This window comes from Squalius cephalus, assembly GCF_949319135.1.
Source record: "Squalius cephalus genome assembly, chromosome: 3".
In the NCBI taxonomy this organism is placed as follows: Eukaryota; Metazoa; Chordata; class Actinopteri; order Cypriniformes; family Leuciscidae; genus Squalius; species Squalius cephalus.
The window spans coordinates 3,990,530-4,062,618 of NC_137124.1; the positions used below are offsets into that span (position 1 = coordinate 3,990,530).

Below are 72,089 nucleotides of genomic sequence, written 5' to 3' on the forward strand. Positions count from 1 at the left end.
TTGCATTCTAATAATGTCTTACATCGTAATGTGCTCACGTGTGTGGGCGTGTTCGAGGAATTTGGCTGCTGAAATGTGTTTTTGTTGTTGTTGTTGTTGTTGTTGTTTATTAAACCGACTTTTTAAATAATTTTAAACAAACTAAATGACTTAAAGTTAAATTTGCATGCTGAATGCTGATCCAATATTGTAACACTCAAAGACATTTATATACATTTAATATTAATCAGTCTTATAACCACCATACATATTTAATATATCACCCACCTCTAGAAATAATGCTTGTAATGTATTTAATTTCGTTTTGCATTTGAAGGGTGAGTTGTTCAGTTACTATTTGTTTTGGAATATGTAATAATTTTGTGCTTATCTGGATTTAAACATTAATTTTGCAGGATCAGTTCATATTTGTTATTGGATATACATTGCAAGCAGTGTGGAATCACAGACCTGTATTGATGAGGTGATGTTACAAGATTTATCATGAATTGTTGCCAAGACAGCACACTTTGATCAAGCTAAAACACTGCTATCAAGTCACTAACTGTCTCTATAGCTTGTAAATGCTTTGAATCTTTTCCATTTGCCAGTACTAAGTTCCCACCTGTGCATTTACATATGCCCCTATAATTATCATATATTTTACAGGTAACAAACCAAAGGAAGAAGGCTGCAGCATTGCTGTGTCAACCGTGGTAAATAGCCTACAGGAACATCCTTCATGAAGATAGCTATGTGGGGCAAGCTTAAAATTCAAGATTACCTTTCTCAATTTGCATGGGTCTTGGGTTTGCATGGGTCATTTATCTATATTTGTGTAATTGATAATGTTATGTTTAATTCCCTGTTAAGTATAGCAATAAAAATGTTCTCTATTTTTAATTACTTCAAGCCCAGTGTCAGTGAAGATGGCGTGGTCAGTGGAGTCCTGGTGTTTGTGGGAAATAGAAGGAACCTTGCCCAGCTTTCTACTACCCTGATGACTGAGGTAATTCATCACATCACACATTCATCAACAGTTAGCAGTCAAAAGTTTACATACACCTTGCAGAATAAACTGCTTCATCAGGGTAGTACTCAATAAAAAGAGAACATATACATTTTTGTGATCCCTCTTATTGCTAAAATTATTAACATTTTGCAGATACTGCAAGGTGTATATAAACTTTAAAGCACAACTGTATATCTATCACTTTCATTCATTTGAGCCAAATATAATAATGGACTGGATCTGTTTTATAAACAAATGTTTTCCTTCTGTTTTTTTGTTTGTTTGTTTTTTTTCCTACATTTTTTCTGACTTTCCTGCCTCTTTGAAACATTTCCATTCACATTTACTGTGGAGAGCACCTGCGACATTGACATAAACAGCACTTTCCAACAACTTCAGAAAATTTGGTGACACATGATTTTGGTTTTCTTGTTTTTGTGCCTTTGGATTTCTTCAGTTTTTGTTTTGTTTCTAGACAAACTTATATTCACTGTAATGCTGGAGTAAGCATTTTGTCCTGTTTAATGTTGGTGCTATGTAAAGGTTTTAGAGCTAAAATTAACAAGGTTCGGTAACACTTTAACTAGGTCTCATTTGTTAATATTAGTTTATGTATTAGCCAACATGTATTTGTCAAAGTTCGAATAGAGGACCCAAAAGCAGAGGTTATGCAGTACAGTTTATTGTTCAATAACTTCAAACAAGGAGACTTCCGTCAACAGACGCAGATCTGTGAACAACAAAAATGAAGATCCTTGACGGACAGATGATAGGAACCGGGGTCCAGTGCCAGGAGATAAATGAGCAACTACAGTCCTCCGTCCTCGTGCCCGGTGCAAATAACTCGCAGACGGCTGGTGAGTGATGGTCCACAGACAGAAGGTGAACTGGGCAGAGAACAAAAGTGAATCTCCAACTCTTACTCACGTATCAACAGGACAGGACGGGACAAGACAAGACAGGGTATTTCTCAAGAGAATAAATGCTGATGAGATCGTAACGAAGAGACAGAGCGAAAGCTCAACGTTCAACAATAATCCGACAAAGAGACAGAGCAAACAGTGACTAGAAGTAGCCGAGAGAATTAGAGAGAGAAAAGGATCAGGTGAGAGATAATCAGTGTAGGTGTTGATTCTAATGGGAAACAGCTGCGAGAGAGGTGAGGAGGAGAAAGATGAATGGGAATGATTAGAGTGTGTGCGCAGCGCGAGCGCTGAGATAATAGGAATCAGCTGTATGTGTGTGCACGTGTGTGAATGAAGGTAAACAAACAGAAGGAAGAGACCGGTTTATGACAGTACCCCCCCTTCAACGAGCACCCCCTGGCACTCCCAAAGGTGAAGTCTGGCGAGAGCGATGAAAGTCCTCGATGAGCGAGCGGTCCAGGACGTCCCGAGAAGGAATCCAGCTTCTCTCCTCAGGACCGTATCCCTCCCAATCGACCAGATACTGGAAACCGCGACCTCGAGGGCGAACATCAAGAAGCCTGCGGACGGTATAAATAGGAGAACCCTCAACAAGGGTAGGAGGCGGAGGGACAGGGCGGGCGGGCGGGCATCCGAATAACGGACTTTATGCAAGATACATGAAACACGGGATGGATGCGTCGAAGATTAGGAGGAAGTTTGAGTTTGACAGTAACGGGGTTGAGAACCTTAATAATGGAAAAAGGTCCTATGTACCGAGGCGAGAGTTTTCGGGAGCTGGACTGCAGAGGAAGATTAATGGTGGATAACCAGACTCGCTGGCCGCAAATATATCTTGGGGCTTTAACGCAACGACGGTTGGCTGCTCGGCGAGAGCGAGCCTTGGTCCGACAAAGGGCAGTTCTCACCCTCCTCCATGTACGATGGCATCTCTGAATGAATGCCTCAACCAACGGAACGGAAACCCCGAGCTCCTGAGAGGGGAAAAGCGGGGGTTGATAGCCGAGGCAACAATTAAAAGGAGAAAGCCCCGTGGCAGATGGCGGTAACGAATTATGCGCATACTAAGCCCACGGCAACTGTTCGCACCAGGATGAAGGAGCCTGGAATGCTAGACTGCGGAACATACGACCTAAAATCTGATTAGCCCGTTCGGCCTGCTCGTTAGTTTGGGGGTGATAACCTGACGACAAACTGACGGTGGCACCAATCTGCCGGCAGAACTCCCTCCAAAATTGAGAGATAAATTGCGGACCCCTATCAGAAACAACATCTGTAGGGAGGCCATGGAGTTTGAAGACATGATTTACTACCGCCTGAGCGGTCTCCTTAGCGGAGGGTAACTTGGGAAGCGGAACGAAGTGGGCGGCTTTAGAAAATCGATCCACCACTGTGAGGATGACGGTATTCCCCATGGATGGAGGGAGACCCGTAACGAAGTCTAAGGCGATATGCGAGTCGGAAGGGGTCGAAGTAAATCGGCGGGAGGTGAATTGCCAGACTTAGTCTGGGCGCAGACAGGACATGCGGATACGTAACGGCGGATATCACGCTCTCTAGTAGGCCACCAAAATCTTTGACGAATGACGGCGAGCGTACCCCTGACACCAGGATGAACTGACAATTTAGACGAATGCCCCCAACGGAGAACTGCCGGACGGACGGGTTTGGGGACGAATAGTAATTGCTTTTTTTTTTTTTTTCTACTATGGAAGTCAATGAGACCAGTTAACTGTTGGGTTACTGACATTCTTCGAAAATATATCTGTATTCAGCAGAAGAAATAAATGCATACAAGTTTGAAACAACTTGAGAGTGAGTATATGATGACAGAATTTTCATTTTAAAGTGAACTATCCCTTTAAAGTGTTGTAACTGTTTGTTTAAATGTATAGTGTGTCTTGGGTTTTTCTTGTGTATCAACAGAAAGGTTTTTATGTATTTATTTGAGAGATTGTTTTGTCAGTAAATGTAGAGGGTTTTAAAGGTACAATATGCAAGAATTTTTGGCCGCTAGAGGGCGCTACATTCCAAACAACAACAACGGCGTAGCTTGATGTCGATGTGAAGGAGCTTGGAATGATGGGAACTGTCGTTTTCAACTCCACCGTGGATGTAAATCAGTCAGACGGGAATCGAAAAATCATGCTCATGGATGAGGCTAAGTTCTATTTTTATAATGACATGCTTTTTGTGGCGAGGGGGGCGTGGTTCAGCGCGGTCTGTAATGAGAGAGAGAAGAGACGAGCGGGACGCAAGTAGGTCAAGTGCAAATGACGAACACCTGTGTCTTATTGCTGTGATCCGCGTGGAGAGACCGCTTATAAGCCGCGCGCTGGAACGAGAGAGAGACTGAAGAGAAAATTGGACGCAGAGAAAGAAAACCGGTGGATCCGAGCTCTCGTTTTTTAACTGTTTTGTGCCGTCGCGGTTGCCTCGGTGAATGCGCGTTGTGCACGACTTTTGTTTGTTTTGCTTTATTTTAATAAAGTACGAGTCCCAGTCACGCCGACCCTGTCTTCTTCCTTCCTGACTCTTGAACCTCATCATACTTTTATTTCATTAAAATGAATTAACCGCAAGAAAAGTAAGGTTTAATACTAAATTGGTTATCATAGATGTTACTGTATGTCGAATTCATTGTTGTGATAATGCGGCGCAGTTTTACGTGTTCTAAACAATTGTTGTAAAAGTACATTCGAACATACCCACATCATTTGCCAAAATACTGATTAATATTTATGTATAACACATGCTATATTTATTTACATGGCCATAAACACCAGACGTGATAAACAATGTCAATAAACTAAACACAAACCTAAAGCAATAATACTTCCCTTACATAAACATAACTATTACCGAATGCTACATTTGGAAAATATAAAATTAAGCATGCTTTGTCGACAGAACCAGCTGCAATCGGTAAAGAATAATTGTGTTCCATAACGACTGCAAGAAACAAGCTAACGTTTGTTGCTTGATAAACGCTACAACTACAACTTCCGCATTTGTCCAGGACTTCACGCAATACGAGCGGAAACCGAGGGTAACGCGGATATGACGCAATTGACTGGCGACTCCCAGCTCCCCCCTGCTCTAACGCCCCGTTTCCTTGGTTAAAATCGCAATTTTCTCACGATTTAAAAATAGTTGGAAACATTTGGGATATTGTAAGTAATCAACTTAACAAAATATATAACACTGGCCTTGAGATTATGGGATATTTTAATGCAAAATTCTTACATATTGTACCTTTAAATTGAATTTATGTTGATTGTAACTAGGTTATTAAGATTTTTTTTTTATTCAAATTTGAAATAAATTGCAACTTTATTATTATTATGTTTTTAATTACAAATGTATTTAATTATATAATAGTGTACATGTATATTACATTAAAGTATATTTTAGTTCACATTAATTGCTTGTCAGTTCATTAAACAGTAAACTTTAACTATAATTTAAGTACAATATATGCAATTATAAAAGTACTTATTACATTTGTATTAAAGTCCCATTTAAGTTGTTTAAAAAAGCATTCAAAAGTGCAACTGATTGCATTTAATATGAAGTTAATTTGTGATACATTTGAAACTAAATACAAATAAAATGCACTTAAGCGGTGAAAAACATTACATTTAATTCACATTTAAGTGTATTGTTAACTGACATTAAAGTACATTTTAGTTCACATTAATTGCTTGTCAGTGCATTGAGCAGTGCACTTTAAATCAATTACACTTAATGTGCATTCAGTGCACCAAAAACATTGCATTTAAGTCACACTTAAGTGTAGACATTTAAAGTGTATTATTTGTATAATAAATACACTTTATAAAAGGACACTAAAGGTCAGTGAGAGACTGATTCTGCTTCATCATACAGTTGAGTAAAAATCAATGTCACTCAAGTCTTCTTCATTGTGATTTGTTCTGGTGAGTGGTTTGTAATGATCTGAGCTAATCATATGACTGTTAGTTCTACTGTGTTATGCACTTTTTGGTTAAGTATATATGACCTTTGACCTAAGCAACCTTAGTCTGTATTTCTCTGTACATTTAATGTTGAAAATACCCATTAGCCTACATAAAATATTTCTATCACAAGACTCCCACAAAATATAGTGATAGGATTTGCCTTTTCTGCTAAGCTTATCAAAACGTCTCTTTCTGTAGCATTTAATTAAAAGACCTGAGAGTAGAGTACTGAACTCAATGGAGTGGTTTAATATTTCCTAACTACAGATTAGACAAGATTTTGTAAAATAGATGTTAAGTATCAATTTCAGTTAATTTGTTTCTGTACTATGAATTTGTGAAGAATCTTAAATGAACTTGTCAGATCTTAACTTAAGACTAAAGATAGAAAGTTTCTGTAAAATGCCCCCTGGACTAGAGTTAGAGTTAGAGTTAGTCATTCATAGTTTGGCGAGGCTGACCTCTGTTGATAGTTAGAAAAACTATTCTACTTTATTTTACTTTTACATAGGTTTGCATTCATATTTGCATTCAGACCTAACCTTTTATCAGAATGTTTTTATTACAAGCTGCGTTCCGCATGGTTTTAAAATGACACTCTACTTTGTGAGGTGGGGGAGCAGATTACACAATCATTGATCAATCACTCAGGGTGTGTTTTAAGGACTTTCAGAGCTGTATTTAAGCAGCAGACTGACCAAACACATCACACTTCTCCAGCTTTGACCAGCCGAGCTGCTCTTGAGAAGAATTTCAGACTGCAGTCATCCATGTAAGTATACTTTCACTCAAGGGCACTTGACTTAAGATGTAGCTAGCCTAGCTAACAGTTTCTAATACTTTGCATGAGTTTATCCAACCCAATTTTCTCCCACTGCGTATCTATAGCACGAGTTCATGTTTTCATTTGCCATGCTCTTTATGCAAAATTTACCCATTGACTTTAATTGGTTGTCTTGCAACCGCATTCCAACTGGTTATTTTAAATGAAAAGTCAAAATATGTTTAAGTTAGGTTTAAAATGTTATGGGTAGGTTTAGGGAAAGGTTTTGGGGTTATATTTACGAAAATAATTATCAATCTGGATCTGGGCATTTCCCCTGATGAGGCAAGAGAGGCGGTGCCACCTCAAACAACTGGATGAGAAACAATCCATATTATAAAAATAAATCAAAGCAAATATTACCAAATGTGACATTCAAAAGTGTATAAATCACTAGTTTTTCTAAAGTAACACTGTCCAACAGTGGCATCCGCAGGGTTACAGGGAGCGTCTGCTGTTTTCCTCTTGGCCACGACTCATGTTGAGGAGCTGCGGGAACATTTTAGGCTTGTTGGACTTGAACCGGCTCTGCACAGACCGATCGGTGAATGACATTAAAGTACCGCGAGAGCAACTCAAAAGCATAAGGAGTGTCTGCTCTCTAATCGCTCTCGCGGTACTTTGATGTGATTCACCGATCGGTCTGTGCAGCGCCGGTTCAAGTCCAACAAGCCTATTATCAGGAGTGCTGGAGGGCGGGACATGATGCTACATAAACGCTTTTTGACTTTCTCAGTTTGTGTAAATCTATAGGGTTCAGAGTATTTATTTTTCCCCACATTAATTTCACACATGTCTAGTACAATTATGTGGTTTTGTTTTAGTAATACAGTGTATACTTTTTTCTTGATATACCGCGATAGAATGGAAGTGAAATGTGACAACATGCCCCATAGGTGGAGTTCATTGTAACATGACCATTTGACAGCTTATAATGGTATCTGATCTAATAAAAAAATATATATATATATTATTATATATATATATATATTAAACCTGTTGTTTGAGTCTCCAAAACAACATTAGGAAACTTTAAAATAGCAGAATAGGGGCACTTTAAAGAAACATATCAACTGTTAAATAACATATTGGAGATTAAAATAATATCAGATTTGTCTAATTTAACCCTCATGTGGTGTTCAAAACCCTATAACACCTGTGGTGTCCCCGGTCAAAAATGACAGGCCCATAAAAAAAAGCTTATAAATCACTCATTATACCATATTTTCACCCAATCTTGGATTCAATCTTTTTGTCAACATGTTCTCTTTCAATTAGGACTGGTTTTATATTTTTATTTGCATCTGAATAATCATAGGCCTCATTTATTTGAGAGTAGGCATTTCATTTTTTGAGTAATTTTTTTTTAATTTTTGAATAATTTTGGAAATATTAAATAAAATCTGAAGAAAATTGGTATTGTTGATCACACTAGTCTACTCTAATGTTTCACCAGGAATTTTGTTTTGAAACTTTTGTTTTGTAAAAAATATGGCACATAGTCACACTTGTGGTGTTCCCGGTCAAAAATGACCGGCCTATAAAAAATAGCTTATAAATCACTCATTATACCATATTTTCACCCAATCTTGGATTCAATCTTTTTGTCAACTTGTTCTCTTTCAATTAGGACTGGTTTTATATTTCTGTTTGCATCTGATTAATCATGGGCCTCATTTATCTGAGAGTAGGCATCTCATTTTTTGAGTAAAAAACAAATAATGTATGAGTAAATTTGGAAATATGAAAAAAGAAATATGAAAAAAAATGGCTACTGTTGATCACACTAGTCTACTCTAATATTTCACCAGGAATTTTGTTTTGAAACTTTTGTTTTGTAAAAAATATGGCACATAGTTGTAACGCTCAGCCTAGATTATAGGTGATAATACACAAATAAAACTTTACGGTCTTGACCCTTCTTAAATGTTATGTCTGAATGTTTAGCAAAAAGAACTCACGGAGAACATCCATTCAGTTAAACCCAAAGTGTATTTACAAAAAAATAAAAAATAAACACCAAGCTGTACCAAAAATATATATATACATCTCATATCAAGAAAAACAAAAAATACCTCGTAATATAAGCGGAGGAAGTGTCCTTATTAGTCCCGTATCATGTACAGTAAGTGTGTGTGTGTGTGTAGTAGAATCGGCCTCACCGGCTAATTCCTAAAAGTCCGGGAGCGCGATGTGAAGCAACGCTGTCCTGTGACGAAATCCCAAAGGCAATAAATCCAGAGTTCTGATTATTCCACAATGAAGTTTTTCCAGTCACAGTCTTGAACAGCTTGATGAGATATAATCCTGCGATCGATCGCAAATCTCTGAGCACTGAAAAGTAGCTACTGTACGCCGGGTTTTTTCTGCTCTTTTAAACGGAAGTCCAGTGAAAACAGCTGATTCGAATGACGTCACGGGGATTCCCTGGAGCTGTGCGACAGAACTCTCGCGTGAGTAAACGGGAACTCAATCACTTTTCCGGGCAATAAACACAGGTTGAATAATTATAACATAGCAGCTGGCTTATTAGATTAATTTGACTAATATACTGCAATATAAATATTCTTCCCTTATGTGGCCGCGCTACATAAATCCCCCCCCCCCCAGCCAGCGGCATCGGAGGAGAGCGACCATATTAGCGCTTCATGTTTACCACATTTAATACATCGGTTCTAGGTGGGTTGCCCCAGCACACAGTGTAATTTATTGGCCCTGTTTTACTCTTTATTTCTGCTGGACCCTCCCACTTGGGCGCTAGCTTGGCAGAGAATTTGTTTGATGAACTAGAGAGGGGATGTGTTTTAATCCACACCAGGTCACCGATTTGAAACTGCGCATTTTTTCTACGGTAATTATAATACCTGGCTTGTTTGGCTTGGCCCATCCTCATCCTATTTTTCACCTCATCCGTCATGATTTTTTGTCTTTCAACCAGGGAATAGGCAGCTTGATCTGGAGAAGGGGGTCTGTGGAGAAGACGTTCCAATGGTCCCAGAATTTGCCTACCGAGCATGAGTTCAGAAGGTGTTTTTCCAGTGGTTTCTTGCTGTGCGGTGTTAATCGCATAGCGGAATTCTGGCATCCACTGGTCCCAGGTCTGATGTTGTTGATCCACATATGAAGCAATCATAGTCTTTATTGTTCGGTTGAACCTTTCTGTCAAATTGGACTGTGGATGATAACTTGTAGTGAGTTTCTGAACACAACCCCATGTTTTACACAGATCGCTCAGAATGCTGGAGGTGAATTGGGGACCCCTATCTGACACCAGATATTTGGGTACTCCCCACCGTGTAAATATCTCCTCCCGGAGGATTTTCACAATTTTCTGGGTCTTGCTGTCTCTCAGTGGGAACATTTCCACCCACTTAGTGAAATAATCCACAATGACAAGGAGGTACGTGTTCTGTTTTTTGCTGCTAGGTAATGGTCCCATTAGGTCCACCCCTAACATGTGTCCAGGTTCTGTGATCTGAGTACTCTGCATAAATCCAGAAGGTTTGGTATTGCTGGGTTTATATTTCTGGCATATTTCACAGCTTTTGACGTATTGGCACACGTCCTTCCTGATGGACGGCCACCATGCCACGTCTAGGATTTTAAGCAGAGTTTTTAACTGTCCAAGATGGCCTCCAAGTGGATTATCGTGGTAATAATGCATGAAGTCAGAGGTTAATGATTGTGGTACTACCAACTGATACTTCTCTCCCTTATTTCTCATAGGGACTTTGCGATACCACACCCCTTGGAGGTCTTCAAAGGTGATGGGTTGATCTTTGACTGATCGAGGTTTGAGGCTTGACTGCAGTTGAGTGATGGTAATATCCAAACTTTGAGCTTTAGTAATTTCTTCCAGAGAGTGAGGTAATGTAGATGCATGGTGTGACGATATGGATAGGCAAGGGGCAGCATCTACAGCAGGCATCTCCTCGACCCGGGACAACGCATCAGGTCCCATGTTGAGGCAACCTTTCCGGTGATGGACTTTAAAGTGGAACTGTTGCAGGCGAAGTGTCCAGCGGGTTAGGCGTGAGGAGGTTTTAGGGCAGTTGAACGCCCATGCCAGTGCTGCGTGGTCAGTGAAGACGTTGAAGGGTCTTCCCTCCAGGTAGTGTCTCCACTTTTCGACAGCCCAAACCACTGCCAGACATTCCTTTTCAGAAGTGCTGTAATTTTTCTCTGCGCCAGTTAAGGTCCTTGATGCATATGCCACCACCTTTTCTCCCTCCTCTGATTGTTGAGTGAGGATGGCACCCAATCCAACCTCACTGGCGTCTGTGTGAACCTGGAAGTCTTGGTTAATGTCTGGTTGTATTAACACTGGTGAGTTTTGCAAAGCTTGTTTAAGTGCATCCATACTAGTTTGACACTCTGGAGTCCATTCCCACTTAACTCCTTTCTTTTTGAGGTGGTTCAATGGAGCAGCAATGTCAGAGAAGTGGGAAATAAACTTATGATACCACCCGGCCAGACCCAGAAATCGTTGCAAGGCTTTGAGATCTTGCGGTGGGGGGAACTCCGCAACGGCTCTGGTCTTCTCTCGATCAATCTCCACTCCCCTCTCAGAGACTATATGACCGAGGAACTTGAGCTGTCGCTTGAAGAAATGGCATTTCTTCATGTTCAGCGTCAGGTTGGCTTGGGTAAGTCTATGGAGAACCATGTTGAAATGTTGAATGTGTTGTTCTATTGACTTTGAATAGATGATGATGTCATCAATATAAACGAAACAAATCTTCAAATGATCAAATGATGCCGCTGGCTGGGGGGGGGGGATTTATGTAGCGCGGCCACATAAGGGAAGAATATTTATATTGCAGTATATTAGTCAAATTAATCTAATAAGCCAGCTGCTATGTTATAATTATTCAACCTGTGTTTATTGCCCGGAAAAGTGATTGAGTTCCCGTTTACTCACGCGAGAGTTCTGTCGCACAGCTCCAGGGAATCCCCGTGACGTCATTCGAATCAGCTGTTTTCACTGGACTTCCGTTTAAAAGAGCAGAAAAAACCCGGCGTACAGTAGCTACTTTTCAGTGCTCAGAGATTTGCGATCGATCGCAGGATTATATCTCATCAAGCTGTTCAAGACTGTGACTGGAAAAACTTCATTGTGGAATAATCAGAACTCTGGATTTTTTGCCTTTGGGATTTCGTCACAGGACAGCGTTGCTTCACATCGCGCTCCCGGACTTTTAGGAATTAGCCGGTGAGGCCGATTCTACTACACACACACACACAATTACTGTACATGATACGGGACTAATAAGGACACTTCCTCCGCTTATATTACGAGGTATTTTTTGTTTTTCTTGATATGATATATATATATATATTTTTGGTACAGCTTGGTGTTTATTTTTTATTTTTTTGTAAATACACTTTGGGTTTAACTGAATGGATGTTCTCCGTGAGTTCTTTTTGCTAAACATTCAGACATAACATTTAAGAAGGGTCAAGACCGTAAAGTTTTATTTGTGTATTATCACCTATAATCTAGGCTGAGCGTTACATAGTCACACTTGTGGTGTTCCCGGTCAAAAATGACCGGCCTATAAAAAATAGCTTATAAATCACTCATTATACCATATTTTCACCCAATCTTGGATTCAATATTTTTGTCCACTTGTTCTCTTTCAATTAGGACTGGTTTTATATTTATATTTGCATCTGATTATTCATAGGCCTCATTTATTTGATGGTAGGCATCTAATTTTTTGAGTAAAAAACAAAACATTTTTGAATAATTTTGGAAAAATTAAATAAAATCTGAAGAAAATTGGCACTGTTGATCACACTAGTCTACTTTAATGTTTCACAAGGAATTTTGTTTTGAAAAACTTTTATTTTGTACAAAATGGCACAGAGTTACTCTTGTGGTGTTCCACTGGGCCATTGAGGGCCATTGTTTCAGTTGGCCATTGAAAGTGAATGGGAGAGACATGTGTTAGAAGTCCATGAGGAATATCTTTAGATCTGAGTGATGGATTATGGTGAGTTTGGGCTCTTTTTAATCTTAACAATCTCATGTAAATAATGATGTGCCATTTTCCACAATTTCTGCATGCTTCATTGAGTTATGAGTTAAAACGCGACATAAGTGCTAGGCTACATCTATATTCAAGGCTCTGTGTGCGCCTGTTGGGGTTTGTGTGTTACAACTCCATTAGGAATATCTTTAGATCTGAGTGATGGATTATGCTGAGTTTGGGCTGTTTTTAATCATGATAGTCCGCTGAAAATAATGATGTACAGTTTTCTACGATCTGTGCATGCTTCGTGAAGTTATGAGCGAAAACCAAACGTGAGTGCTTTATGAGTATATACTTGGCTAGATGCGTCTGTGGTATTTTCTGTGTTAGAACGCCATGAGGAATATCTTTAGATCTGATTGATGGAATATATTGAGTTTGGGCTCTTTTTAATCGTGAGCTCCTGCTGTAAATACCGATGTGCCACTTTTCATGATCGATGTATGTTTCATGAAGATACGAGTAAAAAGGCCAAGTCTAAGCTACCTTGGTTGGCTACGTGAGTCTGTGCGTCTGTGGTATTTTTTTGTGTTAGAACTCCATGAGGAATATCTTTAGTTATGAGTGATGGATTATGTTAATTGTGTTTATGTTAAATGATCATTTTAATTGTAAGCATCTGCTGTAAATAATGATGTGTCATTTTCCACAATCGGAGCATGTTTCATGAAGTTACGAGCGGAAATGTGTCTAAAATTCAGAATCCATACATGGTTTACACATGGGTCTCTTGAAGGGCTTATTTTAGAAAAACCTCGCTCAAGTTTAGTAAAAAGCCTGAAACAATTATGCTTGTTGTATTCTACTCATTGTGACCTTTCAAATGACATATGACACAGGACTATCTGAGCTGTATTATGTATTTGACATATTGCTGAATGTAATACAAAAAAGTAGTTTATAAATTATGATTTTTTTTCCTTCTAATTATCAGCAAATAACTCGGCACTACTTAGGAGTTTATCAAATTGGCTACATTCATTGTAAATTTCAGACTCTAAGCTTTCAAATGACACCTATTTTAAGTTGATCAAGGTAATAGTTTTGAAAAATATTATGATTATTTATTTCGCAGCTAGGTGGCGCTTGCAGGGGGTACACTCAGTTTTAGAGTGATAACTCAGCAGTCGTTAGGAGTTGATCAAAGTGATTAGATGCATTAAAAAGCTGAGATTCTAAGCTTTAAAATGATACATATTTTGTGTTGTTCCATTCATTGGATGCATTGGTCTCTCCCATTCACTTTCAATGGCCCATTGAAACAATGGCCCACAATGGCCCTCAATGGCCCAGTGGAACACCACAAGTGTAACTCTGTGCCATATTGTACAAAATAAAAGTTTTTCAAAACAAAATTCCTGGTGAAAAATTAAAGTAGACTAGTGTGATCAACAGTGCCATTTTTCTTCAGATTTTATTTAAAATTTCCAAAATTATTCAAAAATAATGTTTTTTTTACTAAAAAAATTAGATGCCTACTCTCAAATAAATGAGGCCTACGATTAATCAGATGCAAATATAAATATAAAACCAGTCCTAATTGAAAGAGAACAAGTTGACAAAAAGATTGAATCCAATATTGGGTGATAATATAGCATAACAAGTGATTTATAAGCTATTTTGTGTAGGCTCGTCATTTTTGACCGGGAACACCACAAGTGTGACTCTGTGTCATTTTGTACAAAATAAAAGCATTTCAAAAGAAATGTCCTGGTTAAACATTAAAGTAGACTAGTGTGATCAACAGTGCAATTTTATTTTCATATTTTTCTCAATATTGCCAAAATTATTAACAAATAATGCTTTTTTCACTCAAAAACTGAGGTGCATAAGCTCGGATAAATGACTCCTACAATTAAACTGTTTGAAAATTGAATACAAAACCAGTCCTAATTGAAAGAAAACAAGTTGATAAAAAGATTGAATCCAATTTTTGGGGATAATATAGCATAACGAGGGATTTATAAGCTATTTTGTGTAGGCCTGTCATTTATGACTGCGAACACCATAGGTGTAACAAGGTGAAAAAAACAACACAAAAAAAGTAAAAAAAAAAAAAAAAAAATGTTGGACAAGTTGTTATAGTCTCTGTGAACAAAGTCACTAAGTTTCAGTTCAATGCGATAACATTAACTAGTATTTTCAGGAAAAAGAAAATCTTCTCCAGTCAAAAATGACATGAACACCACATGAGGGTTAAAATCAATACCAAAAATAGAGATGAAAAATTAACATGAGAAAGAAATTTACTTTTTCTATGGTTAAATGCATGTTCTTTGATATCTCCCAAAGATTTCTGAAATTTGGAAGCAATTTCAGCTCGTTTCAAGCCGCAACATAAAAGAGGGATCATACACCAACGTTTAATGAATAAGTTGTTTTATATTCTTTAACAAATACAACAATAACCACAAAAACAAACATAAGTATTGGGGTAAACAAAGAAAAAAAAATTCCCTTTTTAACATAAAAAACATAATTTTTATAAAAGCATCAAAAGCTTTATATATCTCATCCCCAGCATTAAGCCAATCGTCAAGTCATCCGAACCACAGGCTCTTCAACACAATGACCACAAAAATTCACACATACCAGAAAAGTTTTTAAATTCCAAATTAATAGAACATTAAACGCTAACATATCTCCCCCTATATTAATATTGAGCAAAACAAATGAAATAACACTTACTTTTAACATTTGCTCCAGTCTGAAGCAAAGCATGCTGGGAACGATCTCGGTTACTTAACTGTAACCTTGTTCCCTGAGAAAGCGGAACGAGATGCTGCGCTGCTCAGCGCATTGGGAACGTCTTTAGTCGTGACCAGCTGTGAATATTGTGTGTAACACGTCGATAGAATTGACCCGGAGGTAATATAGCCTCGGTCGATGACGTCATCGGCGCGCACCCGCAACACGAGGCTATAAATAGATGAGCCACAGGTGCATCGTCAGGATATTTTGTCTGAAGAGCAGTCCTGGGACATCTTCAGCACGGCAAAGTAGCGCAGCATCTCGTTCCGCTTTCTCAGGGAACAAGGTTACAGTTAAGTAACCGAGATCGTTCCCTTTCGAAAGCTACAATCGATGCTGCGCTGCTCAGCGCATTGGGAACGAGAATACCCACGCCGCCGTGCTTGAACATGTCTGGACCCCCACGGTTGTGCAGGTGTGTTTCACAAGAACGCAAGAAGGCCTAGACATTAGCTTGTGATGTCGACTCAAGGACATGAGAGCCCGGAGTGGCATGAACATCCAAACTATAAAATCTTATGAATGTGTGCGGAGAGGACCAACCTGCCGCATCACAAACCTGTTGTAGGGGGGCACCTCTTGCCAAAGCACTAGAAGATGCGACCCCCCTGGTGGAGTGAGCCCTAAGACCTTTAGGCGAAGCTTGACCGCGCGCCTCATAAGCAAGAGCAATAGCATCCCTAACCCAATGAGACATGGTCTGCTTGGTGGCAGCTGCTCCTTTGTTACTACCACCATAACAGACAAAGAGTTGCTCTGACTTACGCCACTGGCTAGTGCGGTGGACGTAAGCCTGAAGAGCACGAACTGGACACAGTCTGTGAGATTTCTCCTGCTCCGGCGTTGTGAACGGTGGAGGGCAGAAGGCTTCTAGAATGACCGGATGTACAGCCGAAAATGGAACCTTAGGCAGGTAATCAGGATGAGGATGCAAAATCACTTTCACCATTCCTGGGGCAAAGTCTAAGCAGGATGGAGAGATAGACAGAGCCTGCATATCCCCAATTCTCTTCAAGGAAGTTATTGCCATTAGAAAAACCATTTTTAGAGTCAGAAGTTTATCAGACGCTGATTCTATAGGTTCAAAGGGGGTGTCAACCAGACCCTCGAGAACTGTAGCTAAGTCCCATGAAGGGATCTTGGTTTTTACTGGAGGCCTCAGTCGCCTAGCCCCACGAAGGAAGCGAGAGAGCAGAGGGTGTCTCCCGAGCGGTGCCCCGTCTACCAAGGCGTGGCAAGCCGAAAGAGCGGCCACATAAACCTTAAGAGTAGCAGGGCATGTGCCCGTTGATAATTTCTCTTGCATGAAGTCCAGCACTGAAGCAACCTGGCAGTTGACTGGATCCACATTGTGTACAACACACCATCTTTCAAAAACACCCCATTTATTGGCATAACTTTGTCTAGTGGAGGAAGCCCTAGCACTTAGAATGGTCTCAATAACGGCAGGCGAAAGCCCAGTGTCCCTCAGTTGGTTCCCATCAGGGGCCAAACGTGAAGATTCCACAGGTCGGGCCTGGGATGGAATATCGTGCCCTCCGCCTGAGACAGAAGGTCTCTCCTCTCCGGAATCGCCCACGGCGAGCCGTCGAGGAGAGATATTATCTCCGAGAACCATACTCTGTTCGGCCAACGCGGCGCTATCAGTAAGAGGCAAGACCCTTGTTGGCGAACCCTGGCTAGAACTCCCGGGAGCAGAGAAACTGGAGGAAACGCATACAGGCGCATCTTGGGCCATGTGTGCGCCATCGCATCCAGACCCAGTGGAGCTGGGTGACTCAGAGAGAAGTAAAGGGGACATTGCGCTGTCTGTTGTGAGGCGAAGAGGTCCACCTCCGCTTTGTAAAATTTGGTCCAAATCTGTTTCACTACTTCCGGGTGGAGTTTCCATTCCCCCGTCGGTAGTGTCTGTCTGGACAGTAAATCTGCTCCCACATTCAAATGCCCTGGAATGTATACTGCCCTGAGTGACAGGAACTTGTCCTGGGCCCAGAGAAAAATCTGCCTCGCTATTCTGTTCAGATTGCGTGAGCGCAGACCTCCCTGGTGATTTATATAAGAGACTGCCGCTGTGTTGTCCACCCGCACTAGGACATGACAGCCTCTCAATTGATGGAGAAAATATTTCAGAGCCAGAAATATGGCCATCAGCTCGAGGCAATTGATGTGCCAATCGAGCTGATGGCCCTCCCATTCCCCTTGAGCTGGACGGCCATCTAAGACCGCTCCCCAGCCCATCAGGGAGGCGTCCGTCGTTAGCAGTCTGCGACGACACGGCGCCCCTAGAGTGGGACCCAAGGTGAGAAACCGGGGTCTTAGCCACGGAGATAGTGTACGAAGCCCGCGGCGCGTCACTTTTATTAGCCTTTGAGGATTGGCTCTTGGATGAAATCCTCTGGCTTTTAGCCACAACTGAAACGGTCTCATGTGCAACAGCCCCAAAGGAATCACCGTGGATGCTGACGCCATGAAACCTAACATTTTTTGGTACTGACGAACAGTACGTTCTTGGCCTAGCCTGACTTTGCTCATGGTCTGCCGAATGGTCTCGATTCGAGCGGGAGACAGTTGTGCCCGCATCGTGATCGAATCCCAAACGATCCCGAGATAAGTCGTTCTCTGGGCAGGAGAAAGAACACTCTTCTTGGTGTTGAGTCTCAACCCTAGAGAAACTAGATGAGCTAACACGATGTCTCTGTGTTGGAGCGCCATCTCTCGTGATTGTGCTAGTATTAACCAATCGTCGATGTAATTCAAAATGCGAATGCCCTGGAGTCGCAATGGAGCCAGTGCTGCATCCATGCATTTTGTGTATGTGCGGGGTGACAAGGCTAGGCCGAATGGAAGAACCCGAAATTGGTACGCTTCGCCCCCGAAAGCGAACCTCAGGAATTTCCTGTGTTGTGGCAATATTTCTATGTGAAAATATGCGTCCTTCAGATCGATCGTGACGAACCAATCGTGATGTTGAATTTGCGTCACGACCGTCTTGACGGTTAACATCTTGAACTTGAGCGCTTTGACTGAACGGTTTAAGCCTCGAAGATCTAAGATTGGACGCACCCCCCCATCCTTTTTGGGAACCAGGAAGTATCTGCTGTAATAGCCCGACTCTCTCTCTGGAAGAGGAACATGTTCTATGGCCTCTTTGCTCAGAAGAGTTTGCAGCTCTTGTGACAGTACGTGCATCAGCTCCGGTTTCACGGAAGTGAAAACCACGCCGTTGAAACGCGGAGGACGACGAATAAATTGGATTCTGTATCCTATCTGTACTGTGCTTAATACCCACGCAGAAATGCCTGGCAGAAGTTTCCACGCTGCCAGACTTTCTGAGAGTGGTATCAATTTTAATACTTCCTTTTGAGGGGATGTTAGATGTTCCGCGTCCTGAATGACGGCAGGAAACAACGGAACATCTAACATTTCGCTGGAAACCGCTGCCCCCCGAAGCACGAGAGGTGGCGGGGATGGAGTGGTTTTGTGAGGGTAGCGGGAAGGGGCGAAGAGATCTTGAACGCGCCCCATCCCGCGGGGGACTACCCCCACTAGATTGGGCGCCAGACCATCAGGACTTTCTCTTTTTATTGATAATAGTCCTGAGGTCTGGTCTGGGAGGTTGCTGAGTCTGGCGAGTCTGTCTCCAGTCTTTCTGAGGGGGAGCACGACTTGCCACACTCTGCTTTTTCTCCTCCCTAGCTTTTGAAGGACCGGGGCGGGGCTGGGTGGCCGACGGCCCCTCCCCTTGAGTGCGGCGAGGAAGGAACTGAACATACGCCTCTTCGTGTTTTTTTACGTCCTTAAACCTATTGACGACCGTATTAACGGAATCGCCGAATAAGCCTGATGGTGACACAGGTGAGTCTAATAAAAAAACACGATCTTTGTCTCTGATGCCAGTGAGATTGAGCCACAGGTGCCTCTCCGTGCTGACCAAAGCGGACATAGAACGGCCGATGGCGCGAGCCGTTTGCTTGGTCGCGCGAAGAGACAGGTCTGTGGCTCGGCGCAGTTCAGAAAACGCTTCCTCATCGATCGTATTGCCTGCACTCAAATCCTTCAACAGGTCAGCCTGGTACGCCTGTAACACTGCCATAGTGTGCAGCGCAGCACCAGCCTGACCTGCAGCTTGATAAGCTTTCCCTACGAGCGCTGATGTTGTTCTACATGGCTTCGAAGGGAGGGTAGGTCTCTTTAACGAAGATGCCGCGCCAGGCGAGAGATAGCCCGCGAGCGTCTCTTCAACCTGTGGCATCTCCGTATACCCCCGCGACTTCGCACCCACGATAGTCGAAAAAGTCGACGTCGAGGGTACAAAGACACGGGAAGTATATGGTTTACTCCATGACTTAGATAGTTCGTCATGGAGGTCCTCGAAAAAGGGGAGAGACTGATGTTGCGTTCTCTCCCCCTTGCCACCGGACAGAAACCTATCCCCTAGCTTAGACTGTTTGGGGGTCTCTTGTTCGCGTGGCCAGTCAAGCTGTAACCTGGCCACCGCGCGAGTAACCACCTCGAGTAATTCCTCGACAGATCTTTTATCGCGAGTGGAATGCTCAGAGGCGGGCTGCTCGCGGTCCGAAGACCCAAGAGATATATCATCCCCCTCGTGAACCGAAGAAGCGCCGGAGCGCGCTTCGAGATCACCAGGAAGGATGCGTGGATCTGGTGATGCAGCAAGCGAAAGGGACGGACCCGTCTCTTGCTCATCATGCAGATCCATACGAGAGCCCCACGATGGTAATGCGGGTGCGGTCTGGAAATAGTTCAGACGAGCACGAAGCATTTTGACAGTAAGATGGTCGCAATGCTCGCACCCGCCCTTCTCTATCGCCAGAACCGCGTGCTCTTCCCCCAAACAAACAAAGCAGTAGTCGTGTGTATCCAGCTCAGACATGGGACGGGAGCATGGAGGAACACAACGCTTACTGCTTTGCTGACTCATTTCTCTTCTTTTTTTACTTTTTAAACTCCTTGTGTAACGTGAGAGAAAAAGACTTGAGAATGAGAAATTTCTGCACACTGCCTGACAAAACTAACTCCTAACACAGATCTGTAGTCAGATAAGAGGTAGAGAGAGAGTGTTTGCGTACACACATGCACAGAATGGTCTGAAGACAAAAGACCTGACGATGCACCTGTGGCTCATCTATTTATAGCCTCGTGTTGCGGGTGCGCGCCGATGACGTCATCGACCGAGGCTATATTACCTCCGGGTCAATTCTATCGACGTGTTACACACAATATTCACAGCTGGTCACGACTAAAGACGTTCCCAATGCGCTGAGCAGCGCAGCATCGATTGTAGCTTTCGAAAGGGAACTCATTCAGTGAATGTATGTGTATGTGTGTGTGAAGACATTTATATGGGAACTTGTATGCAATATATGTAAAGGATGAAACCTTTTGTGAATATTACATGTTATGCTATTTTTGTCTTCATTTATAAATATGTTATATGTATTAATATATAGCCAGCATGGTCAATACATATATTCCATTATATTGAAAAATATACGTACTAATTTCCCATATATGGAAATGTATTATGTAATATATTGCATTATATTCTGCAGTATAATTCCATATAGTTTTGTTCCGTAAGGGAAGACACAGCCGACAAGAGGCAACAACAGCTTTTGTCTTGGTGTGTCTCGGGCTTTAGAGAAAACATGTTAATATCACCAGAGGAGAAATACATTAACAAAGCTTTGGAGACACAAGGTTGGGAGTGTAAAATTATTAAATTAAATTTACTTTCATAATATGCTCTAAATTTCTTTCTTAAACCAAAGTTTAAAAGCAGAGAAATAAGAATACTAATAGCCTAATAATTCCACATACTACTGATAAAAAAAAAAAAGAAAAAAAATGAAACTGAACTGGATATTGTGTATCAGATGCATGTAAAAGTTGTAAAAGTTGATTTCTGCCTGAAGAGCACGCCAAATGAAAGCATGAACTCGTGTTATAGATACGCTGTACCACAGGACTACACAATATAGCCACTTTTCCACCATCAGCCAAACTTGCTGCTTTCTGCTTTAATTGCTCCTTTCCGTGCCAATCCGGCCCAGCCGGTATGGATATGGTTTCATTTTCCATGTGGGATTGATACTAGCACTCTTTACAATGTGTTCTAATGTGTCAGTCATTGCCTTTATAACACAAGAGTTACAGACGTATGAGATACAAATTAAGTCACTGCGTTACGAAGGATGATTGGATATTTCTGTTAGTAACTTGTTTACTACGCTCAAATAGCGCACTTGACCAGCTACAGAGAGCCAGACAACAGACAAGTGACCAATCCTGAGTGGCGAAGTCACAACATGCATGGTTAGCCAATGGTGCTGAGACTTCCGAGCCGAGAATGGTTATTCATCGTGCTGTGCCGAACCAAACTCGAGTGGAAATATAACATTAACCATTCCTTACCACTCTTAGATCCGTTTGGCCTGACAGTGGAGAAGCGGCTAATGTTTCTCAACCCTGTTCCCAGAGGAATGCCAGAACTGCACATTTAGCATGTTTGCCTATTCAGACACACCTGATTCAAGTCAGCTTATTAGTAGATACTCCAAGACCAGAAATGAATGGATCAATTAAGAAAGAAGTCCAGCGTGTGCTGTTGTTGTGTCTATAGAAACTGGGTTGGGAAACACTGCATTAAAGTGTAAAGCTGATGTTAATTCTGATCTGATATTTCTTTCAGATCGATTTAATTCCAAGATGTCCGACACAATGAATCTGCATCTAATTGGTGGAAAAGGAGGTCATGCATTCTCATTTACTGGTCAGAAAAACGGTGCCAGTTTAGAGAAGATCGGAGTCTGGGTGGGAGAATGGCAGGTGAAGGCTGTCCGGGTCTGGCTTTCAGATGGGGAAGTTAAAACTTTTGGAGTAGGTTCTGGACCGTATCAAGAGTACACGTTCCAGCCTGGCGAGTGTTTCACCTCACTGTCCCTGTGGGGGAACGGAGCAGGAACACGTCTTGGAGCCATCAAATTCAAGACCAGTCTGGGGAGAGAATTCTTTGCAAAGATGACAAGCTGGGGTTTAAAAACAGAATATCCCATGGATGTCGGCTCTGGATATTGTTTGGGAGTTGTAGGAAGAGCTGGTTCTGACATTGACAGCATGGGATTCATGTTTCTCAAAGCAGTTGAATCAACAGTTCTCACTGACGTCCACTATCCCACTATCAACCAACTGATACCACATGGTGGCAGTAGAAGAAATCAAATCCGCCCATTTCAGGAACGACTCATCCACCACGGACAAACAAAAAGTTGAAAGCTCAAAGAAAATAACTAACAAATCTTCATGGTCTGTGAGTGCAAGTTTATCTGCAACATTTAAAATGGAAGTGAAGGCTGGGATTCCAATGGTTGCTGAAGTTACTGCAGGATACAGTGTCACCATTGGAATTCAAGGCACTTACGGTCAGGAGTACACAGATGAGAGAACCGAAACTCTGACTACAGATGTAGAGGTGCCACCAGGGAAGAAGCTGCATGTTTCAGTCACTATTGGCAGAGCCACTTTTGACCTGCCTTACACTGGCACAGTGAAGATGACCTGCAAGAACGGCAGTGTGTATGAGTATAGAACCAAGGGCACATACAAAGGCATCAATTACACTGATATCAAAGTGGATACCAAGGAATCTCCTCTGTAATGTCAAGACAGATTGCACATGTAATGCACAAGTTCTTTGATTACTTCTAATTGTGTCAATCATGTATCAGTTGCTTTACATTCAGGCCTCATTGTATTTTTTGGGCTGGTGTTTGGGTGTTATGGGGAAATATATATATTCAATATTTGTTTTCAAATAACCTTATATAATACCAATACACAAATATCCATATAGCTTAATACTTTGTGTAATCAATTAAAAATAATCTCCAGATACTGATTCTGTTATAATGTGTTTAAAATGACATTTAATTATTTTTTTTTATTTTTTTTTTACAATTTATTAAATAAACCCTGTGTTGTAAGCATTGTTCCCTCTACTTATTTTCTTATTTTCATTACTTTTCTCTATTGGGCGAACATTTCAGCCACATGAGCAACGGTCTTTATACCAGACCTGAAAAGGGACAAAAAGTGGTTGAATCATTTAGTTGTAAGATGTAACTTTAATGTGCTATTTCTATTTGATTTGACCCTTAAAGTAACTTAGTGATTTAATAATAATATACAGTATCTCTGTTGCTCTATTATGCTGTAGTTCATTAGAATGTGCAGAAATGCTTACGGTTAGGGTTGGGATCTCAGTCAAGGAGTAATTTCTCACAATATAGTGACACTTTATAGTTAACTTAATGTATTACTAATTTACATACTTTGTAACATGAAGCGCCTTTTTATATGGATTAAAAGATTGTCCAATCACAGCGAGTTCTGCGATAAAGTCACAGCCAATGACAACCCATCTGAATAGAGGCGTCACACTTGTTTATTTATGGTAAATTATGACAGATCTCTTTCACAGCTGAAGGGATTGATTCCTTAAATATTTAATATTTAGACTGTTACATAGATTTTTTTCTCTAATTAAATAATAATAAAAAAATAATAATAATAAAAAATTTCTAAGCAATGTACAGCAGTGGTAATCTTGCAGTATTCAACAAAAGATAATTGCATCTACTAAAGTGCTTCTAACTTTTACAGAGTATGTATAGTATATCAATGATATAAATGTAACCACTTCTTTGGAATTAAAATAAATGTAACAAACCACTGTATTAAAAGGTTTAATAAAGCTACATGCCAGACATTTTTTAAGTCCATCTAAATGTAAATGTAACAAACTCACAGAATATTGTCCAGAGTGTCATTTCTGATCAGCACCAAACAGAATTCAAAAGGTTTTCCTGAACATCTTCAATCTTTCGGACAAACTCGATGATGATACTGTACATAACTGTGTTATTTCTTTCTGTAAAGAGTGTTGCATAACTAAACGTTAAATGCATTTATGTAATAAGTTCACTGATATGTGGATATTTCCATTATTAAAAGTGTCTCTTTATTAGCAAGCTATATTCATATGAGTTTGTTAAAAAAAAAATAAAAAAAACAACAACACGATTTAGATAACGGGCCAGTTATGAGCAGTGTAACTGATCTGATTATGACAAAATAATCGAACATCTGTTGTCATTTCCACTCTTGCAAACAGAGGAAGGTTATGAGGCGTGGAGAAACATCATGAACAGACAGGGCTCTACAGTGAAGTACACCCTGGGCTAGATCCCCTTCGAGCTAGAGATGAAATGGCATGAACATTTCATTTATGATTATAGTGACCAAAATGATCACGCGGTTATCACAGAATCTTGTTAAAAAAATACTAATACTACACAATGAAATCAATTCAACAAGTTTTATATGTCGAAAACCAGCAAATAACAAATAAAATTAGCATCAATATGCACTTTTTGTTTACATAAACATTAAAATAATAACATTTAAAGGAGTGTCTTGCTCTTGCAACATTTTATCTACTAACATGAACAAGTTCAAATCAAGTTTTGACAAAAAAGGTTTTATAAAAAAGATAATCCTCACATATGTCAGCCTTTAAATCATTTTTATAAAAAAGATAAATGACTGACATATGTACAATGCACATATCTTTTATTATTTATAGTAAAATTCGGTCCGATTTTTGGGCCCGTCATCGCTGCTCGCAGCTATATTTTTCTATTTGCTTCTCTGTTTTATCTCGGGATGCCCATCCTGAGGTAACTAGACAGTATGTCAGCTCCAATTTGGATCCAGCCTCTTATGAAGACTTCAGATGCCCAACACCTGTGAAGAGACGGCGCCAACTCCTGTGAAGACTTCAGATGATGCAAACTCTGAATCAACATGCACCAATGCTACAATTTTCTATATATCCTATGTTAACATATGTTAACATATTTTTATCTCCAGAAATGTGGTTGGCCAGCGAAAGCAGGGATTACTAGTCAAAAAGCACGACAAAGGAGTTACACTCATATAAGATTTATTTAATAATCCAAAATCGCTCAAAACACAGGAATACATAAAGGAGACAACACTTATCCAGACTTAACATTGACATTAACGAGAACCGACTACCTTGACTTGATATTAATTCAAGGAACAAACAAAGGGAACTAGAAGAACACATTCAGAATCTGATTATCAATGATTAACCATAGCAACAAGCTAGAGAGTGAATAAGTTACCAAGGGAACTAATATATGAACAAGAGCAAACAGAGTGAAAAACAAACCAGAATATACATTACACATAAAACCTTTATATATATATATATATATATATATATATATATATATATATATATATATATATATTATACTATGCTAATTATTTATTAAACCTCTATTTTACATTTAAGGTCATAAGCAGTGAAATATAGCAATTAATATGTGACAAATTAGTTGTAAAACATATTTGGTGTCATAATTAACGCAAAAACAATTAAGAATACAGTCAAGTCTTTCAGAAATGATTATCTTAGTATGCATAGTAAGTGTATTAATAAGACATTAATCTGAAGAAGAATATTATCGTAATATGTGTACTTGAGATTTCCCTTGGAATTATTTAGATACAGGTTTGACTATACTTTTTTTACCCACAAATCACTAAAAACAAATATAAAACAAACATGGTTAAATACTTATATTTAATGAACTAATAATAATAATAATAATAATAGATAACTAATAGTAATCCATAAAAGCTAAACACTATATATACTGTATATCGGTTGAGATTCGCAGGCAATCGCAGCCATATCGCACCGCTACTCATGTGATATTGCGTTTATATATTTTTGTACACGTTTGTCTTACTGTTTACAACCTTGTTTCAGTCCCTTTCAACATAAAAGTCTTTGCTGCCATCTAATGGTGTAATAATGTAGCTAACTCTCACTGAAGTCTAAATCACAATAACTAATGGGCCCTTTCTTAATATCAAATATGGCATGTTATTCAAATTATTTATTGAAAAAAGATAAAGATTAAATTTAAACAATAGGAAATAAACAAGCAAACAGTAAAGAATTTTAGTTAAATACAAATATAAAGTTATGAAACTTAACTTTAACCTTAGCCAAATCGATTTGCTCTGGAACAAGTAATAGATTAATAAGTCCAAAGATTGTCTGCTTGATATACGTAAAATACCAAATTTTTCAACACTATCATGTTGAACAGCCAATGGTAAATTCCTGAAGGAGTGGCGGAGATTAAGCTGTTCTTGCGGCTACATGAGCACTGAACGACCGCTGACAGTCACTCTGAAAACGTCTAAACAAATTGTAAAATATATGCTATGTTTATAAGTCGCATATTTGGGGTCTAAATAACTACATTCTCGCCTAAAAGCTCTTAAAACTACATTACGTGACACAACAACAGTAGCATTTGTAAAATTATGGAAGTTTGCTGTTCCGCCATGACACTCGCTGTGAGAAATGCTGCAAGCTGAGTGATATTAACGGTGAAATGGTTCCAGTGCTGATACTGGTAGAATATCGCATGGCTGGAAAAGGCTTTCAGCCAATCAGAATCAAAAACTAGAACTAACTTTTGTATGTATATGTACACACACACACACATATACATATATATAGATAGATAGATAGATAGATAGAGATATAAACCCTGCGTAAAACTCAGGCTACACTCTTGAATTCTGGTTAATTATGAGCAACATATTAATTATTTAGATAAAAAAAAAAAAAAAAAACTGTCAAAAACATCAGTAAGATGTTGCATGCTTCTCTAACTGGAATCATATCTATATCTTTAAACTATTTAAATCATTGTCTATTTCTCTGTCTCTTGCCAATTTATATTTTTTAAATTCCTCTCTTGTTTTTTCTATTTCCTTCTGGACATTGCAAAGCTCGTTGTGTTTTCCTCATGTGAGCGATGGATTTGAGGACACTGGAATTGACCTTTTCTGGATCATCTACTTTACCCTGTCTCATCTGGTGAATGTCTGCAGAATCCATGAAGGCAACGCCAGCTATGACTAATAGTCCACCCAGCACACCTGAGACTGCTTCTGCTGCCACTCGTCCAACTCTTGCAGTCTGAGTAACAATTCTGCTAACATTTGCCAACAGACCTAAATTCATGAGTTCTGTGCCACAAAAAATGTTTCTTTTGTCTACATTGCATGCCATTCGTACATTGTCAACAGCCAGGTTGCCGAAAAAATCCTTGAACTTTGTAATTGTTCTCAGTACCTTTCTCAGTGTATTCAGTGGTGTGAAAATTGGTTCGCTTACAGATTCATACTTCTGCTGAATTTGTTCAAGGCTCTCTCTGAATGATTTTTGTTGTACTGTATCAGTAATGCTGGAGACAGCACCTGTTACACCACCTGCAATTCCAACACCAACACCAACACCAGTTACAATCAGAGACGCTCCAAGAGTGAACGGTGCCAAAATTAAACCAACCAATGCAGTGATTCCTCCAGCTGCCCCAATCACTGAACCTGACAGACTCCCCGCTGTGGCATTATAATGTGCAGACTCCATCGAATCTGTAATTTTCCCCCACTCACTAACTAAACCCTCAATGTCTTTATAGTGCTTGTCATAGGCCTTTTCAAAGATATTGATGGACTTCATGAAGCTTTGCTCAAGTGCTTCTGGAATTCTCTTATTTCTGTTTATTGCTTCTTTCAGGAATGGTTTTGCTAGAATCTCATCAGCTGAAGGTCTGTCTTTACGGTCACAGCTGAGCATTTGTCTGATCAACTCCCTCAGTTCCTTTGAGTATCTCTTTGAGATGGGAGGGGGGGTCCCTGTCATGCTGGAAGAATGTAGTGTGTGACGCTGTAGGATATTTGCCTGTGGAGGAAAAAAACAAAACAAAAAAACAAAATAAGTATCTGGTTAGTGTCAGCAGGGGTTGAAGAAAAAACTGAAATAAATTATCTGGTTGCTGTAACTGTGTTTGTTATGGCAAGAACAGAAAGAGAAAATGTGACCAGATGCTGTCAGCTGATTGATGATGAGATTATAATCATCATATAGTGTCTTAATTTACTGATATTATGTCTGAGTTTTATATGGATGATATGTTATTAGTTTTGTCCAGCACAGTTTAATCAGAACATCTGAATAAGTTGTAAAACACAATTTTCACATTTTGAATTCCTGGGAGATTTTCTCACATACAGACATCAAGATTCAGCGTATGAGTCTCAACAATGGTGACATGCTTAACCCTCTGTGGTCTGAGGGGTTTTCTGGCCCTGGAGGTGTTCTGACATGCTCTGACATTTGTGCTTATTTCTGTTACTTGTGACATTTTCATGGCCAAATTCTGAATACACTGTATTTAGCACAAACTCTGCTACAATAATATATAAGCAGCATGTATGTAAAAGTGTGTAGTTTTGAGATAATGACATTTATGCGTGGTTTGTGATAATACAAACAAACAAAAAAAAAAGACTTTTGAAAATTGTATCACATAGCCTAGACTATTTGCTCCAAAACTATGTGAAAATCACCCTGACTGCTCATTCAGATAAGACAATATATTGATTTAAAATTCGTAAGACGTGTTTTTGTGTAAGAAAGCTTTATGCGAGTAGGCGTGATCATCCTGAATATTGATGGCTTTTCACACCTGAGAAAGACAAAGACACTCCCCTAATGGCCCTATTAGGAGCCATCAGGCCCTATCATTCTGAGCAACCTTGCACAAAGAATGAGGAGATTTAAAAAAGAATGGCTTTTTGATTGTTTGGATTTATTTAAAACACAACAAAGATACACAACAAATGACAAAAAAGCACATTATTGAAAACACTGATCCAAAGACAGAGACCTTTGTGCCATTCCTAAAAACATTGTACATACCTTTCATTTCCAAGGTGTTTGATTTTCACTTTACCATGTTCATATACAGAGACTCATGTGAATGTTGAAGTCAGCAGGACTCAGTGGCATCTGGTCCCTGTAAAAAAACAAAACAAAACAAAAAAAAAACTGAAACCAGCCTATAAATCTTCCAAAAGTTTTCAGTAACAACTAAGCTAGAGAAAAATATATTGATTATCATACGTTACTTCAAATGTTTCCATTGGTTATGATGATATGAAATGAGATTAGAGTAAAAACATGAAGCCTAATGTTTGGTGGGCGTTTCAAAAGCACAGCGCTCCAAAATATGAAACATTCAAATGCAGAGCGCGCTCCAAAATATTAAACATTATGGTTACCATATTATACATATCTACGTTTGAGCAGATATCCACAAACACAGTATTTAACAATAAACACGGGTCTAAATATTATAATATTCTGCGGAGAGGCAGAAATCACACCCTGTTCATTTTCTTTATTTTACAAAAGCACAATGTTTTGATTTGATTGTAAGTGGACACATACAAAAGTAGTCATATCACAGATTATTTTTTCATATTGCTTTTTTCTGTATGACCATAAATGACGGAGAAATTTAAGTTTATTGTGCTACAATGTGAAGAAAATCCAGCAAAACGCGCCGGCGCGTTTGCCGACCTCAGAGGGTTAATGGCGCAATGCATTCTGGGAGCCATGGGTGAGTTTTATATGATTCTCCCAGAATGCTTGCGGCATTAGTTCTCATGAGATCAGCAAACAAGGCTGCTTTTTGAGGAGTACAACTGTATAGTCAATAAAAAGCCAACATTATTTAATCACATTTTGTCTTGCTGTTCTCGTCATAAACAGATACAGCAGCCAGACAAATACTGATGTTAAAGAGTCAAACTGCCCAACTAAAGCAAACACTGATCACCATAATGGAGGAATCAAAACCAACTATTATTTTATATAAAACATCAACATATAAACCTCTGTTAATTCTCAATAAAAACTTATGTAGATGTATGACAGAAATAAAGTCAGTCTGGTTAGTAATACAGGAGACTTCACTTCCTGCTCAGCTACTGTTCGGACGCTCTTGCTTACTGCTCCGCGCTTTGCTCTATCGCTTTTACATTTTATCTCCTATTTTTTTTTAATATTTTATTTCCTTTATTTTATTTCCTTTTATCACCTAATTTTAACTTCAGCAAATCAGCACAGTGCTCATACGACAAAGTTTGGATTACTACAAAAACTGAGAATTATTTTACCCGACCAGCTTACATTCTGGGAAAGGAAAACACAACTGCCTCAGGGATAAGAGAAAATGCCTCTTCTGGAATCTACTTGCTGCACTAACTGCCACAGACTTTTACAAAGGATTGCAGTTCTTGAAACAAAGTCACTTACGGGACCACCAAACCAGACGGAGCACACAACAGAGCTTCTTCATCGACATATATATATATATATATATATATATATATATATATATATATATATATATATATATATATATATATATTTTTTTTTTTTTACAGTACTCAAAACAAACTTACCAGAGTGTCTTTTTTAAAATAGCATCTAAACCTGCAAGAAAAATAGTTCTTGGAAAAACAGGAGATGGCAAAAGCAGCAGTGGAAATACAATTCTCAGTGAACAAATATTCACAACTAAATCTTCACCTTAATCTTTAACAGCTGAATGTAAATCAGGAGTTGCGACGGTTGGTGGAAGAACAGTCACAGTTATTGACACACCTGGATTCTTTGACACACGTCTTGATGAGAAAGTCATCAAATCTGAGATCATTAGATCAATTATTGAATGTGCTCCTGCTGTTGATGCCTTAGTCATCGTTCTAAAAGTTCAAAGGTACACAGGACAGGAAATACAGATTCTGGATAAAATAGTTGAATGTTGTGGAGAGGATACCTTTAAACATGCAGTGGTTTTATTCACTCAAGGTGAAGATCTAGATGGTCAAACCATCGAGGAATTTGTGAAGAAGAGTCCAAAACTGCAGGAGCTTGTTGATAAATGTGGAGGCCGCTGTCACGTCATTGACAATAAACACTGGAATGACTGTCAATTAGGCTACAGGAACAACAGGGTTTATGTGAAAAATATGCTGGAGACCATCGACATTGCTTCACCAATGAGCTGCTGTCAAGTGTAGAGGAAGACATTCAAGACGAGATGAATGGTATGGACACTATTCATTTGACTCCAGAGGAGAAGCGAGAGGCAGCGAAGAAGAAGGTTCATAATAAATATGTCATTAGGTTTACAGGAGTGCTTACAGGGACTCTGGTTGGTGCTTTTATAGGCATCTGCGTCGCAGTGGCATATGTCTTGGGTTTACTGAAAGCTGACTAGAACAATGCACTCTTGAAATTGCTCATTAGAATGAATGAAGCTCTGTGTATCAAGTGTCAAGACATTATTTGGTTGCATTGCTCACTTTTCATTTATTGTGTCTACATTGCAAACAAGTGATTGAAGAAGAGTAATTGGTTCATATTGCATTGCTCAACAAACATATCTGTGATTGATTCCAATGTTCAACCACTGCAAAAACACAATGATTGACGCAGCATTATTAAACATACAATATAAAAATCTTTCAGTTATTGCTTGATTTGGACATAAACCAAACCAAATGGCTAAAAATCCAATTTGACCTAAAATGTACACGTTTTTTCATGAAAAGTTTGCATTGCACAAACAAATTACAAAGATATGCTTAATATTTTTGTTACATTTCAATTAACATATTTAAGGACAAAACAATGTTTAATGTTTAATTTTTCTTACTCAGTATATCCTCAATATTCTTCATATTTAACAACAATGACATTTCAACACAAGTTGGACACAATTAATCACAATTAATCATACAAACAGGAAAATCTGTTTTCCCAGAATTTTTTTGCCACAGATTGTATAAGGAGAGTAAAGGAAAGTTATTTTGTGTATTTTTGCGCAGGATTATTATCTGTTATTGTGTTAATGTGGGATCTGTTATTGATTAAGCTGCATGCTTCTTAACTTGAAAAGCAATCGTGCAGTGATAGTTACACATGTATGTATGCATTTTAGTGGATTACTCATTTATTATACTCATTTATATTAAATAAGTTATATTATTACTTATTTATTATTTGAGTTCCCTTAACTTTTTAGTGTACTAATTTTGAGTGGTCGTGGTATTAAATGTAGTTATTCAGATTGCTCAATTCATACGGTAACATAAGGTTTAAGGTTTATAGTTATGAATACATGATCTTGCTAATCCTAACCTTTCTGAGCCTTTTTGGGTTAAATTAATTTGTGACGTGTGCGCAGACTGGTGCATAGATATATACACTAGATGTCGCCTTAAAGACATTCGTTCCAATGAACTGCCGTAGCCAAGGCGACATCTAGTGTATATATCTATGCACCAGTCTGCGCACACGACACACACCAGGATGCGCGCGCGCCCTCAGATCACTTGGACGTGGCTGTGTTACAAGAGGTAAAAACGATATAAATACTGTTCGTTTTCTCACACAAACCGCTCGTTTCATGTCTTAGGCCATCAATGTGTACTTATGATGGGGAATTGTTTAATTTGGACGATGGGGAATTGTTTAATTTGGACTCTGTGCATGCTCTTTGAGGTGGTGACCATAGACCTGCATGAAATGACTGTCAGACAAGAACGGTTTGACCTAAAAATATCAAAATTGAAACTACTGCGGAAAAAAAAGACACCTACATCTTGGATGCCCTTGAGGTAAGCTAAAACATACCAAAATTTAATTTCAAAGTGAACTATCCCTTTAACTAAAATATATTTATTGGGCCAATTTCAAATATTTGCATATATTCCAAAAATATATTTCAAATATATTTCTTTTGTGTATGGGTTCTCAGCATCATATCCTGGCTCTGATAAAAAAGATACAGTAACAGTGCTTACCTTAATTAAACTCCATCTTCACTGTCTTCATCTGCATCCGACTCCCTGCTCTCTGATGCTCCACTCACAGAGTACATGCGACTACTGAAGCGCTGGAACATCTCTTGGCTTGGGGCAAAGTCCTCACAGCATAAGCCTTTTCTTCTCAGTCCGTGTTTTATGTGGAGTATTCTGCTGAGAGTTTCTTGTCCAATTCTGTTCCTCAGTTTGGACTTGGCCAGGCTCATCTGTGAGAACACTCGTTCTACGTCAGCATTGCTCAAAGGCATCGCAAGCAATGACAGAGAAAAGAGGGCAAGTGTTTTGAAAGTATGGTCTCCACTGCTGTCTTTGTAATTGAGCACTTCAACCCAAAAGGCCTCTGCCTGGCTGTCCTCCTTGTTTGTCCAGATATGCAACAGCCTGATACTGTGTTTCAAGAGCTGCAAGATCACCAGAGTGGAGCTTCAGCACTGAGACTGAGCTGAGCTGTGACAGGATGACAGTGGGACTGAACACAGTCATAGATTTCCAGATCTGGATGTTCGCTGGGAGTCTCTGTTGCACTTGTCTGCCCACTTCCACCAATAAGTCACGGCACCGGCTCTTCATATTTCTCTCAGCCGTGCTCTGCTCTCCATTCTTGCCTCATCCAAAGCCATCATGAAGGCTAACCATAACTGACTGCACCCACAGGCGAAGGCCAAGTAAACCGACTGAAGCTTCTCTTCAAACCAAAGGCTCTTTTAAGAGCCACCCAATTTCTCCCTGAGAGAGTGATTTCATTAATCCAATCACTATTAAAGTTAACTGCCCATCATAAAAATAAAATTTGTTTGTTAATATTATAAAATAATAAATAGTTTTCTGAGTCTTTTTAATTGAAGTAACACGCTGCATTATATTTATTTATAAATGGCACTGCACGGTTATTTTCCCCCATTGCACTATGAATAAACCGCTTTGGCATCATTAAAATATTTCAGTGTTAAAAAATATTACATTATACAACATTAAGGAACAATTATGGGCTCTGGTGCAGAAATATACGATGTTTTCTGGCTTTGTGTATCCAAATAGACAAATAATAGAAGGCTGAGCGGAAAATTAGGAGGCGCACATCAATAGCCCCGAAGAATGTAATTTTATATATATATATATATATATATATATATATATATATATATATATATATATATATATATATTAAATCTAAAAGCAAATAAAATGAAATTAACAATGGTGTAAGGTTTTTTAGTTTAATGCTACAGCATTTAGTTATTATTTTGTTGATGTAGTTATTATTATTATAGTTTATATTGTTAAGTTATTTTTATTTTATATATTATGCAGTTATCAATATTCCCTATTAATTTCCACTAGTATCAACCATAAGACTGACCTCGACTTGGTAATGCGTAACTGGTGACGTTTACTAGAACCGCCCATGAATGTGGTTTCAACTAGGTCCGCTAGCTGACTATAACTCCTCTTCTCCAGTGGTTTTACTCTCATCTGTTGTTGTCAGTTGAAGAGTATCTGTCGTCATGTCTGGAAGAGGAAAAGGCGGGAAAGGACTCGGGAAAGGAGGCGCTAAGCGGCACCGAAAGGTTCTTCGCGATAATATCCAGGGAATCACTAAACCCGCTATTCGTCGTCTTGCTCGGCGTGGCGGCGTCAAGCGTATTTCTGGCCTGATCTATGAAGAGACTCGCGGTGTGTTGAAGGTGTTTCTGGAGAACGTCATTCGTGATGCTGTGACTTACACTGAACACGCCAAGAGAAAGACCGTCACCGCCATGGATGTTGTGTACGCGCTGAAGCGGCAGGGGCGCACTCTGTACGGGTTCGGGGGTTAAGAGATCCACGAAGAAGAAAAACCAACGGCTCTTTTAAGAGCCACACACATTATCACACAAAGAACAAGTTACGAATTCATTATTGTGATTACCTTAAATGATTTCTTAAGCAAATAAACGATTCTGCTTTGTAGTTAATTTAATTATAAAGAGTTTTGGGTGTTCGTGTTCATTGTGCAATATATACATATATATATATATTTTTTTTTTAAATGTAATTCACTGACGCTTCATTACATTTGTATGTTTGTCTTTAAAAGTGTGGTATAATATTTATTCTCTACTGTAGTGGACCTTATATTTCAGTAATTATCTCTGACAAAATACACATGTCCTGTAAAGAGCAGACTCAGGGCTTTCCACAGATACCAAATGTTTGGAGGTTTCACCATGACAACAACTTCTGCTTAGTCTTTAAAAGCAACTGACATTAATTTAGTGATCAAATTTAGCACTCTTATGTAAATATAATATTTTGTATTATTTAAATTTGACTTAAAATCAACATCTCAGGAAAATATATGGGGTTTTGGGAGACAGAAGTGAATAGGGAAGGAAATTATATACCAATATTCCTATGAAATATTACATGAAAATGATTACAGATTATTTTTTTCATTATGTTGCCCAAGTAAACATTAATATGCAAAATAGATACAGTTATATTGTATTGAATGGGAATGGCATTTATGGCCATGTTTACATCAATTACAATATCAATTCATTACATTATGTCTTTCATAACATGGCTAGAATCATCTTTACACAAATTTTGGTTAAAACTTCCTAAAACTTAAAAATGTATTGCTGAAGAAAAATAATCCCATTGTTTTTGCCAATACATGTAATATCTTGTCATTTTATTTTTTAAACAACTGAGTCCTGTCGTTCAGAGGACATAGCATAATATAAAAAAATAAAATATAATTTTTCAAAAATGTTTTTTTTTTCTTCCCTAATTTGTTTTTTTATGCTGTAAACAATACAATGACATGGAAAAATACCTAATAAAAAAATAAAAAAAGTATTTTCTCGGGCCCAATATTCATATCTTTCAAAGATTTCACAGTATTATGAATTTATAGTGTAGAGTTTACATCGAGTATACATTATGCCATTTCTGCTTCTAAATAAACGTTAAAATAATATAGAATCCTCAGCATACCTCGTTTAAGAATGGAAATCATTCACAATATTTCACTTAATCGGTCAGGAAGAAATGCGGGAAAATGAAACAAAGGAAAGGAGTCGCGGGGGATGGTTGTTGTCGATGGGCGTGATTAACATTTTAAAGCTTCTGATTGGATCACCTACAAGTCAGTGAACGTTTGTGGCCAATGAAATCATTCTATGGGTTGGTCGAGGAAGACCAATCAGAGCCTCGTTCTTCCCTTTGTAAATTAGCATAGAGCAGCGCATAAAGCCCGCCTGCAGTGATTCAGCTTTATGTTCTCTGAGTTTCTCTGACTGAATCATCATGCCTGAACCAGCGAAGTCCGCACCCAAGAAGGGCTCGAAGAAGGCCGTCACTAAAACCGCCGGCAAGGGCGGGAAGAAGCGCAGAAAGTCCAGGAAGGAGAGCTACGCGATCTACGTGTACAAAGTCCTGAAGCAGGTTCATCCCGACACCGGGATCTCCTCCAAGGCGATGGGAATCATGAACTCTTTCGTCAACGACATCTTCGAGCGCATCGCCGGTGAAGCGTCTCGTCTCGCTCACTACAACAAGCGCTCCACCATCACATCTCGCGAGATCCAGACCGCCGTGCGTCTGCTGCTGCCCGGAGAGCTGGCCAAACACGCCGTGTCTGAGGGCACAAAGGCGGTGACCAAATACACCAGCTCCAAGTAGAGGAGGAGCTCAACACACACAAAGGCTCTTTTAAGAGCCACACATATTATCTGCGAAAAGAGTTACGGTTTTTCTTCAATACTTTTGATGCAATGGTTTTAAGAAATGTGTGTTATTGTTTGACGTTATTGTTGATTTTGGTGAAAACTAACACGATTAGTTAAGTTTTAACTCCGTTTAGTTTTTCAGTAATATAAGATTATTTTAACAAGCACAAAATAAAGCCTTTTAGGTTAGAACGAAGATTATATAGGCTATATTCACGAATCTAAAGCACCTTGATGTATTTGTATTTAGAGATGGTGAAATACAATAAAACAGGGCAGAGCATACTTTTTTTTTTTTTAACATAAGCAAATTCATAAATGTTCAGCAATAGCCTCTTAATTTTAGGAGTTTGAGGACACTTTTTCAAACTGTTCATATTTGTGGATGATGCTAATCTGTTTTAACTGAGATTAATTACAGAAATGTGACAACAGATTCTATCTAACAGACAGAGATTGTGAAGATCGGAGTATAGAGAAAGAATGTTAAAAGAAGATATTTGCAGAATGAAAGGAGAGGTACATACAGAAATCTTGCATCCTCTGAAACTTATGCTTTGGTCTAATAAGAAAAGGTCAAACAGACTTAGTCATTATGTCATAGTTGGTGTAACGGCAAGGTCAGAGGTCAAATGTCAAAGATATAATGGAAAATACACCCACTCAATCTGACAGCACAGAAGAGACACCAAAGATCTTACATCTGGAAATAATCAAACACAGATCATGCAGTAAAATATACATACACAAATGATTAAATAACTTAATAACACGTAACATAATAACAAAATATGAATAATAATTAATAAAACAAATAATATGAATAAAGGGACTATCATAAACATTGACCATTTTGGATTCACCAGTTTGGAAAATGTTTTGTCTTATTAAAGATATTCCTTCTGAAATGAGCATCATAAGCAAAGGGTCCTGGTGGCATTTTTATTATTCATTACTATTCTTTTAAAATAAAAAGTTGACCAACTTTGTCGTTTTATAGAAATAATGTGGAGATGTGTTAGCTTGAAATATAATAAACCTGGAGTTTCACACATTTAATATGCAACGTCAGATATAGTCGTATATGTCTCAGCTTTTATTGACATTTTCCAAGTTCTAAATGATCATGTTTGTGAGCAGAAACATACAGTTGTGGTCAGAATTATTGGCACCCCTGGTAAATATAATCAAAGATGGCTGTAAAAAATATATATCTGCATTGTTTATCCTTTTGAACTTTCATTTGAAAAATGCACAAAAATCTAACCTTTCATTGAAGTGAAAGAAATGAAAGTGGGGAAAAAATCACATTATGAAATAAATGCTTTTTTTTTTTCTTTCTCCTAAACACATTGGCCATAATTATTGGCACCCCAATATTTTTTTACAAGTAAAATATTAAGTATATTCCCATTAATATTTACTTTTTTATATATATACACCAGGGTTACTAGGAACATGAAATTGTCTAGCTATGACTAGCTATGAGTATAAATATGACGAATACACAAAGGCCAAATCCCCTTAATCATCCATCACACTGAGAAAAAACAAAGAATACAGTTCTGATGTGCAGCAAAAGATTGTTGAGCTTCACAAAATAGAAAGTGGCTGTAAGAAAATCGCTAAAGAATTGAAAATCCCCATTTCCACCATCAGGGCAATAATTAAGAAGTTATAATCAACTAAAGATGTTACGAATCTGCCAGGAAGAGGACATGTGTCTATATTGTCTTAATGCACAGTGAGGAGGAAAGTTTGAGTGGCCAAAGACTCTCCAAGGATCACAGATGAAGAATTGCAGAGATTAGTTGAGTCTTGGGCGTCAGAAAGCCTAAACAAAATGAAACAACCCCTATATCAGCCTGAGAGGGTTTCAAGAAAAATCCTCCTCGCTCCTCCACAAATAAACTCCAGCATATTCAGTTGTCAGACACGACTGGAACTTCAAATCGACCGGCTTCTGGTCAGATGAAAAAAAAAAAAAAGAGCTTTTTGGCAGCAACGCCACCAGATGGGTTTGGTGCAAACAGGGATACATACAGACGGTTGGTCTGGGAACGCCCCGTCACGTGATGTGAATTTAGCCCGTGGGGGAAAACAGCTCGATGGTGTTTTAAGCCCCCAATGGCTCCTATACCCCTTTTCCACCAAGGCAGAGCTGGTGCTGGTTCGGAGCCAGAGCCTAGTTTCAAATCGGTTCTTTGTTTTTCCACCGCCAAAGCACCAGCTCCGAACCAGTAAAACTGGTTCTTAAGTAGCACCAAATCATTGCAGGGTCTAGAACGGAGCCAAGAAAGAACCGCTTGCGTCAGGGGCTGGGGGCGGGGTTACCGTGACCAACAAGACGAATAGAAACTTGTGACCGCCATTTTTAAATAGCAGCTAGTCGAGCTAATAGCAGCTCGATTATAATATCCGTCTATGTAAGTTACGGCGATCTGCACGAACGCGTTGGATTCCGATGTATTTTTGCAAACCCATGAGCATCCATAGTATTGCAACGTCCGTTATTGTTGATGGCTTGTTCGAGATGCATCGGAGCGATCGGAGCTGCGGGAGTGTTTGGAGAGCATACGACTCCTTGTGCTTTTAGATCGCTATCGCAGTGCTTTGATGTCATGCGGCGATCGATCTGCGAGAAGCCGATGCATCTCGAACAAGCCTGGCGTGTTTGTGTTTGGCGCTACCGCACTAGCGGTTGCTGGGCAACATGAGACATATACAGTGACGTAAGATCTGGCTCTGTTGTGGCTCTCTAGCCGGTGGAAAGGCAAACCGGTTCTTAGTAAGCTCGTCAGTCGAACCAACTCTGAACCAGCTCTGGCTCTGGCTCTGAACCAGCACCCGGTTCTTGTTGGTGGAAAAGGGGTACTAGAGGCAGCTAACCCTACCCTCAACCTTAAACCTACCCATCCCCTCGCTGCCTGGAAGGCGCCGTTGGGGGCTTAAAACACCAAACACCGGGAAACCATTGCCTTGGCGCTCATTGAAATACACGGGACAATCATGCCGAAGAGTTGCTGTGTCCTTTTCTGTACCGCCAATAAACAAACAAATTATGAATTGAAGTTCTCCTTCCTAATAAACACACAGAGCCGGAAAGGAGGACAAAATGGCTTTTAAGCTTTCTTTTTTGAGATTACTGTGTGAGTAGATCTCTGTGTGATATAGTAGTGGGTGTTAAACTCGTATTAGCCAGATTTGTCTACATCCCTTACGAAAAACAACTATAGTAATCCTATAAGATTTCTATAGTAATACTTCTGTGATGTTCTGTAGGCTAATACCTCTATAGTACTTCTATAGTATCCCAAAATACTACACGATTCCTATAGTTGTTTTTCATAAGGGATGTCTCATTCACATTAGCGTTATCAGCTGAAGGCTCGCTTGATAGGCCAATCGCGAACCTATGGAGTAGTTTGAGGTCTACACTCAATACAGACTGTAGTCTGTGAGTTAGGGATAACTGTCAGCACAGTCCCTCGGCAACTTCGTATTGATCACCGTTTTACAAAAGGATTAATAGTTTGGAGTGAAGCATACGTGCAATTGGTAAGTGACAAGGTTTTATGGAGTTGCATCATACTAAAGTTGATTGAGTTATAGCTAATGTTACCGCTACAGCTACCGCGATGTCTTACCTGGAGATTCAACCAGATAACAAAATATGTCTGGAAACGACACCTCTGGCCATTTGGTTGGCTCATTGACCCAGTTTTTAATTAAATAAGGGCAATCATAAGTGGTCCGTGAGTTAGGGATTTAAATAAGGGATGTCTCATTCATAAGGAATAATAAAGGGATGTCTCATAAGGTTATGATTGCCTTTAATTAAAAACTGGGTCAATGAGCCAACCAAATGGCCGGAGGTGTCGTTTCCAGACATATTTTGTTATCTGGTTGAATCTCCAGGTAAGACATCGCGGTAGCTGTAGCGGTAACATTAGCCTATAACTCAATCAACTTTCGTATATGTTGCATATAACTCCATAAAACCGTCACTACCAATTATTCACTCCAAACTATTAATCCTTTTGTAAAACGGTGATCAGTACGAAGTTGCCGAGGGACTGTGCTGACAGTTATCCCTAACTCACAGACTGCAGTCTGTATTGAGTGTAGACCTCAAACTACTCCATAGGTTTGCGATTGGCCTATCAAGCGAGCCTTCAGCTGATAACGCTAATGTGAATGAGAAACAACTATAGGAATACTATAGTATTTTGGGACAAAATATTATAGTAATCCTATAGGAATAGCCTACTATAGTATTTTGGGATACTATGTACTATCTAGAGGTATTACAGAACATCACAGAAGTATTATACACACTATTATAGAAATCTTATAGGATTACTATAGTTCTTTTTCGTAAGGGATGTAGACAAATCTGGCTAATACGAGTTTAACACCCACTACTATATCACACAGGGATCTACTCACACAGTAATCTCAAAAAAGAAAGCTCAAAAGCCATTTTGTCCTCCTTTACGGTTCTGTGTGTTTATTAGGAAGGATGTAGAACTTCAATTCATAATTTGTTTGTTTATTGGCGGTACAGAAAATGACACAGCAACTCTTCGGCATGATTGTCCCGTGTATTTCAATGAGCGCCAAGGCAATGTTTTCCCCCACGGGCTAAATTCACATCACGTGACGGGGCGTTCCCGGGCTCGTTCCCAGACCAACCGTCTTTATCTATGTATGCCTTTTCTTTTGCATTTAAATTTGAATACAATAAATCTTGCACGTCACAAATAACTTGTTTTTCAACCTCCACGAATGAGACGATTGTTGTTCATTATGTCGCCTTGTTGAGGTAAATTGTAGTTTTCCTTGCTTCACCCCGGTCTTAAAGTAAAAAGATGACTGTGAAAAAAAAGTATTTAATTAAATACATTTATGGTGAGATTACTATATTTTATTTAATTAAATGCATTTATGGTGAAATTACTACATTTTCATGTCAATCTGTGTTCATTTTGACCACGAAACATGCGCTGTCTCTTTAATTCAGCGCTTGCAGCACAGCAGAAATAGATTCGGTGCGGAAACGATCTCTGCACTGCTGTATACGCACCGCAACTGGAACGGATCGACGGACCGCATCCGCGTGCAGTGTGAAAGCTCTGACCTGTTAACATGGGTACGGAAAAAAATACATTTTCAAAAATGTGTGAAACGGGCGTTAGTAGCCTAAATGTTGAAATTAACATTAACAATGCTGTAGATGTTTATTAATGGCAAATGCTAACTAATGTAACTAGAGTTTAATAAATGGAACATTATTGTAAAGTGTTACCGATTTGTTGTACACCGATTCAGACATCTCGTGAGTTCAGTGTTGGACAGATCAGGGGCCAGTTGTACCAGCTGTCAGTTACAACTTAGCCTAGTTTTGACGTACATGGACACTCAGTTACGACTTCTAAATGTGTTTGCGTTGCACCATTAAACTTAGTTGAAGCGGAACTCTACGTATAAACTAAATATTTACGGCAGCCTCCGATCGGGAGTAACGGTTGGAATAAAATATCAGACAGACTGAACTGCATCAAGCTCTTATTTTACCTGACAGACTTCAGTTCTTCAGAAATATATGATAATGCTGATACACTCGCTTACATTTTAAGAGAGAGAACATTATGTGAAAATATTAGCCTACTTTGTTAGCGGCTCTTTAACACGAACCCGTCCTAAACAGCGCGCCGCTGTGTGCATCGGTCCATGATGCATGGCAAATATCAGTCATAATCAATAAACGTAATTTCTTATGTTTTTGCATCAATATTTATTTATTGATTCTTATTAATTTAATTTTAAAAACAGTTTCTGAATGTTATTTACATATAAAAACACTTATGTTAATCATGATAAAGTATCGTATTTAATGGAAACTTATTTTTACTGTTACGTGAGGCAAAAGAAGTTAGAATGAAGGATAAACTGAAATGCATGGCATTTCAAAACAACTTATGCTATTTGAAGGCTGCTATTGGATCATCAAGGCTAAACGTCATATTATGTGACTACGCATTACTTGAATTTTAGTTGACTATGGAGAGCTTTTTATTTCAAAAACATTTGACATTATTTTACTTCCATAACTGAACTTTGTGTCTGCACTCTAAAAAAGAAAACATTGGGTCAAAAAAAAAAACAAAAAAAAAACATGTTAACGTTTTCCACTAGAATTTTTACGTTAAGACTGCTGGCAGAATTACATTAATTCAAAGCGATGTTTTGAGTATGGAGAATTACCTTTTAGGCCACAATAAAATGCATTTCTAAGTAACATGAACTTAATAATTTCAACATGAATGCAAGTAATTAAGTTGATCCAACATAATGTTTTAAGTTAGGTGAAGAAGTTTTTTGGCCACAATAAAACACATTTCTAAGTAACATGAACTTAATAATTAAGTTGATCTCTGCAAGAGTTAAGTTGAGCCCTTTTGATTTGATATGAAGTTGATTACTCTTTTAAACATACATGTAACATTCATCTTTTAATATATTTCCCTTTCAAAACATTTAAATGAACTGTATTACCATTACTGTCCTTTCTAATACAATGCAAAGCATACATTTTCTTAGAAATTAACCTGTGTACTTATCACTTCAAATCAAACTCTTGCTCGCTCGCTCGCTCTAGATTCCGGGAGATTTTAACTAATTTGCGGGCATCAGGGAGCCGCGATCATCATGCGGGAGACTCCCGGAACTTCCGGTAGACTTGGGATGTCTGGGAGGGTCTCTCTCTCTCTCTCTCTGCTTGTTTTCTCAGTAACATGCGCGGGCGCCTGTCACAATTGTAAACAATAAAAACGAAATTTGGAAAACTAAAACGGAAATCATAGGGCCCTACATAACTCCGACTGGTTTTGAGCAAAGTATCTGAACAAATAGTATAGCTACTCAATCAGGGACAGCCTACAGCTAGCTAACTTTACCTCGGCACAAATGTCAAGTCAAGTCAAGTCTAGTATATTTGTATAGCGCTTTTCACAATACAGATTGTATCAAAGCAGCTTCACAGTATTAAATTAAAATAATACAACAAGGTTTGTTTCTAGTGAAATTTATTGATTGATAAAATTAAATTAAATATTCCCAAAATATCCCCAACTGAGCAAGCCAAAGGCAACAGTGGCAAGGAACCGAAAAAACTCCATCAGGTGAAAAAAAAAACCTTGGGAGAACCAAGTGTGTAAGTGTTAAAGGGTTAGTTCACCCAAAAATGAAAATTCTGTCAGTAATTACTCACCCTCATGTTGTTCCAACCATGTAAGTCTTTCGTTCATCTTCGGAACACAAATTAAGATATTTTTGATGAAATCTGACGGCTGCATCACTCCTCCATAGGCTTTCAGAGGGACCGAAACTCGTCGGCCCAGAAAAGTTATTAAAAACATTGTTAAAATAGTCCAAGTGACTACAGTGGCTCTACATTACGTTTATCATGCAACGACAATACTTTTTGTGCGGAAAAACAACAAAAATAACGACTTTATCCAACTATTAGTGTTCTTCAATGTGGGCCTCTGACGAGAGTTCACGGGAGCGCCACGACGCATGCGCGAGAACTGATTACGGCGTTCTTCTTTAGGAATCTTCTTTCCTACATTTAGATAGGTGGGCAAATGCATTTTTGTCTCAGTGCATGCATTGTTTTAGTTTGACAGGGTCGGTGCTAGCTTAGCTTAGCATAATGAATGGAATCCTTTGTTGCCAGCTAGCATGTCCTGAGTAAAAGTAATATAAAAAAAAAAACACCTAATTACTTCTTGTGGCCTGCGTATTCACAATGAGTACAAATAGCGATGCAGATTAACACTAGGCGATTTCCTAGGCAGATATTGACTTATATATAAGGACTATATTAGGGGGAAGCACAGGCGAAGCACTGCTACTTGGGTGTGATATCTCTGCGCCCAAGTAGCAGTGCTTCGCCTGTGCTTCCGCCTAATATAGTCCCAAGTCAATATCTGCATAGGAAATCGCCTAGTGTTAATCTGCATCACTATTTGTACTCATTGTGAATACGCAGGCCACAAGAAGTAATTAGGTGTTTTTTTTTGTTTGTTTTTTATATTACTTTTACTCAGGACATGCTAGCTGGCAACAAAGGATTCCATTTATTATGCTAAGCTAGCGCCGACCCTGTCAAACTAAAACAATGCATGCACTGAGACAAAAATGCATTTGCCCACCTATCTAAATGTAGGAAAGAAGGTGAATAAGCCCTATTTCAAAAAACGGTGGAGTGTTCCTTTAATGTATTCACGTGTCCTGCTGTACTCAGGAATCTCATGTACAGATGTATGTGTAGATTAGCAGAGTCACATAACAGCATCATCGCAACACTAGTGAACCCTGCATTGAGTGCAGTTAGGTTCACTTCGAGATTGTGGAACCACTGGCGTTTTAGTCTATATGCTAATATTTGAACACTCTTTTTGTGTATTGTGGAATTTTGACTGTTGTAGTCATTTTTTTTATTGTATGTGTTTTATCTTGTATTGTTTTTTTGTTTTTTTTTACTATGTGTTTGTATAGTGCTATGAACCATTTTTTTTATGTTTGTCCTGAATAAAGAATATGATGATGACACAGACTAACGTATACTATCAACACTGCTCAAATTTCAGAGTAAGGACTTCCAGATTTCGGTATCTGGTTACAGGCTATCACCAACAGAATCCTGAGCGAATGCGAATATGTGTAAGTGTAGAAAATCCTGCTGTGATCTGATTGGCTGACTGAGTCTTGATAAAGAGCACCTGTGGCCCCTTACTAATTATGTTTCAGTCTCCTCTTGTTTGAACCAAAAAGCTGTCGTTCAGACATGGCTTGTGTGGAATTGTTGCGTTGTTGACCATGTACGTTTCCTTTTTGATTGTTTGTTTAGTTTAAAGGATTATGTGTTTGATATGATATATTGAATTCTAGTTATGTTTAGTAGCTCTTTAATGTTATACTCATTGATTGTTAAAGCTGATTTCAGATGTATGATTTAAGATTTGCTATTGTGTTTGTATTTATTAATGGTTTTGTTCATGGGTTTTAGAAACCAACAATTACCATCACTGCCATCTGTGAAATGTCTACTCCTATATGTCACCACAAATAAACTGGGAAAAGTACTTGATGACTGAATGAGTTTTAATGGACCCACCATTTCAGTAGCAACAGCCAAATCAGCCTAGAATTTCTGCTAAATTTCTACAGTAAGCATAAAATTACTTACCATTCACCACATTACGCTTCAGCGAGTCTCAGCTGTGGCCACTTTTACATTAACAGAACTTAAAATTAAATTAATTTTTGATTAACTGAAAATGTTAAACTCTGACAAGTCATGATAGTATATTTAATCAATAGGCATAATTTGTGTGTCATCCCAACTCAAAATAACAATTACAAGTAAATCACAAGCGTTATGGGCTGGGGCACAGCTGGCCCATACGGATCATGAATCACGGATCAGCTACCTATTCTTGACATCCTGCGATGTGACCATCGTGGATGCGCACACCACAATATCGATGCTAAAACGATACATCGTGCAGCCCTACTTGACATTACAGAGGAGATTCATTGGTATCCACTTTGATATCAATGTAAGTGACGCCTTTGTATGTGCCCTTGGTTGCATACTCAAACACACTGCCGTTCTTGCAGGTCATCTTCACTGTGCCAGTGTAAGGCAGGTCAAAAGTGGCTCTGCCAATAGTGATTGAAACATGCAGCTTCTTCCCTGGTGGGATTTCTAAATCTGTAGTCAGAGTTTCGGTTCTCTCATCTGTGTTCTCACGACCATAAGTGCTTTCATTTCCAATGGTGACACTGAATCCTGCAGTACCTTCAGCAACCACTGGAATCCCAGCACTCACTTCCATACTAAATGTTGCAGATAAACTTCCACTCACAGACCATGAAGATGTTTTGATCACATTCTTTGAGGTTTCAATTGTTTGTTTTTGTGTGGCGGATGAGTTGTTCCTGAAAGTGAGGGATTTGATTTCTTCTACTGTCACCTTTGGTATCAGTTGGTGGACAGTGGGATAGTGGACATCGGTGAGAACTGCTGATTCAACTGCTTCGAGAAACATGAATCCCATGCAGTCAATGTCATGACCACCTCTTCCTACAACTCCCAAACAAAATCCAGAGCCGACATCCATGGGATTTTCTCTTCTTAAACCCCAGCTTGTCATCTTTGCAAAGAATTCTCTCCTCAGACTGGTCTTGAATTTGATGGCTCCAAGACGTGTTCCTGCTCCGTTCGCCCACAGGGACAGTGAGGTGAAACACTCGCCAGGTGTGAACTTGAACTCTTGATACGGTCCTTGTGCATCAAAGGTTAGACCTCGTCCACCAAATTCATCAACTCTCCCATCTGAAAGCCAGACCTTGACAGCCTTCACCTGCGATTCTCCCACCCAGACTCCGATCTTCTCTAAAGTGGCACCGTTTTTCTGACCAGTAAATGAGAATGGATTACCTCCTTGTCCTCCAATTTGTTGAAAAGTTGTTGTGTCAGACATCAAATCTGAAAATAATATAAATATACAATTTTATAATTTTATATAAATTATATGAATTCAATTATATAAATTTAATGTACAAATAATATCAGATCAGAATTAGCATCAGCTTTAAACTTTATTGCAGTGTTTCCCAGCCCAGTTTCTATAGACACAACAACAGCACACGCTGGACTTCTTTCTTAATTGACCCATTCATTTCGGGTCTTGGAGTATCTACTAATAAGCTGACTTGAATCAGGTGTGTCTGAATAGGCAAACATGCTAAATGTGCAGTTCTGGCATTCCTCTGGGAACAGGTTTGGGAAACTTTAGCCGCTTTTCCACTGTCAGGCCAAACAGATCTAACTGTGGTATAAGGAATGGTTATATGGCGTGTAGAGCTGAGCAAATATGGGCAGAACTCTTTACTGCCCTAGTACTTCAAAAAGCCTTTTAAAGGTATACATGTGAATTAAACGTGGCACAATGGCCTTCATCATCACAGTATGCTAATGCCTATCTAGTGCAGGGATTCATCAATATGCTGATTGAGGACTGTTGGGACACTCCAGGCACAGGATGGTTCTGCCGGGAGAGACAGAGTCGTTTGCACCTCAATGACACGTCTGTACCATTTGTCTGTATATTTAAACATATAAATTAATAAATAACTTTGCCTGCTTTAAAACCAGAGAAACTGATAATTTTGCAGTGGTCTCTTAATTTTTTCCAGAGCTGTATATGTGTGAACATACATTCACATTTATATGGGAACATGTATGTGTAATATATACAATAAAGGATAAAACTTTGTGAATATTACATGTAATGCTAGTTTTGTCTTCATTTATATTTTATATGCATTTAATATACAGCCATACATGGTCAATTCATATAATTGCAGTATATTGACAAATATAAGCACTAGTTTCCCATATATGGAAATGTATTATGAAATATATCACATTTTCTGTATATTCCCATATCTATTTTTTTTTAATTAAAGGGTTTATACACTCTTATTAGATATTTTTATTTCAGAAATGTTGGAGCATGCAGGAATTGCAAACATAACCATTTTCAAAACATCTTACATATCGGTTTGAATTATCAACACTCAGTTCACTAAGGATTGAAGTGTGGTTATATCATGCCAAGATTATAAGAGCTGCCTGAGCAAAACGTGGCTCAAAAAATCATAATGTAATTTACTCACATTTCATTCGAGGAAGATGCTCCATGCTGTCGTCACTGATGTCAGAGTCACAATGAATTTGTTAGTGTCTCTTTTACAGTCTCAGTCAGAGATGTGCTGTCAGACTCTTCAAAACCTACAGAGAGAAGTGACACAAATCAGGATGAGTACATCCTCACCATGTCTTCCAGTAAAATGTAAAACGCGGTATGTTTGTTCAGAATACGAGGCAGTTCTTTATTAAATTCATATAAGACAAAAGAATTACAGAAATAATGTATTCTAAACCTTAAATAAATTCCACAGTCAAGAGTTTGAAGCATATGAGGGAGAAACACCCAGAAAATCTAAATTGTGCTTTGTTGGTTTTGCATTTTTGTAGATAATTTCTTGTTAGTATAGTGTAACTTTTTTTATTTTACTACCCACCAGACTCAAGAGCCAGCTGATTGGGTCACTGATGCTCAGAGGGCTCCTGATTGTCCTAGGTGACAACCCCACAGACTTCTTCCAAGCATGCTTTGTAAGTTACGTATTTTCTCAGAGGCTATCTCAAAGGACCATGACAACATAATTATTTTATTATTTGATATTCCAGGGCTCTAGAGTGCGACCAAATTTTGTAAGGGTGCGACTAAAACATTGCCTAGGTCGCACCAGTGCACCTAACGTCCTCGCATCCGCTGCCTCTCCACGAACTAAGCGTTTGTTCTCCTTTGACGGAACTCACACTCATGGGAACTCACACTCTTCTCTCACGCGGTGCCACAGCTCGCACAACACTACAGCCCTGCTTAATGAGTGACGACGGAGGACAGAATTAAACATTCAAACGTAGCCTGGTTACACTCAAGGCCTATTTATACTTCTGCGTCGAACTGCCGCCGTAGCTACGTCGTAGGCTGTGTGTAGCGCGAGTACGGCGTACCCTGACGTGCACCTCTCCAAAAATGTAACAACGCGTCAATTCTACGCGGACGCAAAGCGCTGTGATTGGTCTGCCAGAACCCCTCCCTCGGGGTTTCACATGCTCCCTCTGCACACGTGAACGCGGACAACGACGCAGAAGTATAAATTAAAACCAACACGTTGCCTACGGCGTATAGTCTCCGGCGTAGGTCCGACGCAGAAGTATAATGAGGCCTTTAAGGTCTGTGATATTAGTCTGATTTTATTTTTGATTTTGGCTTCCAAAGATTAAAAAAAATAATAATATATTGAGGTAAAACCATTAAAAACTATAGCCGCATTCATTCTGTCTAGCGCAACTTCTTCCCTTCACAGCATTAGGGCTCTTAAGGCCTCATTATACTTCTGCGTCGGACCTACGCCGGAGCCTATACGCCGTAGGCAACGTGTTGGTTTTAATTTATACTTCTGTGTCGTTGTCCGCGTTGACGCGCACCTAGGGAGCATGTGAAACCCCGAGGGAGGGGTTCTGGCAGACCAATCACCGCGCTTGTGTCCACGTAGAATTGACGCGTTGTTACATTTTTGGAGAGGTGCACGTCAGGGTACGCCGTAGGGTACTATGGAACGCCGTTGGGGACAATACTTATTATATGCAACGCGTGAAATTTGGACGCATTAACACGCACAGTTTGTACGCGTAAATACGAAGTGTATGTTCGGGTGTCGCGTCAGACCGCACAACAGCCAATAGCGTTGCTCTATTTAGGATTTCATTTGCATTTGTGATGCGATGGCACGTTGCTGTATACATATATAAACATCAGACGACATTTCTTTCCGTGAGGGATGATGTGCTGTTAGGTAAGCAAATACCTATGCAAACGTCACACGTAACATTTGTTCGTGAATGAGATCGTAATTTTACGTTGGCATGTACATAGGCAAGCGTAAAACTTTAGAGTCAATGATGCATTTATACGTTGGTTGTGATGTCAGTGCTGTGTCATGCTGTGCATCTCATCCCGTTTGTACTCATGCAGGTTTTTTGTCTCCGGTAACGTGGAAAAGTGGATTGCTGATGGAGTTTTCGGTTCCTTGCCACTGTTGCCTTTGGCTTGCTCAGTTGGGGATATTTTGGGAATATTTAATTTAATTTTATCAATCAATAAATTTACACTAGAAACAAACCTTGTTGTGTTATTTTGGTTTATGCTGTGAAGCTGCTTTGATGCAATCTGTATTGTGAAAAGCGCTATATAAAAATACTTGACTTGACTTGATGGCTCTTAGAATTTTTTTATTAAACTGTCAAAGAACTTTTACAGACTGCGTTCAGTTGGCATCCTCTTATAACAGGCTATATGTATAACATTAACATATACAACATACAATACAACACTGGATACGGCCATAGCCAGGGTTTAATAATTAGTGAGGTCCACGGTGGGGTGTCAATAATTATACATAATAGTGCCAATAAATGCCATAAATCATTCAACTTTAATAAATACAATGAATAATAAAGTTAGCAAAGGCTAAATACTAAATACTGTGGCTATTGTTTTTTCAAAATGACTGGAGTAATCTCCGAGTGGGCCAGCATCAATCTGGTATGAGAGACTCTGGAATGCTCCTTGAAGTCGGGATGTCAGTTTGACTGGAAATAATTAATACACATATACTGTATGTATACTGTATATGTCAGATAAAAAATCTAATAACAACAATATATTGTAACAATCACAAATTTAACAATTATATTATAACAAAAAGGCAAATACAAAAGCAGAAAACAAAGCACCAGTAGCCTATGACAATTTACAAATCTTTATTCAACATTTAAACACAGACACAATCATACTACACATAAACATTACAGAATCACTACAGCAGGCGGACCACGTAAACTGTGGGGCAGCCAGTCCAAGTCCAAGTGTAAATAGCAACAGTTGTGGATTCAGTAGACATTTAGATGCTATTTACTTATAAATAGTGACAGATAACGTTACTATTTGCTCATCAGTATTGTTGTGCATTAAACATCCTGCAATATAACTGACAGTAGATCATTAGATTTATAAAACAATATTAAAATCATGGCAACTTATTGAGATATTAAAGACCTAGAGCTACCCCGAACCTTACCCTAAATGTAACTTTTATGAATTAAAATGAATTTTAATTCAAATCATTTTTATTGAAAACAAATGCGTTTAATAACTGTAAAGTTATATAAAAAAAAGCGCTGTCAGTGGGAATAGAACCCCGGTCTCCCTTTACACGTTACGCCACAACCACTGACTAAAGAGGTGACTTTTTCCACATAATAGGGTAGACTGGCCTAGTGTAATTAGTTCTGCCAACAAGTAGGCTATTTGCAGTGGTCCAAATAGACACCTCGAATGTATTAACCAGAAGGGAAATATGGTCGTTTACTTTACCTACAGGACAAATTCCTTTAACGTTACAAAAGAATATAATGTTTATTCATGCAGTCATTGAATGTATTTAATCATTGACTCAAAATTGTATGTGGGTGGGAGACATGACATGCAATTGTCATAACCTATTAAAAATGGGTATTTGTTAAAAATATATATCTTCATGTTGTTCCTCTGACAAGATATTATTACAGCATACCATAGCTGTAGTAGGTGTATAAAGACCTCTACTTCAAATTTTTATCTAAACATCAAAATTGTCATGTGGTGTGACTGTCCGAGATATGTGTGACCTTACTAATATGACAATATATATCAGCAAAGTATAAATAATTGATAGATTTACAGTTTAAGTAACAGAATTAGGCCATTTCAACAGACACAGAAAGTGTTGATGTCTGTGTATGATTTTAAAGCAAGTTCTGGACAAATACATTTTGTCCGTAAAATAGGCGTCAAATGGTGTGACACTGCAATCTATATTTTTAACGGGCGATAATTTGGACATCATTATGATGAAGAGGTCCACACTCAACCAGGAAGTTGCAGTGCCATCTCTGGAGTGGTTTGCAAGGTCAAGAGTTGAGTTCTGGCATTTTCATTTTTAATTAAAAAGCTCTGTATCTGATATGCTCACTAGTGGTCAATGTTTTGTGTCTTATGGTGTGACATTATTTACATAAAAATTAAACACTTTTATACAAATTTAACTTATTAATTCTTAAAAATCATTCCTGCCATGTGGCAAATTACATGCTAAGTATAAGCTAGCTGTTTTTAGTTAACCAAGAGATTAGCTTAACTGAACAAAACATCAGATGGTGTGACACTGTATCATACGGTGTGAGTGTTTTTCTAAGTATGATATATTTGTCACACAATATTACATACACCTTTTTTAATGATAAATAAATAACTATTCAAAACATATTCAATAATAATAGTGAATGTTTAATAGTGAACATTAAATTACCTATACAATTAATGTATTTCTTTTCAATTTTATACTTAATTTAATGTTCTTGAAGTGAGATGGTGTTTGATTTACTCATTTTTATGAGTTTATTATAATTTTAAAAGTTTTAAAACAATGTTAGTATGTTTTTTTGATTAATGTTAACTGAATTGAATTAATTGAATGATGAATGCAAATAAAAAACAGTTTTTTTACATTGACAAATCGTGGAGTGTTGCAGTTCATCATATAGCGTGACACTATATAATTTGGTGTGACATTCAGAATTGTGCCAGTAAAAATACTTTCTTAATCATAAATCATAAAAAAGTCAACGGAACACAAGAGAAATAGTATCAGCAAGAGTCACAATCATTTTCATAGATTTATAACCGGGTTTAACATAATTAATCTAAAATATCTGGAAAGGCTGAGGAGAGATGACTTACTTTGCATGATGATTTAGAAAAACAATACAAAATCAAATTAATATGCACAAAAGAAATGTTAAATCTTAAGATAGTAATGAAAAAAATGTATGTTGAAGTTAGTTACTTTAGGGAGAGTATATCCCATTTTCATTTTATATAGAATAACGTTTATGTCACACCATATGACAATTTTAGGCACGAATGCAACAAATTGGTGAATAAATCCAATTTCAAATACAAAATCTAAAAGACCACATATATTGTGGGAAATGCAAGAGTCAGTACAACACAACTCAATATTTTTGAGTATAATATGCCTAATATTTGAAGTAAAAAATAAAAACTTTTTTCAGGCGTCTCCCACCCATGTCGCACATCAAATAAGACTCAGAAATATTACACGTTCAAAAATGTCATGTTTACACGACGAAAACGTTCGTCTAGAAACACGTAACAAAAAATACACGGCCATAAATGTTGCGTTAAGGCGATACAAACGATCGTGTCTTTAAATAGCATGACAAAAAACTTCGCGTTTAGACGTACAAAACGTTCGCGTTTACACGGACCAAAAAGACGCGTACAAACTGTGCGTGTTAATGCGTCCAAATTTCACGCGTTGCATATAATAGGTATTGTCCCCAACGGCGTTCCATAGGGTACGCGCGCTACACACAGCCTACGACGTAGCTACGGCGGCAGTTCGACGCAGAAGTATAAAACAGGCTTTACAGAGTCAACGCATCGATATGCATACGCGCCTGCAAGGCTACACATCGCTACGCTTCGGCCGCCATTATGCGTCTATGCGTAGCAAAAAAGTCCCAGTTTTTGATACGCGACGCACCGTTGCATGCCATACTATGCGTTGTTGGTGGGGGCGATACTGCAAGTTGCTTGCGTCCGACGTGTAGACTATGAAAGGGAGCACGTCGCTCACGTTGACTCTGTAAGAGCCCTTACGCTGTCATTTCTCCCTAAAACTCAAACTTAACGACAGAATCAGCACGATCGGTGATTGTTGTAAAATTCAGTCTAGCTACTGTTGTTAAATTGCAGGACGCATTAATAATTAAAAGAGCTATTAAAAGCATAACAATATGCGCAAGAGATGCTGTTCGCAAGGCGGCGCGCGCTCCGAAACAGACCGAGACAAGCAAATTATACTTTAGGTTTCATGTGCGCGTTTATACGATCAAATGTACACAAAAGTAGGCCTACTGTATGTCAAAATGACCGGCTTGGAGATTCACTAAAAACAGTTTATGTCTTAAATGGAGTTATGGAAATAGTTGGGAGAATATGGTGCATCAGTAAGATCTGCACTCGGTCTTAAAGGGGCCGCAGTCTAATAAACATGCTGACGATTGCGCCTTTACTGCGAATCAAACAACAAGAGAAAAATCACTCACAGCTCTTGAAAGAATAACTTCAGCTTTAATAAGCATTAATCTATTTATGATAAATGATGCAGTGTTATTTTACATTTGATTACTTTAGTCGATTTCTTTTTAGACCATACCTGAACAGTAATCTTAGTAGACCTTCCTGAAAGTCGGCTATTGCGCGGCGCGATAGGCTCTTTTTTTTTTCATATCAGTGCAAAAGAGACTCAAAATACTCTGTTGATTTTGATCTTACATACTTGTGTTGTACATCATTCAAAACTGTTAAATGTCTTCTTTTATTTGTGTACACTCATAATAAAAACAAAATGTTGTGTTTTTCGTAAAACAAAGAAAATAAACATGATGCGCGTTCTGCCGTCTCTCTCAAAATGATCTGTAACTCAGCGAATGTTTGTCACACAGACTTGAAACGCACAACGCTTGGAGTCTCTATTTTTAAAATATGTAAATTATATAAAAAACAAATACGAAGTGACATTGAAGTGTTACCAGTTTTTGGTCAATAAAAAAAAAAAAAACATTGAAATGTTGTTTAATTTCTTTACATAAGACATTACATAAATATGTCATTTATTACTACTTAAAATAATTTGGTAATATAATAAATGTTTTATGTTTAACTCATTCTGTGAGTAGTATAATATTAATAGTAAACCTATATTATTATTATTAATAATAATAATAATAATAATAATAATGTGAAATTATGATTTTCAGTAGAGTCTACTAATGTAAGCTTGATTTGTGCACTGCACCCAACTTAACCTGTTTAGTGTCACCCTGTGTATTAACTAAAATGGATTAGTGGAACGGGTTTCCACGCATTCGCGGGCCATGACCCCAAAACCAGTTATTGTACTTTTAACATTTAACATCTGTAGCTATGAGGTCGACGAGGTCTGGACCTCTGTATTATTTAGAGGTGTGTATAATAAAGGCTGTGCAATAATATAGTATAAACTCGACTCTAGTGCTGCGAGGATATTGCACAGCATCAGGATCATTTGATAATGGTCATAAAGTGTGAGATAAGATGGTAAAACATTTCATAATTGAGATATAAATGTTAAACGACCAAAAAATATAATCAGGCAAACAAGTCAACTTTTGACTAATTTCACCATTTTGAATTGAAAATAGGCCTACATAATTTACGTAACATCAACGTATGCAAGAAACCTTAACGAAGCCTTTTTTTTTTTATCATATTAGGCATACGATTTATGAATATGTACATATTGTGAAAACATTTCATAAACTTAGCTTTCCTGGTAGCCTTCAGTAAATTACTTTCAGTAAATTAAATGATTCATAAAACATATAAATATAAGTTGACCCTATGTTTGCTTTCTACACTGACACAGACGGAAATGAAAAGACTATCAGTCAAAGCTCAGCTTTAGGAGGGGAAGAGACAGAGCAAGATAACGAGACTGAGAGAAAAAGAAAGACTGATGGAGATGAGGAGAGAGCAGGTGTTGACTAATAATATTAATAAAAAATAAAAACACTTGGTGAGTTAGCATGAAAAAAATAAAATAAAAATCAATATATTTTTAAAAATTATATTTATATTTATATTTAAATAAATTATATTTATTATATCAATATCATCAGTTCAATGCAGAAAAAGGAAAAGGTAACATGATAACTGATAAGCTTAACCAGTTATTCTTCTTATTATTTTTTATTTTCATTATTTTTTTATTAATCACTGCAAGTCTTTAAATTGATAATAATTTAACATAAAAATTTAAGTTTTTTTATTTTTTTATTTTTTTTTAAAGGGGCAAAGTGAAAGATAATTTTGCTTGCCTGACCAGACAAGTAGCTTACAACTTTAGTGATACAATACTGAGGTAAAAATTCAAAATGTTGAGTAAAAAAAAAAAAAAAAATAAATAAATAAAAATCAAAATGTTGAGATAAAAAAAAAATGTATAACATATTATAGTTATTTAACATAACACCAATGCATGAGCTATTTTGATGAATATCAAGATTGAAAATGTTAGATTCATTTTAGGCTATAGGCCTAGTTCAATAAACAAGTAGCCTATTTAATATTAAGTTACTTATAGTTTAGGCACATTATTGACTGTTTTAGTTCTATTTCACCGACGAAAATAGTTCCATAGCGTCACGATCATTTCGATGATCAACTGACTTGGCAATTATTTTAGGAAGGTCTATTGAATGCCTATTGAATGATTATGATTTAGCGTTTGAATGAATGACTCATTAAGACCGTCACTTGCCGCCACTTATTGGCGGTTTAGTTTCATGTTTAAAAGTATCATTGATTTTTTTGTGTGTATTCAAAGATTTATTTAAAACATTCACCTCATAACATTATGCTATTTATTGCAGTTGTAATTTTGCAGTGTACATTATTTAATTTGATTGGTAATAGCCCCGTTTTTATTATAACTTAATTTATTGATCAAATGTAAGAATTTGACATGAAAGATGATGCATACATTTAATAAGGTAAAAAGAAAATCTGCCTTTTTATAAATGTAAATAACGCCCTGCGGGGTAAATATCACAAATATGCAGATTTACTATGTAAAAGCTGATAGAACATATTGCTTCAGAATGAAATATTTATAGGCTACCACCAAAAATCATCCCGGAATGAATTCTTTTACATTTGATAATTCAATATCTACGTGAATACTGTTAGACCTACTGAAAATCTTAAAGCTGTGTTTATTTTCATTTGTTTCATCTTTGTTCTATTAAATTTGGTTTTGTCCATTGCTTGTAATTAAGTTTATTTGTTATAATTTTATTACTGAATGTTTGCTTTTCTTTAATAACATTTGAACTTTATAGTTAAGTCTTTGGCTTTTGCTGTGGTATCAAATATGTCACTGGCAGGCCTATCTAACATTTTGTAGCTTATTTATTTGAATAAAAGGTTTCATGGGCCAAAACAAAAGCAATAACAATTTAAAATCTTTTTATTATTATTATTAGTATTGTGTTGGGTAATGAGTGTGGGTGCTAACACTGATCTTGCACACCCCTCAGCAAATGTGCAGTTGCGCCCCTGGTAAGTCTACAGTAGTTTTTATTTATTTATTTATTTATTTATTTATTTATTTATTTATTTATTTATTTATTTATTTAAATCATTTTGTAGGATACTGTAGCCTACTGAGATATTGGCAGAAACTCATCCAGTAAGTCAGTCTGCCTACTAAGCATTTAATAACCTTGTAAATATCATTAGCCTAATTGTAATGAATGATTGGACGATTATATTTTTGGAGTTGAATTTGCAGACGGTCCCTTTAGCAGCCTAGGCGAATATGCAGCGAATATCAAACCTAAAATTAACTTTACTGCACATAACCTATGCAAAGTCAATGCAAATGCCGTTAATTATTATTTTTTCCCGCAGCTCCGCTTATTTTCACGTTACCTTGTAAACAGCACGTTTCATGTTTTCACCATGAATGAAACTGAGAAATGTCTTCTTTAATTTGAATTTTACATAAAACATTGCTATTTTAATAAACCTGTATATACATATCATTACTAATTTTGCCAAAAACAAAACAAAAAAAGCCATATATCCACCACACAACAAATTACCAAAAACTGATCGCGCGCGCTCTGTTTCTGACGCACTTCAAGCACTCGCGGGGCGGGGAAGATTGATGCGCCGGACCGGAGTCGGGGGACTTAGTTAAAGGGATAGTTCACCCAAAAATGAAAATGCTGTCCTCGTTTACTCTCCCTCAAGTTGTTCCAAACCTGTATGACTTTCTTTTTTTCTGCTGAACACAAAAGAAGATATTTTGAAGAAAGTCGGTAACCAAACGACTGATGGACCCCATTGACTTCCATAGTAGGAAAAAAATAAATAAAAAAATACTATGGAAGTCAATGGGGACCAGCAACTGTTTAATTACCAACCTTCTTTAAAATATCTTCTTTTGTGTTCAGCAGAAGAAAGGAAATCATACAGGTTTGGAACAACATGAGGGAGAGTAAATGAGGACAGCATTTTCATTTTTGGGTGAACTATCCCTTTAAGTTTTTGTGTGTGTGTTTTTTTTTTTTTTTTTTTTTTTTTTTTTTTTTTTTGCTTTATTTGTATTTCGAATTAATGGTTTAAAATAGTATTAGTAAAAAAAAAAATCAGTCGTTCACTCATTTTGGCGCCCCTATGGCTGAGTGGAGCCCTATAGCATTTGCCTATTCCGCGGGCCGGCTTCGTAGGCAACATTCTAGTAGGCTATATAGCGTTATGCGTGTGTGTCAATCAACATTGCAGTTCCCGCAACCTCTGCCAAAAGTGTGTTCATCGTTTAGAAAATTAAGCTTACAAAATGTTTCTCATAAATTAAAAAAAGAGCCGCTACTGATTCAAGGCAATACAATTTACAGAGCACTGCTGAGCCCGTTGTTTTTGGGACATTCTACCAGAAACGTACATTTGCTGTCCTGGCACTACTATTGTTTTATAAAACTGGTGTAATCCACATATTTCCCAAAACTGTCATACAGTGAATTAATTTAGAGGGTTTTACAACAGAATATGTTATGTATTTGATTAAATTGTTTTTTATTTTTGTTTAAAAAACAGTTTTTAAAATTAAGAACCCCTAAAATGTACTGTCCCAGGTCAAATCTCAATTCTATACATCATATAAATAATAATTATACATTTGAAATTCATAGAAAAAACAATACCATAGCACATTTAAGATGTTATAATTTGTATTATTCGATTAAAATCTTCAGTAGAATGAATTAATAATAAATAAATTGATTTTTTAGAAGTGTCCCCGGGTTTCTGTCATGCCCTGTCACACTTGCATAAAAGATTCCAAGAAAAGTGTGTGATATGTCTTTAAGGTCCCAAATCACAGGAAGTGACCTCATTTGCCTCTCATCACACACTGACACCAACCAGAGGTAATTTCTGTCCTTGAATTTTGTAATTTTAAGCCTTTCTGCATGTTTTTACCTGAGGTCGAGCTACTACGTCAGTTCCTGTCACGCAATAATGTCCCAGAAAATGTATGTCAATAGGTTTAGATTTGGAACAAATTAAATCTTTTGTGTAAATACTCTCTGAACTGTTGTCAGTTTTTATGCTAGCATGCTAAATAGCTGAGTTATAGCTGTTAAAATGTCTGACTGTCAGGCCCTGTCACGTCAGGCTCTGTCACATTTCACTGTGACAGGGCCTGACATTCTGTGACGGGGCCTGATACATTGCTTGTTTGTAGTGAATACCACAGGTAATCTTGTTTCATTGCAGATGAATATGTTGACTTCTGCTAACATTTGTTTATTTATTTATTTTGAATAAACACCTAATTTCAATTCAGATTCAATTTAATTTTGATGCTGCAAACACTCATAAATGATAGATACAAATCTCTCTTTTGTCTGCGACAAAGATGAGCTGCATTTTAAGTTGTGTTTTGTTTATAAAAAAATAAAAAAAATGTTTATAACTGTATATTTGCATAATAATGAGTAATCAATGAAATTCAAACAGATTCCAATGGCACCAGTTAGTGCAGTGGAGAGGCAAAGACAGTGGCGGGCCGTCGAAATGCTGATCCATGAAATACATCAATTTGTTATGTGTTTTTTAAAAGCTTACATAACTGAATCAGTTTAGTATTACCTGTAAGGATTTAATAGTTAATGATTTAAAGAATATATCTTGAACTCGTTTAAAAATGTGCTTTATGTGTTGCTACTTGTTCATCATTATTCAATTTTTAAATAAAAAAGATTCAACTGTTAAAAAATGGTTTTGTACAACAATATTAATTAATACAATAACACCAAAGACAAGTGTGCTGTGTGTATTGTTTCTTCTATTATACAGCTCTTAAGTTAGTGATTCAATAAGGAATCTGGGTAAAGAGAAATATGATAACATATATAGGATATATTAATGAATTTTACTTGTAGCCTACACAGGTTTAAAGTGGCTGATAATAGGCCTATTAGAGAATTAAAATACTGTTTACTCTTTAAAATCGAGACTATCTTTTCCCATTGTTAATTGTGTTTGATTAATTTTATTAATAAAGACTTATCCACTATTTAAATACAGATTTTTAGTATATTACTACAAATTATAAACATTTAGTTTTTTTAGTTTTTCAGAGAAAATCTGGTCATTTTAATGTCATTTGTAATGCTTGATGGAAAAAAATGTCAGTCCTGTCACAACATTGTCAACCCTGTCACACCACGGTCAGTCCTGTCACAAAGTATATTTTAGTCCAAAAATGGCTATTTTGATTATAACAATTATTGAAATGGGTATATAGTGATAGTAAAGACTGGATTATATATTTACAATAATGCGTTGTTAACAAACTTTACCCCAAAAGCCCCTTATTCAACAACATTATGTGAACCTGATGGTCATTCTTTATCTAAGAGCCCACAAAACAAGCAAAATCAGCCTGATAGTTGTGTTTTTTTTAATGAATTATATGTTTCCTTCAATAAGGGACAGATCCTCATTAAAATGATGATATCTGTGTAGAAGAGAGCATATTCTTTAACACACTTACATTATCAGCCATGTCTGTGACGGAGCCTGACATTTTAAAGAGTAACTGCATATTAAAATGCTTATTATTCAAAAATTATTATGTGCCGAGGTGGGATTTCAATAATTTACAATTATTCACTATCTCCTTTGTTAAAGTCAGTGTTAAAGTTGAAGGTTATTAATACTTTTTTTTTTGGGGGGGGGGGGGGGGGGGGGATAGAAAATGTACGCTTCTGGTAGAATGTCCCTTTTATTAAAAGTTTAAGTGGATATCCTTCTGGTGTTTTCTAAAAAAATGCAGGCCTATATGTAGAAACCATAATTAACAAATAGTAGCAGCAGAATCGATCTGAAATCAGACTGATGTTTTTGAAAAATTATCATAAAGTTGCATAAAATCAATTAAACTATTTATCCTATCTAAATAGATATTTTCAGTTAGATTTAGATTCCTTACCTGAACGAAATGACTGGAATTATAAAACCTGGGTGTTCCTGTCTTCAGAAATGGTTGATCTCTCCAGTAATATCCCTGAGACATGCCATTAAATACAGCACTTTGACGGATATGGGAGTGGCTAAGACAGGGGGGTTGTGGTTTTCCTGGTTTCGCTTTAGCTTGGTTTGTTTTCCACTGCAGTTAGTACCGCTTCAAAGTGGGTGGGATTATAGACTGATCGTTATAAGGTTTGTTTGAGATGAGCAAAATCTGCGCAGAACCGATCACCGGTGATCAGCGCGAGATGCATGTGTAGCGGTGTAGATATTTTTAAATGTTTTGAATAAAATAATTTTCCACACAAAGCTGGTCGTGCAAAAGTTGAATTTAATTACAATACCTGTGTGATAAAACACATAAACAGACAGGCACTGTTAAACCGCAGCTCTTTTAACCTCTCCTCAAGTGACATTGCAGGAAAGAGAGACACACACTTCGCCACACACATACACAATATATAATAATAGCAATAGTATAAATAATGATAATAATGATAATAATAATAACAAAAATGTCATTGTATGCAAATAATTCAAAACAGCAGTGTTTCTTAGATCCCAATTAACATACCTGTGTGATAAAACACATAAACAGACAGGCACTGTTAAACCGCAGCTCTTTTAACGTTACCCCCCACTAAGCAAAATGATGTCCGAAAGACGTCTTTTCAACGTCTTTGTCACAAAAATCGGACGTTGAAAAGACGTCTACTGAGGGTCTAGAATGAAAGTTGATATGACGTCTTTTTTCGACGTGTTCTGCACGTCTGATATAGACGTTCATCGAACCTTCGTACAAGGTTAAACACTAGTTCATATGTGGGCATTGTGGACATATTTCAACATCATTTATTGTCTTATTTAGACATTATTACTTTGACTATTGCTGTCAGATGATCTTAGTGAGAATAAACAGAGGTTTAGATGTTGATATTTGTTTAATTTGAAGTGTCACCATTGTGGTGATCAATGTTTGCTTTAGTTGGGCTCTTGGTCCCCTTTCTTTATACTTTAACTTTTCTTTGACTGCTGTAACAGTGTGTTTGTGTAACACAATTGTTGTGGCAGAGAAAGCCTAGAAAAAGTTTGAGTGTTATCAGCTCAATGTTGATGGTGACATAATCATCACAAAATGGGCATCTAATTTTGTTTAAAGTTTTGTATTTATATTTGGGATTAATAACCACCATCCTTGTGGAACTGCAATATTGGTGCCAAAAGCATTAAAATTATAACTTTTTTGGTGGATAAAAATCATGTGCACATGTTTTGAGCAAGAGTATCATATAGTCACACACAGACATCAAGATTTTGGATATGAATCACAACAACGGTGACAATCAAAACAAAAAAGTTTTGTACTATGAAAGCTACCCATCATGCATTGCAGGATGAAGCTTTTTTTTTTTTTTTTTGTCACCGTTGTTGTGATTCATATCCAAAATCTTGATGTCTGTGTGTGACTATTTGATACATTTGCTCAAAACATCATGTGCACATGATTTTTATCCACCTTCAAATAAGTGATAATTTTAATGCTTTTGGCACCAATATTGCAGTTCCACAAGGATGGTGGTTATTAATCCCAAATATAAACACAAAACTTTAAAACAATATTAGATGCCCATTATGTGATGATTATGTCATCATCAACATTGAGCTGACAACACTCAAACTTTTTATAGGCATCCTCTGCCACAACAATTGTGTTACACAAACACACTGTTACGGCAGTCAAAGAAAAGTTAAAGTATAAAGAAAGGGGACCAAGAGCCCAACTAAAGCAAACATTGATCACCACAATGGTGACACTTTAAAATTAAACAAATATCAACATCTAAACCTCTGTTTATTCTCACTAAGATCATCTGACAGCAATAGTCAAAGTAATAATGTCTAAATAAGAAAATAAATGATGTTGAAATATGTCCACAATGCCCACATATGAACTAGTGTTTAACCTTGTACGAAGGTTCGATGAACGTCTATATCAGACGTGCAGAACACGTCGAAAAAAGACGTCATATCAACTTTCATTCTAGACCCTCAGTGGACGTCTTTTCAACGTCCGATTTTTGTGACAAAGACGTTGAAAAGACGTCTTTCGGACATCATTTTGCTTAGTGGGCCGTTAAGCACAAAATACATGTTTAAATACACCAGAGTAAGTTAACTACAGAAACCAGCAAATGCAATGTACAATAGGCTATGTATTAATACACTGGAATATATATTTAGTATGCGTAGGCCTACCAAATATACAGGCCTACATATACATACACATACACACACACACACACACACACACACATAGCCTATATATAAATTATATATATATATATATATATATATATATATATATATATATATATATATATATATATATATATATATAGCCTAAGTTTATTTTTGTGCTGTTAATGAGTGAATAGTGCGTTGCGTGAAATGGCGGCGGGGTGTGTGCGTCACAAGTGAGAGATGTGTTAGTGGCTAAGCGGCTAAAGTCTTGATTAAATTATATATATAAAGCGGCTAAAGTCTTGATTAAATTATATATAATTTAATCAAGACTTTAGCCGCTTAGCCACTAACACATCTCTCACTTGAGACGCACACACCCCGCCGCCATTTCACGCAACGCACTATTAACAGCGCAAAAATAAACTTAATTTAACAAGTTAATGACTCGAACTAATAGTCAAATATAACATCTCAATGAATACTCTTTCACAATTGATTATTTAAACCTGACATGAACACTTATGGGTGCGATTTGCCGGGGGGATGCGTGGGATTTCCCCCTTTCTGGTCAATGTATCCCTGCCTCTGCTTAATTATTTTTATCCTTTTATTTTATTTTTATTATTTTTATGCTTATTAAAGTTATCTAACGTTATATTTGTGTGTGTGTGGACTGTGGAGCTTTTTAATCTATGGTGCTGTTAACGTTACCGTGGTCATTACGTTAATTAATCACAGAAAGCTGCAGAGACTGCATATTAGGTTATATTACGTTTATAAAAAGTTGTTATGGTCGATGGGAAGTAATTTAGATAAACCCCGCTGCTTGTTGACGATGATATATGCGCGGATTTCGATCCTGAAATATCGATACTGATGTTGTATATTCTATAGGATCTATCCACACATAAAAAATGTCGATCCTAAGGTGTTTTTTTTTTAAACCAGTCATTTTATTTATTTAGCACGAATTTATTTTATTCAGAAAGTATGCATTAAATTGATTAAACGTGACAGTAAAGGATTTTACATTGTTACACAAATATATATATTTCATGTAAATGCTGTCCTAATAATTATGATGCTGAAAACAGCTTTGATCACAGGAATAAATTACATTTTAACATATTGTTTTAAATTGCAATAATATTTCACAGTATTTGTTTTTACAAAGATTTACTGTATTTTTGATCAAATAAATGCAGCCTTGGTAAGCAGATTAGACTTCTTCCAACATTAAACATCTTACCAAACCCAAACTCTTGAAAACTAGCATGCAACAATTACTATAATTTTGCTAGTTTGTGCAATTAAATTTATTTTGATTGATCGTTAAAGTTCAAATGGATTGTGTTTAGGGATGGGGCCGATCCGATCCAGTATCGGTATCGGGACCGACACCAGCGTAATTCACGTATCGGATTTTCCCGATCCAACCTGCGGAGATATCCGATATCCACGAGTCATGTCTGCGCTTTAACGTTAGCCGTTTCTCAATATGCGAACTTGTCTGTACTTGTGTTCTTGTGGACTTGTGAAACGTCATCAGTCGCTGCCCTAGTACTGTTCCAATTCAAAGTTCACATCTAGCCAAGTCCAGTTCAAATCCCCGGATGTGTTCTTGATCCGCCCCTTTTACCGAGGATGCATCGAGAGGTGACTTGTGCGGACTTCAGACAGCCAGGTATCCCAGAATGCATCTCACACCAACCAGCAAGCGTCAATAGCAGAGGAGAAATCCCCGCGTAATTTAAAAATACTGCTATAATTGTGTCACAAAATGTAGTTTTAAGAGTATTTCAGGCGAGAATGTAGTTGTTAAAAGCTCAAATCTTTGGTTTATTTATAAAGATAGCGCCTATTTGAAAATTTGATCTGACGTTTTCGGAGTTTTGAGAACCAGGCAACCGGACGCTCGGCGCTCGTACCCCGCCGAGAACAGCCTCTCTCGGCTAGTGCTGCTGACTTGCCGGTGGCTCGGATGTCTAGTCTAGTGGTTTAACTAACATGAGATATAAATCGTCTTGTGTATATCCAACAGGCGATTTATTTATTTTATTTGTCTCATTAATGTATAATTTGTTCCCTGGCAAAACGTTTTAGCTGAGAGCAAAGTGAAGTTTCATAGCTTTATTTAACGTTAGTCTATTTAAATTTAACGTTTTAGCGAGAGCTGACTTATGTTTGACTGAATCGTTGGCTTTTTATTGTTGTATAGCTTCTTATACCTTTTAGGCTACTTATACTTTTAGAATGGGTATTATTGATCATTAAAACTGACATTTAACAAAAAAGGTTATGTCATTTTATTTTATATATTTAAAACATAGCCTATACAATATTTTATTATAGTCTGCATGTTGCCTATTCTCTTCACTGTATATACATATATGACACAACCCTGTCTCTTTTTGCTAAATATTCGTTTTAATGATCAATATTATAATGTTTTTTTATTCATCATATTTTTAAAATGAAAACAAAAAGAGTCAGGGTTGTGCTTTATATTTTGTGTTGTTGTAAATATGCAGTGAAGATAATCAATTGCGTTTCCTGAACCACATTTGTGTGGCCATTATGTTAAAGATTTTTTTTTAAATGAAAATGAAAAGAGGCAAAGTGGTGGTTTATAACATATTTCGTTTTATTTGTAGCCTAAAGAGATAACCGGAGTAGCCAGAGCGAGCTGCAATGAGTGACGCTATCAAGTACGCCGCTGTTCCATTTGCAGAATTATCGGACTTGTGTCCTCCCGTCCTCGGGAGTTCGTTCTCCTGAGTCGAACTTGTCAGTCCGAACTACCAAGGACTCAAGTCCGAACTTTGCGTACTTGGTATTGAGAAACGGCTGTTGTCTGCTGAAATGACTCCAAAAGTGATTCCTGCCGGCTAGTCTGCTAGCTGGCTGCAAACTGCGGAATGGATTTCCTGAACGGAGGCGCGGCTCAATGAGACACAGAGTTATGAGACATGCCCCCGCTCAGGAAATCCATTCCGCAGTTTGCGGCTAGCCAACAACGTCCGCTGTGTGGAAATACTTCACACTGTAAACACCGCAGAGCAAGACAGTAAAATGCAATGTTTGCAAAGCCGTAATTCAGAGCTCTTTGAAGCTCCCTCGCGTCCTACAACACAACGAACGCAATCAAAGATTTAAAAAAGCACCACGTTACTGTGCGTTCATGCCAAACGCGAATAGCGCGTCAAATTCGCGTCTACCACGTCTACCGGACGCTTGAATATTTTGAATCCATTCGCGCGTCCAGAGAAAAATTGACGCGTGTAAAAAGTAAAAGTTTGAAGCAAAATTGACGCGCGTCTGAGGCAAAATCCGCTTGTCTGTTTGCAAGATGCTGATGTTGATCGAGCATTCATCGAGAGAGAGTTACCACATCGGAGCGAGGATCACCCTTAGATAGTGTGTGCGTGTAAGATGTTTACACTTGCACTTTTCTTATATTTCAAGACTCAAGTATTTGACATTTTGGAAATGTAATACATATTGACATGACAATCAATTTGAAACCCTTACAGTTGCATTTGTTTTCAGAATGGGATTTTTCCTATTAACAGGATTTCCTGTCATATAAAATAAACAATAATGATAATAATAATATTAAAGCAAACACAGCTCTGGTATCGGAATAGTATCGGTATCGGCCGATATCCAAATTCAGGTATCGGGATCGGATCGGAAGTGAAAAAATGTGGATCGGTGCATTATGTTCTGTAATTGTTGTTAATAAATCTGTCAGAATGAAATGTGCAAAAGTTTTACCTGGGGTACAACAGTGGCAATCTTTAAAAAAATTAACAATGGTTTTACGGTAACCATACAAATCCAGGAAGCCTTGCTGCAAGAGAATTAACTATGTTTTTGTTTTCCTTTGTCCAACAGCTCCTGTTTTATAGCCTACCATCCCTGTTACCGCTACCTGTATCTCTTCATAAGAAAACCAACGGCTCTTTTAAGAGCCACTCCTATACTCCTCTTACTGCCTCTCTCTCACACACTCTCTTTCTTTCTTTCTTCACACACATTTCTATTCTCTCTCTCTCTCTCTCTCTCTCTCTCTCTCTCTCTCTCTCTCTCTCTCTCTCTCTCTCTCTCTCTCACACACACACTCTCTCTCTCTCAATTTCTTTCTTGTAAAGCTTCACTGTCTTCAAAGTATTGCTACTCTATTCTTTATTTTTCTTTCACCTTACTCTATCTCTCACTGTCCAAAACATTTTTTAAAAATGTAGTTTTTAATTTGCAAAAGGTTTACCTATTGGGGTACAACAACACTGGCAGCCTTTTAAAAAAAATAACAATGGTTTTACTACGGTAACCATACACATGACTAATTACAGGCGCATCGAGAGCACAAATCACAAATTATTTTAGAGGTCATGAAAATGTATTCACCTCATATATCAACCCAAAGTGCATGCTTTTAAAAGTAAAAAGTATCAGTATGTTGTAAAGTTTTTCTTTCTTCAAAGCAGACCAGGAGACGTTGGAGTTATTGTTTATTGAGCGCGGCTGCGGATTCGTCCAACAAAATCTAATGTACATAAATTTACATGGTGTCTTATAGGCATTTTAGGAGGAGGGACTTTTGAAGGTGGAGACAAATTCAAACAAAGCATGTAAATGAGTATACAGGTTAAGGAAACCCGCCCCAGACTCCAGCGTGTTACCAGTCTCAATCCAATCAGCATAACCATTCAAACATGTGCTAATCCAATCAGCCTAACGATTCAACGTCTGGACTGTGGCTCTTGCTCCAAGAGCCATTAAAGACAATAGGTTAGCATGATAACATGATCCTTCAGAAATCATTATAATATGCTGATTTTATGCTCAAAAAACATGAATTATTATTTTCAATGTTGAAAACAGTTGTGTACAATTTTTTTTTTCAAAATTCTTTGATGAATAGAAAGTTCAAAAGAACAGCATTTATTTAAAATAGAATTTTTTCTACATTTTAAATGTCTTTACTGTAACTTTTGATGAGTTTAACTCATCCTTGATGAATAAAAGTATTGATTTATTTTATTTCTTTCCCCCAAAAATAAAATTAAAATTCTTACTGACCCCAAACTTTTGAACGGTAGTGTTTAATGTTACAAAAGCTTTCTATTTCAGATAAATGCTGTTCTTTTGAACTTTCTATTCGCATCATGAAATAAAATTGTAAAAAACTGTTTTCAACATTGATATAATCATAAATGTTTCTTGAGCATCAAATCATCATATTAGAGTGATTTCTGAATGATTATGTGACACTGAAGACTGGAGTAATGATGCTGAACATTCAGCTTTGATCACAGGAATAAATTACACTTTACTATATATTCACATAGACAACAGGTGTTTTAAATTGTAATAATATTTCACAATATTACTGTTTTTGTTTGTATTTTTAATCAAATAAATGCAGCCTTGGTGAGCAGAAGATACTTCTTTTAAAAACATAAAAAATCTTACCGATCTAAAACTTTTGACCGGTAGTGTACAGGTGCTGGTCATAAAATTATAGAATATCATCAAAAAGTTGATTTATTTCAAGAATTCAACTTAACAGGTGAAACTAATATATTATATATACTCATTACATGCAAACTGAGATATTTCAAGCCTTTATTTGTCATAATTTTGATGATTATGGCTTACAGCTTATGAAACCAAGAAATCAAAATCCCAGAAAATTTGAATATTACTTAAGACCAATACAAAAAAAGGATTTTTAGAAATGCTGGCCAACTGTAAAGTATGAACATGAAAAGTATGAGCATGTACAGCACTCAATACTTAGTTGGGGCTCCTTTTGCCTGAATTACTGCAGCAATGCGGCGTGGCATGGAGTCGATCAGTCTGTGCTCAGGTGTTATGAGAGCCCTGGTTGCTCTGATAGGGGCCTTCAGCTCTTCTGCATTGTTGGGTCTGGCGTATCGCATCTTCCTCTTCACAATGCCCCATAGATTTTCTATAGGGTTAAGGTCAGGCGAGTTTGCTGGCCAATTAAGAACAGGGATACCATGGTCCTTAAACCAGGTACTGGAAGCTTTGGCACTGTGTGCAGTTGCCAAGTCCTGTTGGAAAATGAAATCTGCATCTCCATAAAGTTGGTCAGCAGCAGGAAGCATGAAGTGCTCTAAAACTTCCTGGTAGACGGCTGTGTTGACCTTGGACCTCAGAAAACACAGTGGACCAACACCAGCCGATGACATGGCTCCCCAAACCAACACTGACTGTGGAAACTTCACACTGGACTTCAAGCATCTTGGATTGTGTGCCTCTCCATTCTTCCTCCAGACTCTGGGACCTTGGTTTCCAAATGAGATGCAAAATTTGCTCTCATCAGAAAAGAGGACTTTGGTCCACTGTGCTTTATTAAATCCAGAGTCAACGCAGCCTTCTACCAGGACATTTCCAGAGCACTTCATGCTTCCTTTATTTTCCAGCAGGATTTGCACCTGCCCACACTGCCAAAAGAACCAAAACCTGGTTCAATGACCATGGTATCACTGTGTAATTACTGTGTGATTTCATGTAATATTCTAATTTTCTGAGATTTTGATTTCGTGGTTTCATAAGCTGTAAGCCATAATCATCAAAATTATAACAAATAAAGGCTTGAAATATCCCAGTTTGCATGTAATGAGTCTATATAATATATATTAATTTCACCTGTTAAGTTGAATTCTTGAAATAAATCAACTTTTTGATGATATTCTAATTTTATGACCAGCACCTGTATATAGGCTATATAATCCACAAATGCGAGTGGAGACAGATGCAGTGATTTGGTTGAAACTGTAACAAACCAGACGAGACCAGTTAACTCATTGTTAAAAATTGTTGAATTAGCATGTAGTGGTTAAAAGGAAATCATGACCTGTGCTGTCTCTTGCTTTAAATTAGCAATAATTTCCATTTACATGTTCCCTAAGAGATGAATGGCGAATCAGTAGACACAAATACTTTATTACAATTAAAATATTTATGTTGTGATATGATGCTGGCCTACATCAACGATTTATTTAACGTGTTTAATGAGATAACATAGTGATAATCTGCTGACCGAAGATAAGGGCCACAGACAGACTCTGAGACGCCGGATGATGTTCGTGTGCTTCAAGCTGCCCAAAACAACAGCTGTATGAAAGCCTCCTAACGCTCATCACTGATGCTGATTACATTGAAGTCTCTTTCAGACTGTTTTCTGAGCACACACATTACGCGTTCAGGCTTTTATCAACTGTTCCGTTAAAACTATCCATCAGATTTGAACACGGCTTTCCCCCGCGGCTGATGCTCACCTTGGATTTGGTCTGACGAAGGCAAAAGTAACGTTTCCTCTTCGCGTTTTTTAGTCTCTAATGAAAGCCCAGAACCTCTGCTTGGTGTTCACTTAGTTTTGATTGTGACAAACTAGTTAACAGCTCCAATTTTGCCGCAAATGTAAGAGAAGAAAACACAAGCGTCAGCGAGCAGCAGACGCCGAGCGGGGCAGGTTGAGTCTACGAGGTTCTCATGTGTCGTTTAAGACCGCGGCGCCGCTCGAGCGCTATTCATTCATTGCTGAAACTAGACAGAGTTTATCAGATCCGATCAAAGAGAGAGAGAGAGATGGCAGAAACCGCCCCAGCCCCCGCTGCTGCCGCCCCGGCCAAAGCGCCCAAGAAGAAGTCCGCTGTGAAAGCCAAGAAAGCAGGTCCAGGCGTCGGCGAGCTCATCGTCAAGGCTGTGTCCGCATCCAAGGAGAGGAGCGGTGTGTCCCTCGCCGCCCTGAAGAAAGCGCTCGCTGCCGGGGGATACGATGTGGAGAA

At 37.9% G+C, this 72,089-nt stretch overlaps 4 protein-coding genes, 1 long non-coding RNA gene and 1 pseudogene across 6 annotated transcripts in view; 5 read left to right on the forward strand and 1 right to left on the reverse strand.

Annotated features, from left to right (window-relative positions):
- The first annotated feature begins 10,718 nt into the window (after window positions 1-10,718).
- Window positions 10,719-11,426, forward strand: LOC307155378. Its single transcript, XR_013820499.1, has 3 exons — window positions 10,719-10,831; window positions 10,912-11,046; window positions 11,132-11,426. It is a non-coding gene; the product is annotated as an uncharacterized lncRNA (long non-coding RNA).
- Window positions 11,427-22,235: 10,809 nt separating this feature from the next.
- On the forward strand, window positions 22,236-23,282 carry LOC307156317 (aerolysin-like protein; annotated as a pseudogene). Its single transcript has one exon. The product of its transcript is annotated as an aerolysin-like protein (transcript).
- Window positions 23,283-34,866: 11,584 nt separating this feature from the next.
- LOC307155371 (histone H4) lies at window positions 34,867-35,254 on the forward strand. The gene has a single exon (XM_079865977.1). It carries the CDS (start codon window positions 34,892-34,894, stop codon window positions 35,201-35,203), a length of 312 nt encoding a protein of 103 aa, XP_079722103.1. The 5' UTR covers window positions 34,867-34,891; the 3' UTR covers window positions 35,204-35,254.
- A 1,408-nt stretch (window positions 35,255-36,662) lies between these two features.
- On the forward strand, window positions 36,663-37,070 carry LOC307155363 (histone H2B-like). Its single transcript, XM_079865969.1, has one exon. It carries the CDS (start codon window positions 36,681-36,683, stop codon window positions 37,053-37,055), a length of 375 nt encoding a protein of 124 aa, XP_079722095.1. The 5' UTR covers window positions 36,663-36,680; the 3' UTR covers window positions 37,056-37,070.
- A 9,613-nt stretch (window positions 37,071-46,683) lies between these two features.
- On the reverse strand, window positions 46,684-47,661 carry LOC307155345 (aerolysin-like protein). The gene has a single exon (XM_079865949.1). The coding sequence runs from the start codon at window positions 47,656-47,658 to the stop codon at window positions 46,693-46,695; it is 966 nt and encodes a 321-aa protein (XP_079722075.1). The 5' UTR covers window positions 47,659-47,661; the 3' UTR covers window positions 46,684-46,692.
- Window positions 47,662-71,856: 24,195 nt separating this feature from the next.
- LOC307155356 (histone H1-like) overlaps window positions 71,857-72,089 on the forward strand; it is a gene marked incomplete at its 3' end in the record, with an annotated part of 645 nt that continues 412 nt past the window's right edge. Inside the window, exon 1 of the mRNA XM_079865962.1 lies at window positions 71,857-72,089. This exon is cut by the window's right edge and continues 412 nt beyond it. Coding sequence (XP_079722088.1) covers window positions 71,890-72,089 — 200 coding nt within the window. The 5' untranslated portion in view covers window positions 71,857-71,889.

What these genes read in the sequence shown, in the direction of transcription:
- LOC307155371 (XM_079865977.1), top strand. Translation starts at nt 34,892, where the DNA reads ATGTCTGGAAGAGGAAAAGGCGGGAAAGGACTCGGGAAAGGAGGCGCT.
- LOC307155363 (XM_079865969.1), top strand. Translation starts at nt 36,681, where the DNA reads ATGCCTGAACCAGCGAAGTCCGCACCCAAGAAGGGCTCGAAGAAGGCC.
- LOC307155345 (XM_079865949.1), bottom strand. Translation starts at nt 47,658, where the DNA reads ATGTCTGACACAACAACTTTTCAACAAATTGGAGGACAAGGAGGTAAT.